The sequence below is a fragment of the Hibiscus syriacus genome, unplaced genomic scaffold, assembly GCF_006381635.1.
Source record: "Hibiscus syriacus cultivar Baekdansim isolate YM2019G1 unplaced genomic scaffold, ASM638163v2 tig00112159_pilon, whole genome shotgun sequence".
Lineage (NCBI taxonomy): Eukaryota > Viridiplantae > Streptophyta > Magnoliopsida > Malvales > Malvaceae > Hibiscus > Hibiscus syriacus.
Genome location: NW_024063263.1, coordinates 1,328,593 through 1,400,681, shown reverse-complemented (window position 1 = coordinate 1,400,681; position 72,089 = coordinate 1,328,593). Strand labels below are relative to the sequence as shown.

At 34.8% G+C, this 72,089-nt stretch overlaps 3 protein-coding genes and 1 pseudogene across 10 annotated transcripts; 2 read left to right on the top strand and 2 right to left on the bottom strand.

Moving 5' to 3' along the window:
- Positions 1-2,365: 2,365 nt before the first annotated feature.
- On the bottom strand, positions 2,366-6,668 carry LOC120175080 (nuclear intron maturase 4, mitochondrial-like). Its single transcript, XM_039181783.1, is given in 3 exon segments — positions 2,366-3,912; positions 3,914-5,913; positions 6,422-6,668. Coding segments are annotated over 3 exon segments (2,556 nt in total). The 5' UTR covers positions 6,522-6,668; the 3' UTR covers positions 2,366-3,456.
- Positions 6,669-41,829: 35,161 nt separating this feature from the next.
- On the top strand, positions 41,830-44,387 carry LOC120175190 (trafficking protein particle complex subunit 2-like). The gene is made up of 5 exons (XM_039181873.1): positions 41,830-41,849; positions 43,567-43,716; positions 43,819-43,893; positions 43,990-44,083; positions 44,295-44,387. Exons 1-5 carry the CDS (start codon positions 41,830-41,832, stop codon positions 44,385-44,387), a joined length of 432 nt encoding a protein of 143 aa, XP_039037804.1.
- Positions 44,388-46,262: 1,875 nt separating this feature from the next.
- On the top strand, positions 46,263-51,381 carry LOC120175039 (uncharacterized GPI-anchored protein At1g61900-like). Of its 8 annotated transcripts, none has more exons than XM_039181744.1 (8): positions 46,263-46,415; positions 47,583-47,733; positions 48,242-49,096; positions 49,872-50,117; positions 50,245-50,254; positions 50,648-50,790; positions 50,917-50,964; positions 51,224-51,381. In XM_039181744.1, exons 1-8 carry the CDS (start codon positions 46,392-46,394, stop codon positions 51,295-51,297), a joined length of 1,551 nt encoding a protein of 516 aa, XP_039037675.1. In that variant the 5' UTR covers positions 46,263-46,391; the 3' UTR covers positions 51,298-51,381. The 8 variants fall into 8 exon arrangements, with proteins under 8 accessions (XP_039037675.1, XP_039037672.1, XP_039037673.1 ...); XM_039181741.1 differs by having other exon boundaries at positions 50,245-50,259; positions 50,650-50,790; XM_039181742.1 differs by having other exon boundaries at positions 50,242-50,254.
- An 8,115-nt stretch (positions 51,382-59,496) lies between these two features.
- LOC120175189 lies at positions 59,497-71,346 on the bottom strand (annotated as a pseudogene).
- Between the last annotated feature and the right edge of the window lie 743 nt (positions 71,347-72,089).

The window sequence follows — 72,089 nt, the reverse complement described above, 5'->3', positions numbered from 1 at the left end:
TTTGATGATTAAACGAAAAGATTACAAAGTATGGGGGACCAAACATGATATTTTCCCCAAAATTTCAAAAAACACGTGGAAGGGGATAACCAAAACTACGTCGTTTTGTTGGCCGAATATAAGGCCCAACAATAGGCCAAAACTCGACCACTTCCTCATTTTCTCCCATTTTCCAGAAAAGAAGAGAGAGAGAGAGTTGAGAACTATCTCAACTTCCCCTCGTCGGGGAAGAAAGAGATGGCCGCCGTCGACGGAGCTCACGAGAGACAAAACCCCCAAATAAATTCCTCTCAACCCCCTCTACCCCGATCCCTACTTAGTTTCACCTAATCCTAACCCTAGGAACCTAGATCGAACCCTTTACCTTTCGAAAAATGCAACTCCGATGACTCGTGGGCTTCCCGATGCTCCTCCGACCAAGGTAAGGATTTTCTTCTTTGCTTTTGGTGGCTCAATGGTTTTGTTTAGGTGATTTGTTGTTTTTTTCTTTCGGGCTTGGATCTCTTTGTTTCTTTTGTTGTTGTTTTTTTCCCAATATCTTCTATGTTCTCTCTCTATTTTCTTGTCTCTTTATTTTCCCCCTCCTCCAACCCCGAATGATCTTCTTTTATTGATGTTATGGGTCTTATGGGTGATAGCATTGGACTTTTTTTTAGTAGGGATATCATTTCCCTAAGTTTAGGCTTTGAAAATTTTGACAAGTTCTTGGATTTGGTAATATTTTCTGACTTTGATTAGATTTCTTGTCACTGTTGGTGCAGATTTGTCGATGGCGGCGAGGGGAAACTCGGCTCGAGCGGCGACTGATGTTAGTAGCGATGACAGCTAAAGTTAGGGTTAGGGTTTCAGACCCTGAATGATCATTGATCTGGACCGTTGGATGGGTCCAGATCAGATGGTCCTGATGAGGCGGTGCTGGGGCAGAGAAGAGGAAACCCTAGCGGGTCTGGGTCGGTTGGGTCGAGTAGGCTATAGTTGGGTCATTGGATCTCTTAAGCTTCACTTGGATCTGGGCTTGGGGTCATTTTGTTGGGCTTTACTTGTATATGAGCTTCGGGTTGGCTGGGTTGGTTGAAATTGGTTCTGGATTGGGCCTGTAAATGTGTAAACAAAATAACAATTAGAATAATAATAATAATAATATAATAATATTTTTGGTAGATCCGGACAAAAACGGGTGTCTACAAGTATCATCGGATGTTTTTCAAGTGACAATAGTTGTTAACATATTTTCTATAAAGTATACCTAAGTTCATTCTGTTATGTATGATTTTGGAAAAATCGAGCTTGAATGAATAGAGTTATGTTTGTGTAGTTTGTTTATTTTTAAAGTGTTTATATTTATTTAAATTTTTAATATTGTGTTCGTTTGTTGAGCGTTCAAGAATTCATTCATGATTACGTTCGTTTAACATTCACCAACAATTTTATTTAACATTCACCGACATGTTCGTTTAACATTCACTAACATCTAATAAAAAGAATATTTGTGAACATGTTCATTCAATATTCGTGAACATGTTCGTTTGACTTTAGACATGTACAAGATTTTGAATAACTGAAAGAATGGGTTGTGAGGAAAAAGACGAGTAGGGGTCCTTTTATTCAAGTCCTCGCACCCCAACAGATGCAGTATTTAACGGACCTTGAATTATACGAAACACGAGGTTCACGGGGATTCTTGACTTGGATTTCTGACGTGGCAGGACCTCACTTTCTACCAAACGCGAACTCTTGCATTTCCTATAAAAAAAATTCAAAACCAGAAGTTAGGTGAAGTATTGTATCTTTTGTATTTTATTTGTTTGATTAACTAAATATATTTTTACAAGTTTGTAAATATGGAACTGGATATCGATTTACTAAAAAAACTTTACAATCAAGTTTTTAAAACATTACATAATTTTTCATTTCAAGTAAAAAAAAACAACTAATGATGCCTATGTCCACCCGTATGGCACCATGGTGGACGACGAGCCCGATACGGATTCCTACGAATCAATCTATCTTCATCAGCATCAACAATAGCATCATCAGCATCAGCATCATCACCATATTCAGACAAGGGAAAAAAAGGAGAATAAAAATGTAACAATTATCTCATTAAATCTATAAAAGAAGAAATTAAAGATACTTTACCCACAGGTTTTGTCCTGCAGCTCATTTCTATGGCAATGTCATGGGATTTTCCTAGTTAACCCAAAGAAATAAAGAAAGCAGTATTCGACATCCTCGAATCTCCTTTGATTCAAATTATTTAACCCAAAAAAATAGTAAAAATCTATTTTTACTGGAATAAATTAGACACTTCTGGTTCTCATGGTTACCAATTATACTGCATTCTTCAAATTTCCAACCGCTGAGTTTTGCCCTTTGCTTTTCATAATCTGATGTCCTGGATAACTCAAGTAGAGGTGAAGAATCCCTTGCAGTTTTCACCTGCATTTTTCACTCCATCTTCTGATATTAGGCTCATGTCAATAATAAGTTCTGGTTTAGAAAGCCTTTCAATAAGTTTACTGGGAATCTCCGTTCTGATTGCAGTTGCCAGAATTACCAGTCGTATCATTTTCTGCCGTGTCAAGATTTTTGTTGGCAACTTGTTTGAATGATGCTCTCCAACATTTAAGCTTTCCCAACTTTCAAGACTCTGGTTACCCCCAATCTTATGAGGAAGCCGAAGCTGTACTAACTGACTGCAGTCGTCTAGACAGAGGCATCTGAAGTTTTTTAGTTCGGATATGGATGAAGTACACCGATTCTTAATTCCCATGCTGTTTTCATGAAGTAAGAATGTTAACCATAGGACTTTCTATCCTTCTACCATTTTCAACAGAAAGAAACTAGATCTTCATGATTAGCGATCCTTAATGCCGTCATTTCAAAACACAGACATCTCAAGTGCTCAACTTTTATCTCGTTTCCAGTAGAGATTTGTCTATGAGACCATCTAGTATGGCATGTGCTCTGTCAGGTGTGCTTGTCATTTGCCAAAACTGTTAGCGTTCCAGAAACTGCTCTGCAGCAATCAATTATATAATCTCCAGTGGTTTCTTTAGGGAAAGGATAAAACAACCCAACAAGAAAACAAATATGCTCTCAAATGATCTGTCATATTCTTTCCACTCTTTGCCATTGTTGCTTACTTGGTGAGGACTTCATTGCCTGCCGTAGAGCAAACTCTTTCTTGCCAGGCGTTTTCCTATCAATACGAGTATAGGTGGCATGTCACCCACACAAGCAATTCGTTTGATTTCTCAATTATACCTATCTCTGCATCCAAATACCACCTTCCCATGCTTCTGACTATGCTCAATTCCAACGTCTTCAAGATTAATTACCGAGGAAAGTTCATTTAGAAACAAATACCTTTTTTCCAAATCAGAATGCGCATGACAGCGTTCACACAGTGTATTTCAAGGCAAATAAATGGTCTAGAGTCCGTGTTTCTGTTGTTTAAATGATATTCGACTTTGCTGGAAGACATCGATTCCATGCACCAAAATCAATAGACTGAAGTGATATATGACCAAGATATAAATCCTTTAAATGTTTCTTACACAACCCGATTCGCCGTTTATTCAAGCTTGGATGGATACAACTTGCGAACCCTGTTTTCCAACCCGGAAATTTCTGCCTTTCCATAGCATGAAGAGTATAGACACTCGGAGATGCGACTGAGCAACCCAAAACAAAACAATTGCAGGGCCTTGACTGGCTCACCATTCTCGCCAGAGATATCAAACACAAACCACTATATGAAATCCCATACATCAATGCTTCATCATTATCGGAAGGGTGAGAATACGATGTTTCATATGTCGGCTCTTGCTCCACCTCTCCTATAGAGGGGATTCTACATAGTTCTGAATCAAATCGCTTCTCTATTTCACTTTCATGAATCCTGTATTTTTGCTGCTAGAGTACGAACACAGGATTTCCGCAGTAAAGTAGAAATTAAAAGCTTGACCTCTTTGAAGTTGTCATAGTCTTGATACCACCGAAGCCATCGATAAACAATCCCTGCAAACCAGTCAATTATTTGGAGGCTGTCTTGTAAAACGAGTAGTGAAGCAACACGAGGATATCCTTCAGAGGTGGTCAATCCATATCGGAACAGACGCTTCTTTATGACATTGGTAGGAGCAAGAATAACAGATCCAGTGTTTGAGCTTGAATTTGGTAAAAGGGCAAGTGTGGCAGCTGTTTCGGAAGAAACATATTCATCCACACGCTTCAGAAATTCATGATAAGATTCAGTTAGTTCGTGAGGAAGGGCCAGTTCAGCAACATACTTAGACAAGATAGATTCCTCATTCTCCGCTGCTTTGGCTTTAATGTCTTGCATCCATACTTTCATTAAGACTTTGTACCAATGATCAGTTTCCATCCCAGCTTTACGGAAAGAAGAAATTTTACTCAAGCTAGAGCCACCATCCATTAAATGCTTGATTTCGGACTCCTTAACCTTCTTTAAACCATGAGCCAACCATTTCTTCCCAATTCTAACACTCCCGGCATTCCAAGCATCTTGTTTTTGAGAAGCAAAGAGTCGTACCTTTTCTTTCAACTTATGCACAGCACTAGTAGCAGGACCTTCTCGCACACTTCTTTTAACTATAGCTCCTAAAAATCGAAAGCCGTTAGGCCCATCACAAGGTAGAATTTCTGTTTGCTTGTCATCAACATCCAAGAACAAAGAATTCTTAAAGAAATCTATAATCTCAGACTTGAAACTAAGAGCAATATCTTTGGAACCAGAAATTGCAAAAAATATCTCATCCATAAAGCGGCAACAATGAACTCTATGGCCAGAATTATCATCATTAGTCATGCATTTACAATCATTTTCCTTCAACTGTCTCCTAAACCAATTCCGTAGCTTGGAATGCGAATCACCTTTGTCAGCTCCTTCATGAAGAGCTTCATATCTCATCGACAATCTGTAAAATTCTTGATCAAATAAGTCAAGATACACATTCATTAGAACCGGCGATAATACTCCCTCCTGTGGAAGGCCGTGGCCTTTCGGGAAACCTCCAAACTCAAAATTGAGGACTTGCGCATCAAACATGCTTCGGATAATACCAAATAATTTGTTGTCTTCTATCTTGTCCTCCAATTTCAAAATGAGCTTAGCAACGATACTAGATTCAACCTTCTTGTTTAAAATTAATGTGAACCACCAACTTGGACTGCAGATCTCTTTCTTGATGTATCTCAATGCAGTCGAGTGATCCCTCCCACTTCGACAACCATGTGAAATCTTAGAAAAATGGGGCTTGTAAACAGTTTCCAAAACCATTCTGATAGCTTCCTGAATAATTCTCGTCATCGGATTAGGAAGAACGAGGACTTCTTTTTTGATTCCTCTTGTTGAGAACCTGAAGGTATTTCCTCTAACATCAAAATTCCCGTCAAGGAGTTCCTTTCCTAGGGAATTAAAACATACAGAATCATCCTTCAATGATATGTCGACATTTGAGTTCAGCTTAATGCAATTATAAGCATCTTGAAGTGTATTTGGATCAGCAATCACATTGACCATCAAGTTTCTGAACTTCCCATCAATGAATTGCTCCTTTACTCTCTTCTTTACACGAAGTTCAAGAGACCTCTTAAGCTCCATTCTGCTCTTAGGCTTCCTCTCATCTTTATGAGACGACTCCTCAACAAGAAACGCCAAGTCTTTTGCCAACATTATCTTCTCATGGCCTTTCTTTAAGTCATCATTGGTTGAAAAACTAGAATCCATTCTGCTCTTAGGTTTCCTCTCATCTTTATGAGACGACTCCTCAACAAGAATCGCCAAGTCTTTTGCCAACATTGTCTTCCCATGGCCTTTCTTTAAGTCATCATTGGTTGAAAAACTAGAATAACGATTCAAAGCTTGAAGTTTATCAACTGGTTTTCCTATTAAAATGTATAACTATTAGAACTCAAGCAAACAAATAAAAAAAACTTCCTTTTAGGATATATACCAAAACCACATCATCGGCAACATGTATTAATCTCAATTCTAGACATAAAACAATTACATAAACAAATCATTAATCTCAAATTCTGGACATAAACCAATTACATAAACAAGTCAATAAGCTCAAATGCTAGACATGAACCAATTACAGTGGAGAGATAAACTAATTTTTAGCTGGTTTTCCTATTAAAATGTATAACTATTTGAAATCAATCAAACAAACTAAAACCCAGATTTTCTTTTAAAATGTATGAGCAGCTTATAGTACGAAAAACTTCAAATTCATAAAATCCCAGCAATATTTTTACCTAGTTATTACTAGTAAGAAATTCAAAGCTATAACCAAAACATTAACCTCAAATGCTAGACATGAACCAATTAAAGTAGTGCCGTCAAAATCTAAATAAAATCAAATACAAATCAGTAAAAAAAAAAAAAGCATACCCTGGTGTATGAAAAAGGACGGTGTTGAAATCATTGGTTGAGAAAGGGAAAGCCCCTTTAACTTCCCCATGAGAACAGTAAACAAACCCTTAAAACGCATTATTATCCTAGTCTCTGTTACACGGAATTGTTGATATGACCGTCGTTCCGGCACCGTCACGACACCGAGTGCGTCGCGCAACACGAACTACGCGTCTAAAACATGATCGGAAGCGTGGAATAGGCTGGACACTGTGCCTGGGTGGAAGAAGAACATTAAATAAAGAGAAAATATGATCAAAAATCTCATATAATATACGATTTTAACTAACTTTTTTCGGATTTGTCAAAATGACCAACAAAATCGTAATGCGATCGCTAATTCACAACGCGATCTCCATTATCGCAAATCAGTTTCCAGATTCGCAACACGATTATGACTATCGCAATGCGATTTTCCAATTTCGCGTTGCGATTTTCTCAATTCGTAATGCGAATAAGTAAATCGCAACGCGAATTGAGAAAATCGCAATGCGATACTTACTATCGCAACGCGATACTGACTTTCGCAACACGATACTTACTTTCGCAACGTGATACTGACTTTCGCAACGAGATAATACATAATCGCAATGCGATTTTCAAAGCGCCATTAGTATCGCAACGCGTATTTTATTTTCAAATTCTAAACACGAATATTAATATATTGAAACACTGAACCGTCCACAGTATATCCCGTAATCGCAACTCATAACCTAAAACCTAAAATCACAACTCAGTCTCATCTCCATCTCTCACTCTCTCACCATCTCCGACGAAATCCGTCCACATCTCCGGCGAAATCCATCTATCTCCATCTCTCAGAGCCACTCTCACAATCAGAAATGGAAAATCAACCAAATCAACCACCGAATGTTAGTTTTTTTAATTATTTTCTTTTTAAAATTTTTGCATTATTATTAGGGTTTTCATATTGAAATTGATGATAAGTTTACTGGTAATTTCAATAATAGATTAACCATTTCACTTATATTGCTTATTAAATCAACCGAGAATCGCAACGACAAATTCGCGTTGCGATAGTCATTTTCGTGTTGCGATTTTCATTTTCAGAAACTATTCTTCTTCTGCAAATTAAAACTTGAATGAATTGCATTACTTCAACCAAAAAACAAAGACAAATACGAAATTCACAGTGTTGCAAATTTAAGTTTGAAGAATAAACTACTACTCTTTATGTTTATTATTGTTTTTGGTATATCTTCACAGTGTAGTTTTTTGTATATCTAACTTAGTATGTTTATTGTTTTTGTAGAACTTTTATTCGGCTCAATTGACCTTAAGAAATAAAGTCAGCCTGGCCAAAACAATTGCGTCGAAGCTTTCACCTGCACAAAGAAAAATGTTTGAGGATACTTGCTTCGGGCCATGGCTGAAAGTACAACATCCCGATGGAGATGCGATGTTGACACACCTGTTTCTTCAAACCATGACTAGCGATCTACCAGATACTATACAACGTCGTGATGAAGAGATATGGTTTGATTTTCCACCGGTACGTGTTTTGGGCGGGAGGAGTTTTGCTTAATCACTGGTCTACGCTTCGGACACGATGATGTAGGTCGGTACACTAGACACATTACCCGCCCATCATGGTTATCCCGGGTTTTTCCTGAGCTGGAGTGGTCGAATCTACAAGTGGAAGACCTGACGAGATTATTGAATAAGAAATATGGTTTTACTCGGATGGATGACGTCGATGTTGTCCGAGTATGCCTTCTAATACTTTTGCATGCCGGCTTTTTAGGCAGAGAGGCCAGACAACCTATTCCGAATGATCTAATCAAATTGGTAGAAGACCTAAATGCGTGGAACCTGTTTCCGTGGGGCTCGTATTTATGGAAAGCTACATGGAATAAGTTATTGTCTGCCTTGGATGATCGAAAAAGTTTGCATGGCGATGGTTCCAAATACACTTTGACAGGCTTTATTTGGGCCTTTAAGGTAAGAATATTTATATAATGTTTCCAAAATTATAAGTAATTATTTAACAATTACTGATGTTTATTATTATATTGTTTGTAGATTTGGATATTTGAGGCCTTTCCCGCCATGAAGACATATGCAATAAAAACTTCAAATGATATTCCCAGGGCTATTTCCTGGAAGAGGAAACGAACCTTGCAATGGGAAGATTTACTACGGTATACGACAATAAATAATGTAAGTTAACATAAATACTACCATATGTTTATAAACAAGTTATTACTAGTACACGTTTATATTGTTAGGAGGCCAACACTCCAATACAGAAGTTAACACCCACGGAAGCTGAGCTTGCCACTGATTGGTGGCAAGCTAGTAAGCGTTTTTTTGATGGCACGAATGATGAGCAGCCTCCTCTTCGGGAGCCATCACCTCACCCAGAACTATCACCTCACCCAGAGCCATCACCTGATCGACCCGACTATACACCTCCACAACGACAACCATCACCTATTCTATCACATCATCGAGCCTCTTCTCCACCATCACCGCAAGATAGGCGACCGGAAAAGATGCCACGACGTTTATCTCCCTGTTCTCCACCTCCACCTCTACGGGATGAGTTACGTGATGAGGTCAATGCCTTGCGTGAGGAGGTCGGTACTTTACGCAAATACGATGGTGCATGGCGTGTTGAGGTGTCTACTTTACGCGGTGAGGTAGCCGCTCTACGTGAGATGGTAGCATCGTTGCAGAATGAGGTTCATACTCTATGCAACGAGGTAAGTTTAAGATTTTTCATATTTAACTTGATGATAAATTTACTCGTAATTTTACTTAGATTAACCATTTCACTTAGATTGATTAATAAATTCATTCGGTTGCTGCCAATACTGCTAAACTGTTTTTGTTAGTATTTGTTTTTGGTTTTGTTTTTGTCTTTTGGTTGAAGTAATGCAATCCATTCAAGTTTCAATTTGCAGAAGAAGAATAGTTTACTTTCGCAACACGAAACTTACTTTCGCAACGCGAAAATGACTATCGCAACGCGGAAATGGCTATCGCAACGACAAAATCGCAATGCGAAATGAAAATTGCAATGACAAAATCTCAACGCGAAACACAAATCGCAATCCGCATTGCGATAGTCATTTTCGTGTTGCGAAAGTAAACTATTCTTCTTCTGGAATGTTTATATATGTTGTCCTTTTAAATGTTTATATAAGTGCTTACTTCTGGAATGTTATCTGATGCATTTTGTGAACTATGATAGAATAATGACTTGGGTGAATACAATGCAAGTTTGAAAAATATGTCTTTGTTTAATATCATGTCTGTTTATTTACTGATTTATGTATTAATTTTTTTTAGCGGCCCGATAAGATGGATGCTTTACGTCGGGTTTTCCTTGCACGACGGAGTTCACGCATCAGACGGCGTGCACGGGCTATTACGTCTCCGTTCACCCCAATGGTGCGAAGACTCCGCAAGAAGAAGCCCGACTCACCTGTCATCCCTCAAGAGTCCCCTCCAATCGTTCAAGAGGCCCCTATCATCTCTCAAGAGTCCCCCCCCCCACCGTTCAAGAGGCCACTGTCATCGTTGAAGAGGTCCCTCCCACCATTCCAGAGCCCGATTCACATGGGGTAATATATCGAATTATTGAGAAACCCCCACCGTTGCCGGACATGATGGATGAGAGTTGGCTCTCGTATGAGTTACCGGCTAGTACCCTTCCGGTATCTGAAGTGGAGAGGAGACAACTACCGGAAACAATTCTGGATAATACCCTTTGGTCTAAGACCGCAGTTGATTTTTATCTACATGAGCGGAGCCAAGGGTGTTACACTGACATAAGCAAACTCAACGATGAGATGTATTTGTTGCTTAATCGGTCTTGGTGGGGTGTGTTATTAGGGGTTGAAGACAGTGGCTATTTCGATGGGGGTAAGTCTTATATTTGTCTTATATATGATTTTGATTATTTTTTTAAAAATTAATGTAATTCACTAATATGTCTTTTTTTTGTAAAACAGCATAATGACGTGGGTGTCACGCTTCTAATAATAAGGAAGCTTAGGAAAAGACAGTGGCTATTTCGATGGGGAGGTAAGTCTTATATTTGTCTTATATTTTGATTAATTTTTTTTAAAAATTAATGTAATTCACTAATATATGTCTTTTTTTTGTAAAACAGCATAATGATACGTGGGTGTCACGTCTTCTAATAATAAGGAAGCTTAGGAAAAATAAAAAAAATTCGCGATATACAATAATGTCGGCGGCTTTTCTCGCAGTTCACTTGAAGAATCAACGAGATGAATCATTTTCGTTGGGCAATGGACAAGCTAAACTTTATCCTGCATGGTGGGAGGTCGATAAGGTTAGTGTTTATTTTTTTATTTTTCTAAAGGTGTTCATAAATAAGTGCGCAAATAAATGAATTATTACTTATGATTACAGGTGTTTATCCCTGTTTTGGAACGTCGTCATTGGCTTCTCGTCCAACTTCAGCTCCCATCCCTGAAGATAATAGTATATGACAGCATGATAAATTACATATCACTGTCTGATTGAGAGATATATCAAGGGATGGAGCTCTCATTTGGCTAAATTCTTGGATGGGATTATTGGACTCATTCTGGACACAAGAAGCCAAAGAAGTTCAATGTCACAGTTGTCAGAGACGAGACCGCGCCACAACAATCGCCGAGAGCCAGAGGGGATTGTGGTCCTCTCGTATGCATGTGCTTGGCGCGTTTGACGACGGGAAGCACAGAGTTTCTACCTCCCACCGATAGAGATAGAGCTGTAGTAGGCTTGTGGTTTCGGCATTATATGGCTAGAGCGATATATTCGAGACGCTGCCTACCTGCATCCGCGTTATGAAAGTATCCATTGTTAATTGGTAAGTCAAATGCAAGTTTTGTTAACATATATACTCCTTTTGGTTTGAAAATGTTTGGTTAAGTACCTAGAATTCAATAATTTGCTGTTTGTAGGTTTCAGATATGTAGGAAGTCTTGTTTGAGCAAATGTTTGGTTTCTGCAGGTTAATCCTTAAGTGAGCTGCGTGAAATGGATGTACGGGTGCAAAAGTTGATTCATTGATTCAATAATTGATGAGGAAATAAGAATTATTTTATTTTTTTGATTGTTTAATTGATTTGTAAAAAATGATTTGTAAATGTTGATTTGTTTAATTGATGTGTACATAATTCTTATTTGTGCTTGTTTAATTGATTGAAATGTAATAGTTGATTTGTTGATTTTCAATCTGCATTATGTTGAAGGCAAAACAGACTATCGTAACACGAAACTGACTATCGCAATGAGAGAATCGCAATGCGAAATGAAAATTGCAACGAGAAAATCGCAATGCGATTTTCATTTCGCATTGCGATTTTCTCGTTGCGATAGCCATTTTCGCGTTGCGATAGCCATTTTCGCGTTACGATTTTCACGTTGCGATAGTCAAATGAATGTCTAATAAGTGATAACAACTGAACAGATCATAGCAATGTTCAAACTCAAGTTACTAATACATGCCTAACTGAAAATGTTAAAAGTGCACACATAAAATACACATAATACAATGTTTGCATTTAAAAATCACCTAAGTTAACAGTCCCAAAAGGTGAAGCCGGTTGTGATTGGGATTTTGAAGATGATTGCGATTTTGATTGCCTTTTGCTTGACACCATATGAGCTTTGGATTTTGATGAGGATCTATATTTTGGTAGAGGAAAAGATGATTGTGATGGCACTGGTGAACCACATGTTCTTCTTCTTCCGGTATCTTAAGTAATTCTGGCATATTCCAGTTATACTCCCGTGGCATTTTCTTTTCTTCGGGGACTTTTTCTTCTTCTTTTTCTTCTTCAGGATTATATGAATTACAGAATGGATGTTCAACATGTTCATTCACAGTCGTAACTTCCTCCTCATTATCATCAACAACATCTTCCTCGGCAACGGCTGTTTCATCATCAAAATTCGGGTATTGACCAATATCAAAATCATTACACGCAGGGTCTGTTTCTTCTTCTGAAACATCATCAAAATCCGAGTATTGACCAAAGTCCGCATTGCGATTTTGTATTATCTCGTTGCGATAGTCAGAATCTCGTTGCGAAAGTCAGAATCACGTTGCGAAAGTCAGAATCGCGTTGCGAAAGTCAGTATCGCGTTGCGATTTTGTATTATCGCGTTGCGATAGTCAGTATCACATTGCGATTTTCCAAATTCGCATTCCGATTTACTTATTCGCATTGCGAATTGGGAAAATAGCAATGCGAAATTAGAAAATCGCATTGCGATAGTCATAATCGCGTTGCGAATCTGGAAACTGATTTGCGATAATGAAGATCGCGTTGCGAATTAGCGATCGCATTGCGATTTTGTTGGTCATTTTGGCAAATCCGAAAAAAGTTGATTAAAATCGTATATTATATGGGATTTTTGGTCACTGAAGTTATTTTCTCTTAAATAAAGTCTGTTAATACTTGGGCCGAAATACTTGAGCTCTAGTCCAATTAATGGATCAAAATAATTGAAAATGATTTAAATGCAGGATAAACTATATCATTATAATATACTAATTACTAATTAGTTAATAAAATATAACAGATATCATAATTTGATCTAATTTCTTTTTTGATATTGTTGAATCTTAATAATTTAAGTTTAATATATTTGAAATATATTCGGTTAACATTTTTAAAACTTAAATTCATAATTAAATAAACATTCATAATTAATATAATTATATGATAATATTTTAAATAAAACTAAAAATTACATGAATAAATAAAATTATTTAACTTATGTAAATATATTTATAAATATTATATAATTATAACAATGTTTTTATTAATAATGTTCTAGAGACGTTTAATCATTTAACAACAAATACTCAAATACTCTATAATTATTTCGAACTTTATATATTATATATATTATCTATATATTAGTGTGTTTAAACTTCGGTTTTAACCGAATTAACCAATTGAATTAGCCAAAAAAATATAAAATATTTAATATATTGTGTGTGTGTGTGTGTGTCTATATATATATATATAAATTTCGGTTAATTTGATTAATCGAGCGATTAACCGACCTTTGTTTGGTTTGATTAACTATTTGAATTTTTTTTGTTCAGTTAACAATTAAAGGGAAAAAGTTTAATTGATAAAATTTTATAAATTTGGTTTGGTCGACGAACCGAACCGACCAATTAAACACCTTTAATAAAAAGTTATGATTAAAACACTAAACTTTTTGAATTAATTTTTTAGTCACTCGATTATTAAATCCTTAACTGTCACTTGTCGTTGATAACGATTACCTGTTTCCCATAATTTTCTTATTCTCGGATTGATTTTTTTTAAATCTATTTAAAAATGCTAAGTAAAAGCTTTTACCTTTTCTTGATCTGTTTTTTTATTAATTATTGTTCGTTTAGATTATTTTTGAAGTATATTGTTATTCTTCTTATCATTAGATTTTTTTTAGGATAGATACCACAAACCCTTCAAATATGAAGAAGATTCAAAACCCCTCAAAAACTATTAGATATTTTTAGTACTTAAATTTTTAATTTTGACATGTTTTAGTACTTAAACTTTTATTTTTTTTAAATTATGTCTTATGTTTAGTTTTTGTTTCATTTTAGTATCCTCGCTAAAAACTTAACATGAAGTTTGAAAATATTGAACGTTTAGGTACTAAAATGGATCAAAACTGATATTTTACGTGTTAGGTTTTCAATGGTGGGTGTACTAAAATAAAACAAAAACTAAATGTTAGGTATGATTTTAAAAAAATTGAAAATTTAGGTAAATGGATACAACTGATAGTTTAAACACTAAACGCGTAGTTTGCCCTAAAAATAAGGGGACTATCGATGAAATTAAAATTTGTATGTCATTAATTAATTAATTGAATTAATCAAAATTATTAAATATTTAATATTTTATATATATATATATATATATATATATATATATATACATATTTTACGTTAAATTCGTTAAGAATTAGGATTCAATTATTTTTAACTACATTAGACCTATAAAATTTTTAAGACTCAACAAAATTTTAATCAAAATGAAAACAATACACTATTAAATTCAAATTAATTTATAAAAAAATAATAAATGATTTTGATCCGGTTAATTATTTTCAGAAAAAATAATTCGACTAACATCTAAAGAAAATTTTTAATGAATTTAAGTTTAGTTATTTCAATTCAGTCAATGACCAAATTAACTGTTTGAAAACCTATATTTCTAAGCTTTTTTTTCTTTCAATTTGTTGGATTATCTTTTTATTTTATTTAGTTTTTTTCTTGAGCTCTTTTGAAATGATTGTTTGATTGGCGAGAAAATAAAATATAGCTTTTTTTTTAAAATTTTCTTTGAAATCTTTTTAAACTATTATTTGATTGTTAAAAGAAAAATAAATAAGTGTTTGATTGTCAATAAAATGATGAAAAATTTAAGTTAAATATATTTAACATAAAAAAATACCTAAAACCAAAAAAAACAATATAATTTAGAATATAATTTTCCATTTAACGATTAATCCTTACTAGTTTATCTCCAGATAAGAAGATAATCTACTTTTTTTATTTATTATAATTATAAATTTAAGTGCAACAAAAAACAACAAGTTTCCGTGGTGTAGTGGTTATCATGTTAGTCATTTTCCATGACTTTTTATTTTGGTTAGGTTCCGGTTCCGTTGGACGATATCTCCGGTGTTATCGAGACCAGAAGATCGGTGTCACCGAGCACTTCAGTACGGTGGAGCTTATCGACTATGGCTACATTTACGGTGAAGAGTGCAAACATACCTGAAGTTAGTTGATAATGAGCTTTGGATGCATGCAAGCTGGAAGGTTATATTGAGTTTTTCACTGCCTCAACGATTATTATATTATCCTCACCCCATTTACAAATTAAAATGAAAGGTTAATTAGGGCAATATCTGATATTCAAGAAATTTTATTATCCTCTGCACAAAAATATATACATACGATTAACAAAACAAATATAGAGTAAAGATGTACAAAGGTCATTATGAAAAGTTTTATTAATGAAATTTTCTTCCAATTCTTCTATTTCTTCTTCCTTTTCTTCTTATTCAACCTTGAGCCTAGTCAAACTAATACCGTTACTAATGTGTTATGTTATCAAACTAACACCATTTAACGTTTTAGTGACCAAAACGTTTAAACCGATAATCTAAATAACCAAAACATTACTTTTTAAAATTTAATGACTCAGAGTGTTAGCTGTGTTAAAGCTAAGTTGCTTGAATTGACTAATTGTATCTACCTAATTTTGAGCTTAGACATGGCATTGTGCTGTTAAAAAAGTGGCAGAGGTCTCCATAAGTTGAACTAGATACCATGCGGTTAGGATTAATTTCTTGAAAAAAAAAGGAAAAAAAATCATTTAGGGTAGATATCATGTCTGGGTAGGAATGTTATTTAATTAAAGCATGTTCGGGTAGATATCATGACAGGGTAGATGTTATATTCATCTTTGAATAACAATTTATTTGTATCAATTATTTTACGTGTTTGAACTTATGATGGATTCAGGGGCATGGACAATCGAAGAAGGATGGGGGCATTGCATCTACTATTTGCGTCCATAAAGATTATTTTGTTTGAACTAGTTTTGTTCTACCTTTAATATTTTCTTAAATATTTTTAATCTTAATGTTTGAACTTATGATGCCTTCTAAGGTGGAAAATTGAACAAGTTTTAATCTTTAGTTCTTTGAATATCGAATGAATTAAATATTCTCTTAATTCTTCAAGAATTTTATATTTTTGATATATGACAAGATTAGACCCTTTATTATTCTGTCTAAACCAAAAAATAAATCTCTTGATTTTTTTTACCCGAAATAATTCCTGGTCACTACCAAAGAACCAATTTTTGACATTCCCTCTTTTTATGACCTTAAAACAATCTTTGTGACATTGAAACATTGCATTTATCCTTTCGATACACAAAAAGTCATACCCATACTGTAACACCCCCAACCCGTACCCGACCTGGATACGAGTCCGAGGTGTCACATTGACTTTTCAAACTTTGACTCTTGACAAAATTCAAAGAAAATTTAAAACTTTCATTAAAGTAAAAGCAATTTAGTTACATAATTTGACCACAATAACCAAAATCGATCAGAGCATATTTAACTCAATCAATTAGTACATGCCAACTACATTCAAAATAACAAAAATCATTTAACTCATCTATTTTCTGATCTGAAATCTTGTAAGGGAGATGCTGACCTGTATTACTCCTCACAGCTTCTATATTCACTTTCGGTAACCTGCGGGTGAAACACTCACACGCTAAGTCGATGACTTAGTGAGGCATAAAGAAAACACATCTAATGGAATTCATACCCACTAATCATGCATGACTGTTTTATGCTATCAAATTATACAACTCATTTACATATACATCACATATTCATGTATATATGTAACATATACCAAAACCCCTATCACACATATCATATCATGCAATTCATATCACACATCATATACATATCACATACATTGTTCTCATATCACCAACCTGTTTATCCTTACTAATTCCCTTGTCATTACTTCAATTCCGTCATATGAGCATATAATGAATATAAACATATTATATATATTTTAATATGCCACAATACATTACTAATTTCTATAATCATATAATACATAAACGCATGGCATCTCATATCACCATGACATATATGCACTTCTACCATGTCACGAGAAATACACATATCATTATATCAAATTATGTTCTCTTTTCAAAGCTCATGTACACATGTGAGAACTATAGATATGTGAGTCTATAGAGGTTGTGCACTATGCTGTCACCACAGCTCGTATAATTGCACCGAAGTGCCACGTAGAATTGCACCAAAGTGCCGCGTAGAATTGCACTGTAGTGCCATATAATAATGTCCATAAGGACCACATATCATTCCTTAAGAATCATATACATATACTAGGGATCAAGTATGTGTCTCACCAGACTTCACACATGTTCCAAAGAATACATATATGTCCCGAAGGACCACATATCATTCCTTAAGAATCATATACATATGCCAAGGATCAAGTATGTGTCTTACCAGACTTCACACATGTTCCAAAGAATACATATATGTCCCGAAGGACCACATATACCCTCGACTCTTGGCATGCCAACTATACCCCTAGCTCTCATGACACATAACATGGGCATTAATATTTATGTTAACATACATTCACATATACACATAGTCATGTAGTTTTTTCACATAGCTCATCGTCATATAAATCACATATCCCATATACATATAAACACATGGTTCACTTACGCGTAGAACATTTTCATATAATCGCATAGTCATATAATATTTCATATAACATATATTTTCTCTTTCATATATCTCTTATCATGTATCATATCTTGTGATCATATAATCATGTTACTTATAATCACATAACTTTTACTCATAGGGTTCAACATCATTAAACTTAGTTCACTTTTTCATATTATCATACATTTATATACTCTTATATGTCCTATCAATAACCTATAAACTTACTCATATTCTCATATATACTATTTTAATATAATTTGTATAGTAATATTCTATAATTGTATCATATAATGATTTTACCCAAGTACTCCTTTATAAAGTTTATATTACAGGTTCAATTAGTATCATTCTATCCTATAAATAATTTCCACTTATTTTATATCATTTTCGCTTTTCACTCACATAAACCATATATTTATTTAGTTCAATTTCTCATGACTTCCGCAATACTCTTTAATAAAACTTTGTAGTTCTTCACTTTAATACATAAACCATAGTTTCCTTTAATTCATCAATCTTCTCTATATAACTTATGTATCCTTATTTATGCCCTCGAATTCATACTATTCTATTAGAGTCTCCTAACATTTCTCGTATAATCACTTATACCATATCATATGACTTATACTTGATTATCTTATTCTCTCATGTTCATTTCATTTCTTATGACTCTATCATATAACTTATTCCATGTTCTTCCATTATTACATAATAAAGTTTTACATAAATCATATAGCATATACAAAGTATATCATTATCTTTAGTCATGCATACATACAATCAATGTAATACATATAATCACATATAGTTATAACCAACACATAATCATGTCTATGACTTCATGTATATTACTCTAGGAAATAGACTCATCACAAGTCTTATTTCCATTAAACACTACATGTCACTAGTATGCACTCACCTTGGCGTCACTAGTCAATTCCAATCTCTTATATTTCCCTTGATCGATCTTACTTGCCAAATTGTTGAGTTAATCGATCGACGAAATTAGCCAAGAGGGGGGTGAATTGGCAATTAAAAAAATTCGGTGGAAGCTTTTACAGAAAATTGAAAAGATTTGCACAGCGATTTAGAGTGGTTCGACTTTCTCAATCAAAGTCTACGTCCACTACCTTAGTTATCCACACTAAGGATTTTCCAACAAATTCACTAATTTGTTCTTTCTTTTAAGGCCAAAGAGATAACCTTACAATACCCTCAAGAATATACCCCAATTCTTGAGAACACTCTTTTCCCAAAGAGAAGATTACAAATTTGCAAACTTACAAGAAAAACCTCACAAGGTAAGATGTTTGCACAATTCTAGAACAAGAAAAGAACACTCAAAGATAATTACAAATGAGCACAAATGGTGTTCTTGAAACCAAAAGGAATATTGAAAGGAAAATTGGCTTGATTTGCACAAACTTGGTGTTTGATGCTTTCTCTCTTGTTTCTCTATGATTTCTTGTTGATCAAGGGCTTCAGAACTTGTTTAAATACACCTTGAATCACTTCTGAACGTTGGGGATGATTAGTGAAGATCATATAGCCGTTTTAGTGTGAAAACAATTAATAAAATAGTTTGGAGCGTGGGGGGAATCGGTACCCCCTATGGGGAATCGGTTCCCTAAGTGTAAAATTCAAATATTTCAACCGTTGAACAGGGGGGAATCGGTACCCCCTATGGGGGAATTGGTTCACTCCGAGCATTCTGGAAAACTCCGAGCCAAACCATTCAGGGGGGAATCGGTACCCCCTTGGGGGGGAATCGGTTCCCTCTGAGCAATCTGGAATTTTTGACTTTGAAATGGTTCGAAATACTTTGAAAGATTATTTTGAAATTGTTTTAAGATTAAAACTTAATTTTACACTTAAGTAAGGATTAAAAATGATTTTTGAAATATTTGGAGTAATGTTTTGATATTCGAATAATTATATCGAATATACTTAGAAAATCATTTTGGAAAATCTTAAAATTCATTTAACTTAATTTGTTATATCGAAATATCAAAAAGTTTTCAACAATCTCCCCCTTTTTGATATAACAAAACATTTTAGTAATTTTAAGATTTGGAAATCAAGTTTTGAAATTACTCCCCCTTACTTTAACACTTCTCCCATTTATCATTTTAAAAACACACTTAAAACACGCTTCTCCCCCTTTTTGTTAAATCAAAAAGATTCAAATAAACGTGAAAAATATTAAGCCAATTGATTAGGTATATGTATGCATAAGCTGCTAATATCACAATCAAGAGAACCGTTATCAATTAGTTCCATAATCAATATTCATAAACAATGTGATATGGTAAAATTGGTCATATTTGCTAATAATGATGTAAATGATGCAATAATGAATAAATCACACCAAACATATAAGTTCACACCATCCATAAATTCAAACATTCCAAAATATTCAAAATGTTAAAACAATAGGTTTGGAAAACAAAGTAAAACATTTAATCATATATCCGGATCAGGAGGAGGAAAACGAGCTCGCATAGCGGCCATTTCGTTAGTGAGGTCATTAATACGTGCGTTGGTTGCTTCATTATTTGCACGCATTTCCTGAAGAATTTCTAATTGTTGAGCTCCCATTATGGATAAATGGGACTCTATAGAATTAAAGCGCGAATCCATGGTCGCATATCGGTAATCAAATGTCTCCATAAAAGATTGAAAATATGGAGGCATTTGAGTCGATGTCTCACATTAGTTGCTCAAGCTCGAGATCTTCGTTAGCTTCGGGTGGAGCTTGTGAAGAACTAGCTCCCGGAGTAGTTGCAGAAGATCGAACCCATTCCCCGGTTTCCTTATCCTTAATCCATCCCGCTCTCGTTAAGGAAAGAAGGTTAATTTGTTTCTTAAGAGGAAAAACGGCATCTAGACCGACTCTAAACCCAGCTTTGGAAAACAGATTACTCAAAATACAACCGTAAACAAGAGATGAACAAAGTTTTTTTATTAGGAACAAGATTTACGGTTTCAACAATTTCAGCAAAAATAATCTGAGGTAGGTTGATTTTAATATTGTTTTCGAAACAATGTAACCACCAAAGATCTAAGGCTCTAAGAGTAGAATAACGACCTCCAGATGGTTGAAACCACCAAGAAATCATTAGATGAAGAAAACGTTCATGAAGGTCTAGGACACTTGCACTATCCCTTCTTTTATAACGAGATCCTAAAACCTGTTTTTCATTTGAAATCCCTTCATTATCTAATCCGAATGTATTGGCTATGTAAGCCGAGTCAATATATAAGAATTGTCCTAGAAGGTAGGAACGAATTCCTATGGTTTCGGTTTTAGTTTGGTCTTTAACACAAACGGCATTAGAATAGAAAATACGAACAAGTTGATGGTAAATGATGGGTTCAAGGTCAAAGAGTTTATCAAATTTCCACTCTTGTAAAAGAGGAAGATATTTAAAATTGATAGCTAACATAGCTTGACGAGAAGGAATACGTTCTTCCCGGATTTTGTAAGAGTCGAAATATTGATAATACCAAAAACGATGATTTCTAGGACCAGGATGATTGAAACACGAATTTTGGATAGTCAAATTAGGATCAATAGGATTAGGATTAGAAATTGGAATAGGTGGAGGATTTGGAGGTGGATTTGGTTGTCGGTGTGAACGACTAGATGAAGACCTAGCACGTTTAGGATTAGACATGGTGAAGGAAATCGGAATAGATTGGATAACCTGCAATTTTAAAAACAAATGTATGCAATTCAATTAATCCTAAAACTCAATTGAGTCCTCAATATTTCAAGGTTCTCTAAATCAATCCTAATGGGCAAAGTTTTTGAAAAACTTTTGAAAAAATATGGTTTTGAGAAACAATATATGTATAGTTTTCATAACAACAACATAATTTAATCAAAACACAATGATTTGAAAAACAACAATTTTTTTTTTTAATTTCGAAAATTTAAAATTTTTGGAAAATTTTTGTGTTTTTGATGAAATTAGTTGTAACATCTAGTTTCTAATCACTAAACAATCAATGCCCGATCACTATTTCAACCTAGAACTAATTAAAACTAATCATATGTTCAAAATCAATGAAATAGAGAGTTTAGAAAAATTTACCTTGAAAGATGAAGATTGAGGGGATTTAGATGTTGTTTGCACGATTTTAATGATGATTGCAAGTTTAGGAGATGGTATTTGAAGTGATTTCCGATTAAAATCAATGATTTAAGGCAAGAATGGAGATTTGAGTGTTTGAGGGAGAGAAATGGCGGAATAGGTTTTGGGGTTTTGGGTGTTCTTGCCCGATTTTAACAGAACCCCAGGGGGTATCGATTCCCCTGTGGGGGGAATCGGTTCCCCTTCAAAGGGGGAATCGGTTCCCTCATGGGGGGATCGATTCCCTCTGCACCAAAATATTAAAATCCGACTTTTAAGCACATAAAATGTTAAATTAATCTTCTCTAGTGGTATAGGCAACTTATATATTGAAAAATAATTATGTTCAAACAATTAAATTAATCTTTAATCGATATTTGAACATAAAATTAATTTTTCATCAAGAATCATAAACTCCCCCTAACTAATAGCAATGAATGCAATCAAAAATTACTATTATGAGCATTTTTCAGTATTTATTAAAAGTGCTGAATTATTTTAAACACTAAGTGAAGATAGGTGAGTTAAACCTAATTCTCTCCTAAGTGTCCAAAACCTTTCCTTATCTAAGGGTTTTGTAAAAATATCCGCTAATTGATGCAAAGTATCAACATATTCTAGAACTACATCTTCCTTAGTGACATGGTCTCTAATGAAGTGATGTCTTATTTCAATGTGCTTAGTTCTAGAGTGTTGGATGGGATTTTTAGTGAGACAAATAGCACTAGTATTGTCACACTTGATAGGAATGGTACCTACTTCAATTCCATAATCAAAAAGTTATTGCTTCATCCATAAAACTTGTGCACAACATCTACCGGCTGAAATGTATTCCGCTTCAGTGGTAGATAATGCAACACAATTTTGCTTCTTTGAAAACCAAGAAATCAGCATATTTCCAAGGAATTGACAAGTACCGGATGTGCTTTTCCTATCTAATTTGCATCCTCCATAATCCGCATCAGAAAAGGTATGCAAGCTAAAGCTAGAGTCTCTAGGATACCAAAGTCCTAAACTAGGAGTGTCCTTAAGGTATCTAAAGATTCTCTTAACAGCTAGTAAATGTGATTCCTTAGGACATGATTGAAATCTAGCACATAAGCAGACACTAAACATAATGTCCGGTCTACTTGCAGTTAGATAAAGCAAAGAGCCAATCATTGACCTATATAATTTAACATCTACACATTTACCTCCTTCATCTAAGTCAAGCTTTGTTGAAGAGCTCATTGGAGTGTCATGAGGTTTCCCATTTTCCAGTCCAAACTTCTTGAGCATATCTTTGACGTACTTAGCTTGATTAATGAAGATGCCATCTTTTCTTTGTTTGATTTGGAGTCCCAAGAAAAATGAGAGCTCCCCCATCATGCTCATCTCAAACTCACTTTGCATTAGCTTAGAAAATTCTTGGCAAAGAACATCATTAGTAGAACCAAATATTATATCATCAACATAAATTTGAACTACTAATAAATCTTTACCTTTATGCTTTAAAAACAATGTAGTGTCAACCTTTCCTTTTGAAAAACCTTTTTCAATTAAAAAATTTGACAATTTTTCATATCAAGCTCTAGGAGCTTGTTTTAAACCATAAAGAGCTTTTGTCAATTTAAGAACATGATCTGGAAATTTTGAATCTTCAAAACCTGGAGGTTGTTCCACATACACTTCTTCTTTTATAAAACCATTTAAAAATGCACTTTTAACATCCATTTGATATAATTTAAATTCATTGAAACATGCAAATGCTAATAACATTCTAATTGCTTCCATCCTAGCTACGGGAGCGTATGTTTCATCATAGTCTATGCCTTCTTCTTGAGTATAGCCTTGAGCAACAAGTCTAGCCTTGTTCCTCACTATATTACCACTTTCATCAAGTTTATTTCTAAAAACCCATCTAGTACCTACAGTAGATTTATTACTAGGCCTTTCAACTAATGTCCAAACTTTACTTCTCTCAAATTGATTTAATTCTTCTTGCATAGCCATAATCCAATGTTCATCTTTTAATGCTTCTTTGATGTTCTTAGGCTCTATGCATGAAATAAATGCAACATAATTACAGATATTTCTAAGAGAAGATCGAGTAGTTACCCCTTTTGATGGATCACCTATACTTTCACCATCCTTGATATAGTTGTACTCTCTTGGAAAAGATACTTCCCTTTCTTCAATGATTGGATTCTCGAGGGGATCATGAGTTTCCTCATCTTTTGTTTCTTCCTTTGATGATGATTCTCCAACGTCATGTCTAACGTCATTTGCTTGTACAATACCTACATCATCATTCACACAAGAATCCTTCCTCGGAAGGGGATTATCATCGAAAACAACATGTATAGACTCTTCTACAACTAAAGTTCTTTTATTAAATACACGATAGGCTTTAGAATTTAAGGAATAGCCCAGAAAAATTCCTTCATCACTTTTAGCATCAAATTTGCCAAGTTTTTCTTTACCGTTGTTTAAAACAAAACATTTACATCCAAAAGGATGAAAATAACTAATGTTAGGCTTTTTATTTTTGAAAATTTCATATGGAGTTTTCTTTAAAATTGGCCTAATCATTACTCGATTTACAACATAACAAGCGGTATTTGTGGCTTCCGCCCAAAAATATTTTGACAAATTATTTTCACAAAGCATGGTTCTAGCCATTTCTTCTAAAGTTCGATTTTTCCTCTCAACAACTCCATTTTGTTGAGGGGTTCTAGGTGCTAAAAAATTATGGCTAATACCATTAGAATTACAAAACTCAATAAATCCAAGATTTTCAAATTCAGTTCCATGATCACTCCTAACACTAGTTATAGAGTAACCTTTTTCATTTTGGATTATTTTTGAAAATGTGATGAAATGTTCTAATGCTTCATCTTTAGTACTTAAGAATAGAACCCAAGTATATCTAGAGTAGTCATCTACCAAGACAAATGCATATTGGTTTCCACCCAAGCTAGTAGTTCTAGTTGACCCAAAAAGATATAAATGGATCAATTGTAATACTCTACTAGTTGATACATCATTAATAGATTTAAAAGAAACTCGTTTTTGTTTTCCTTTAGTACAAGCATCACAGATTTTATCATTATCAAATTTAAGCTTAGGCAACCCTCTTACTAAGTCTCCTTGAATTAACCGTTGAAAAACACTCATACTAGCATGTCCTAGTCTCCTATGCCATAACCAACTATCATGCTCATCCTTAGCAACTAGGCATAAATTAGTCATATCAATAGAATCTAAATGCACCATGTAAATGTTCCCTATTCTATGACCAACAAGCATAATCCGATTAGATGCAATGTCAATGACTTTACAACCATTAATTTCAAATAATACATTGAATCCTTTATCGCATAATTGACTAATACTCAATAGATTATGCTTTAATCCATTCACATATAAAACATTCTTAATTTGTATGGAAGAGGTATTACCTATTGTACCAATACCTTCAATGTGACCTTTTGAATTGTCTCCAAAAGTCACTTCTCCTCCATTTTTGGCGTTAAGATCAATGAACCGGTTTTTGTCTCCGGTCATATGTCTTGAGCATCCACTATCAAGGTACCATGAATTTGAATTTGTTTCCCGTGCCTTGTAGCAATGCTCATTTCCCTACAAACATAGATTAACTTTTGATTTTTGGTACCCAAATTCTTTTGGGTCCATATTCATTAGTTTCCAAAATCCTAGTCCCCTTAGGTATCCATTTGTGTAGGATATTTTTATCTTTAGTAGTAATGAGTTCTTTAGGAACCCACATACTTCTAACGATTTTTCCATTAGAGGTTCTTTGGGGACCTCTATGATTGTAGTTTCTAAAACTTTTTCTAACAAAGTTGGATTTTGAATTTTTACCTTTTTCAAAATGTTTTGTTCCAACTTTATCAAAAGAAGTTTTAAGATCATCAATTTTCTTTTGATGATCATCATTGATCTTTGAAAGTAAATTTTGCAAATCTAAATTTTTCTTTTCAAACTCTTCTAGTTTGATTTGCAAATCTTTGATTTTACTTTCAAGATCGTTGTTGGTTTTGGATATGAGTTTGTTTTCATTTTTCAATTTTGAAACATCGTTTTTATATTTTAAAAATAATTTCTCATAATCCGAAGCCAACCCATTATATTCCTCTAATAACTCATCATAGGATAAATCATCAAAATCGGATGAGTTAGAGGTTACCTTAGAATCTTCCCCAAATGCCATCAAGCACAAGTTAGCTACTTCTTGTTCCTCTTCATCGGAACTTTCTTCATCGCTCCATGTAGCCACATGAGCCTTGTGCTTATTCTTTGATTGACCCTTTTTCTTCAATTGTGGGCAATCATATTTAACATGCCCTGGCTTTTTGCATTCGTAGCAAACGATTGGGTCCTTCTCTTTCGGTTCATTTTTGAGGCCTTCATTTCGTTTGAATTTTCTTCCTCGATAAGGTCTCATCATCTTTCTGAACCATTTGGCAAACAATGTCATTTCCTCGTCATCGTCATCGTTATTCGAATCACTCCCATCTTTTGTGGATTTGAGAGCAACTCCAATGTTTTTCTTCTTCTCCTTCTCCTTTGGTGTCTCGTCAATTTTGTCGAGGTCCACCTCATCTTCGAGCATCATTTCATGAGTGAGGAGTGACCCAATTAGCTCTTCAAGAGTTAAGGACGTTAAGTCCTTAGACTCGATGATTACCGTCTTCTTTGATTGCCACGATTTTGGGAGGGAGTAGACTAACTTCCTCACAAGCTTTTCATTTGAAATGATCTCTCCATATGATTTGAGACCATTGACAATCATTGAAAATCTATCCGTCATAGCTTTGATATCTTCATTTGGTTTCATCCTGAAATTTTCATAGTTATGCGTTAGAATACTAATTTTAGATTTCTTTACCTCATCGGTACCTTCATGAGTGACTTGAAGTTTGTCCCATATTTCTTTGGCGGTTGTACACGATGAAACTCTTCCATATTCATCTGGTCCAAGAGCACAAAAAATGATATGGATGGCTTTGGAGTTGAGCTGGAATATTCTTGTCTCTCCTTCACTCCACAACCTTGGATGAGTGAGAGGTTTGATGTATCCTTCTTCTACAGCATTCCATGCTCCCATGTCACTTGCTTGAATGAAGTACATCATTCTATTCTTCCAATAGGCATAGTTAGCTCCATTGAAGAAATGAGGCTTGTTGACGGGCATCGAATCGAGACCGGAGTCGAAGTTTGAAGCGGAGGCCATTGATGACTTTGATAATCGATATAACTCTTCCCAAATCGACTCAAGAGACGATTAAACCTTCAAATGAGTTAGGCTCTGATACCAATTGTTGAGTTAATCGATCGACGGAATTAGCCAAGAGGGGGGTGAATTGGCAATTAAAAAAAATTCGGTGGAAGCTTTTGCAGAAAATTGAAAAGATTTGCACAGCGATTTAGAGTGGTTCGACTTTCTCAATCAAAGTCTACGTCCACTACCTTAGCTATCCACACTAAGGATTTTCCAACAAATTCACTAATTTGTTCTTTCTTTTGAGGCCAAAGAGATAACCTTACAATACCCTCAAGAATATACCCCAATTCTTGAGAACACTCTTTTCCCAAAGAGAAGATTACAAATTTTCAAACTTACAAGAAAAACCTCACAAGGTAAGATGTTTGCACAATTCTAGAACAAGAAAAGAACACTCAAAGATAATTACAAATGAGCACAAATGGTGTTCTTGAAAGCAAAATGAATATTGAAAGGAAAATTGGCTTGATTTGCACAAACTTGGTGTTTGATGCTTTCTCTCTTGTTTCTCTATGATTTCTTATTGATCAAGGGCTTCAGAACTTGTTTAAATATACCTTGAATCACTTCTGAACGTTGGGGATGATTAGTGAAGATCATATAGCCGTTTTAGTGTGAAAACAAATTAATAAAACAGTTTGGAGCGTGGGGGGAATCGATACCCCCTATGGGGAATCGGTTCTCTAAGTGTAAAATTCAAATATTTCGACCGTTGAACAGGGGGAATCGGTACCCCCTATGGGGGAATCGGTTCCCTCCGAGCATTCTGGAAATCTCGGAGCCAAACCATTCAGGGGGGAATCGGTACCCCCTTGGGGGGGAATCGGTTCCCTCTGAGCAATCTGGAATTTTTGACTTTGAAATGGTTCGAAATACTTTGAAAGATTATTTTGAAATTGTTTTAAGATTAAAACTTAATTTTACACATAAGTAAGGATTAAAAATGATTTTTGAAATATTTGGAGTAATGTTTTGATATTCGAATAATTATATCGAATATACTTAGAAAATCATTTTGGAAAATCTTAAAATTCATTTAACTTAATTTGTTATATCGAAATATAAAAAAGTTTTCAACACAAATGTTCCGGAATTGCTTTACGCGCAGAATCTACATAAATGTACATTTTGAGGCAATCATTAGATACCTACACCTTGTAATTGGATACTAGCAACTTAAACGAACTTATTAAACCCATATTCACAATTTTCCTTTAGGGGGAATCGGTTCCCTCCTGTGGGGGAATCGGTTCCCCTATGAGATTCTGAAATTTCTGGTTCGTTTGAGGGGGTATCGATTCCCCTTGAATGGGTACCGATTCCCCTAGCCCAGAAATCATATTTTTTCAACACGAAATTTACTTCATTTCATCTTAAACACTTCATATTTCAACCTCTTTCATATTCTAAACTCAAACACACATACTTAAGCCCATTTGTACTCATTTAACCCATCTTAATTCTCAAAATCCTCTCCTCTTAATGAAATTCAATAATTATACTCAAATTTCAACATGTTCTAAATTCCTTTCTATCACTCCAAATCTCTTAATTCAACTATTGACAAGTCAAATTCAACTTAAAATTCAACTTATCAACTTTATTTCAAGATTTCATTCAAAAACTCAAAAATCTTTAATCTCTCCTAATTCCACCATCCTTTGTTTTTAAGATGTTTAAGCTTTCCTTAAGCTTAATTATCATCCAATAATCATAACCAAATCCTAAATTCAGCTAAATATCAACTAACAAGAGATCTTACCTTTGCTTATGGCTTCACGATGGAAAAGAAGAGAATGAAGAAGAGAAGTCTGGAACTCTCTCATATTTCCCACGTTTATATAATACTCAAAAAGGGAAGATAAAAATCTTTCCTATGAAAAGACCATTTTGCCCCTTTAGTTCATCTATCTTTGCTATTTAATCAAATATTAAAATTCTTTACTTAAATCCCGAGACTTTTAATTTCATTTCTAAATTGAACACAAAACATTCAAAGTTTGCAATTTAGTCACTGACCCTGATTTGGGATGTTACACATACCTTTCTTTGAGCCAATAAAGTCACCTTCGTCTTCTTAAATGCCAAACCAACATTTTTCTACCAATAAGACCTACAGACATTGAATACAAGATGTTCGCTTGAACATGATCCTTCATGCAATAAGACAACGTGGGGCATCTCGCATCAATTTTCTGAAGATGATCTTAAACAATTTAGGCATGCTGAGAGCAAGAAGAAGAAAAATAGAATTCATTCAAAATAATTCTATCATTCATTAATTACATTTTTTTCATGTGAATAAACAATTAATCCTGAAAATATATCCCCTGGGATACCTCTTCTGCAAGGACTTCTGTGTATGAGATGATGAACGACTTTCTTTCTTTATCCCTTCACAAAAGGAGAAAATATATCTCTTGTGTCCCCATTTGAACCTGAATGATATTTTCTTCTGATTCAACCCTAACCAAGGATCACCCTCCACACTGGGGGGCAAGTTGGAGGAAATCTGCTCGCATGAGTGAAGACCATTGATCTAGATAAGATACGAAAGGTGAACCAAATGCCAAGTGCGAAGATCAAATCAAAACAAAGAGAAAAAGAGCAAAGAAAAAAAGACAAATAGCAAAAAGAAACAAAGAAAAATCAAAGGAAAAATAGCAAACGAAAAAGCAAAGAAAAAGAAGACAAAAGCAAAAAGACAAAGAGTCCCTTGACTCAAAGGACACATCAAGCTTCAACCCGTGAGATTGATCAAGAACAATCACTCCAGAATCATTTCACTCGAAGATCATAGAACATTAAGAGAAATACATATACAAGCATATCCAAATTGAGCAAAACAAGATCGAAGGCATCAGAGTTAATTGATCATTGGTTCAAATACCCTTAAAACACATGTTTGGGCCTTTTATCCATTTCTTTAATAACCGTGAGCCATAGACTACATTACATTCCTAAAAAGTCCCTTCTAATCATACATGGATTTCTAAACAGAAGAAACTATCTTCATATTGCATCCCGCCTATCAGGATTAATCTTTTATTTACAAAAAAAAGTTTTCTAAAATCTTTAATGCATGATAAAAAAAATAACAAAGGGGGGTTCAAGACGTAAATTATGAATAAAGTCTTGAAACCAAAGGAGGATTCGAGTTGAAAACCTAAAAAGGCGGCTCGAATACGAAGATGGTGTAGCTATTGCATAGAAGGCGATCACATAAATCTCTTGATAAGGCATCGCATAACCCGAATGAGATCATAAGAGCTGGGAGTCGGAGAAAACTTCCAAGAGATGAGTATATGTTACCCCATCAGATCATTGAACATTCAAATAAATGAGAACACCATACCTTTAACCAAACATAACAACCTGAGACTTTTTTATCCTTTCCATACTTAACCATTTCTCAAAGATAGCATTGATCTTGACACTTGTCAAATAGCTATAATTTATTGAAGGATTGACAGTGTAATTAATTCTTTGATATTCAATGAACTCTTGTTCTATGATTTGTCAATTGTGAAACCTTGAAAGGGGCAATATTTTCAAATCTTTGATTAAACATTTTTCAAAACTCTTCTAATTGATGTTTTCAGGCTCCTGAAAATAAAAAACTTCAAACAAGATAATCTCTGGTGGCATATCTTAGAATTCAATGAATATCTATCTGAAGCTCAAGATCTAAACTGGGGCAAGAGAAAGCAAATTTTTGGGGGCAAAATTTTGATGGGAAAAACAAATGGTCTCAGATCAAGGTTTGCAAGAGTACACCCTAGTGGAAATAAAGACAAACTGAATCAATGATAGAGTGAAGATTGCTCTTGCAACTATTCTCCTTCCAGATCGAGAAAAACATACATCAACACATGCATACATACATACATACACATACATGCATGATACATAAATTTTGCATTAAACATTTATCATGATGTATATTACCTCACTTGAGGACAAATTCAATAAAAAAAATCAAATAAATTTCATTTTTAACATCGAAGATAGTCAGTCAAAATGCATCATTTTGATCTCTCAGGAAATCAAAGCTCGGAAATGACCAGATGTCTCTAACTTGAAGAAACAATGACATCCACAGATGTGACTTCCTAAATTTAACAATTAAGACATTTCCTCCACCAGCAGGAACAAACAGATTATCAGTATCTTTTGATGTTGTTTCTCTCGAAACAAAATGTTGTCTCGCTAGAGACAGCTTCTTTTAAAACAAATTTTATCTCTTTTGAGACAGTTACTTTTGAAACACATCACCTTTGAGTATGTTTTTCATGAAACAAATCTTTGAGTCTGTTTCTTTTGAAACAAATCTTTGAGTTGGTTTCCCTTGAAACCATAATCACTAAAGATGACCAGCCGTCCTAATCACGTAGGACCAGTGTCATCCCCTGACCAGATCTCTTCATCGCGTAGGAGTCGTGTTACCCCTAGATAACCAGACACCCTCATCACGTAGGAACCGTGTTATCGCCCTTTCTAAAAATGACCAGAACTCTTCATCTAGTATGAGCCGTGTCATCCCCTGACCATATCTCTTCATCATGTAGGAGCCATGTCAACCATAGATAATCAGCCGTCCTCATCGCGTAGGAACCGAGTTATCACCATTCCTAAAGATGGCCAGAACTCTTCATCACGTATGAGTCGTGTCATCCCCTGACCATATTTCCTCATCACGTAGGAACCGTGTCACCCTTAGACGACCCAAACTCTCTATTGCGTATGAGCAGTGTCGTCCCCAACAATAAACCTTATCCAATTTCTAAGTTTGAAAGGGAGAGAACCAGACAAAAACGTGATGTCTTTTCATCTTTGCCCTATTCTTGTTAACACAAGAATGTGCACAGAGGGGCAGCTGTAGACACCCATTTTTGTCCGGGTTTTTTTTATTAGTAATAATAATTATTATATTATTATTATTTCATTAATATTATTATATTATTATTAATATTACATTTTATATATTTTTGTAGGCCACCAAAGCCTAGATTACAAGAGGCTCAATCCCAGAGCCCAACTAGCTAAACCCAATACCCAACAATACAAGCCCAACAGCAACAAACAACCCGATCCAGTTGCTAACCCAACCTGACTCAAAATTTAGGGTTTTGAAACCCTATATTATCAAGCCACCTCTGACTTTCCAGCTATCAGCCACCGTGTGACTCCTCAGCTTCCCAGACATTGAGCCACTCAAGTCGAGCCTCCCCTTCAATAGCCTTTATTGCCGTCGTTGTCCTCTTCTGCAATAACAGTGACCCACACCCATCATCAATAGTGGATAGAAATCACACCAAGTCAGAAAATCAAAACAAATCTAATCCTATCTATGCTAACAAATAGGATAATGATATCCTATTTTTCGGGCAGTGTGATTCAATCAAGAGCCATCACCAATCACAAAGAGGAAGGGATTAAAAAACAAAGGCAACAAGACAGAGAGGGGAGGGGGTTTTGAAGGAGAAAATAGAGAGAAAATAAAGATTTGGGGGTTTTAAGAAAAAAGAGAGTGATAAAAAAATAGACAGACCTAAAAAGGGTTTTAAGCCCTAAACCAAAAGGAAGAAGAAAGCTACGAAAAAAGAAGAAAATGAGAGAAGGGAGTCATACCTCGGTTGAATGTGTGGGAATCCCGACGGTCGCCGTTCGTTAAAACTTTAAAGGTAAAGCCTTATATCTAAGATTATGGGGTTGTTTCTAGGCTAAGGGAGGGGTAGATTAGAGGAGATGAGACTGAGAGGATCATTTTGGGTTCGGTTCCACTTCTCTGGTCGCCGTACGCTGCCGCCTGCGCCACCATGGGAACCTCCGGTCACCATAGCTTTTCTCTCCTCGGTTGGGATAGTTGAGAGAGTTCTCTAGTTCCAGAGAACTCTCTCTCCCCTTATTTGGGTTGAGAGTAACCAAATGATAAGCATAGGTCATTTTGGCCTTTATAAATTATATATATATATAAGTAGCCGAGCGACGTCGTTCTGGATGGGAAGGGGCCGCGTGTTTTCGCGTCAGGGGCAAATAGCAAGTTTAGTCCCCCAGTCTTTGTAATCATTTTGTTTAGTCATTGAATGAAAGTTTTAATATTCTGATTTGGGCACTTGTTTCTTTCCATTTTTATTTAAGTCACCATGTTATGTATTATGCCTTTATTTCAATTATTTGACTTTGGTCCCCATGATTATGAATGTTTTAATTTAGTCCTTATTGGCCTTCAAGCACGTATAAGTATATATTTTGTTATTATTTGAATTTGGTCACCATACTTTATATTGTTTCATTTAAGTCACTAATCTCATGTTTTGTGTATTTTCTTTGATGTTCAAGTTTGGCCATAGGATTCGTGAAAGTTTTATTTTGGCCACTGATTGTAATTTATTTGTTTTAGACTTTATTCCTTTCATTTATAAATATTTTATTTTAGTCATTGTTTGATGTTTGGTTTAATTACTTTGTGGTCTTTGTTATTTCTATTTATTTTATTTTAGTCTTTACTGTTATTTTTGGGCTATTTTTATTTTTGCACTTGCATTATTTGACATTTGCAATTTGGGCTTAGGTTTATTTGTAATTAATTTATAGTCCTTTAAGTTTTCGATTTTTCTATTTTAGACCCTTTAGTTTATGTTTTTATTATTTTAATCCCTCATATTATTCATGGTTTATTTATGATTTTAGTACCTTCATTGTTTAATGTGTTGATTATTACCTTGATCACTGTCAATATTATTGTTTAATCACTCAAGTTAGTATTAATATTATTTTGATCCTTTTAATAAGCAAATATGTTTAGTTTCTTTTGTTGATACTATAGTCTCCATTGATTCCATGATTTTATTTTGGTCCTTTATAGCATACTATATTGTATAGACATATTCCATTGTACCACGTTTAACAAGTATTTTATATTAATTACGTATCAAATATGTGTATATATATATATATATAAGTCAAATAAATATGTCAATTACATTTGCGCCTTATTATTTGTGTATATATATTATTATATAGATGTATTATTATTATATATTTATATTTCTTCTCATTTCATATTTATTTTTATTGTTTATTTTATTCTTTACTATATTACTATCTGAATATTCCAAGAACTCGTATTTGTAGAACGGGCGTAGAAAGTATCATTTGATCGAAGTGGTACAATCTAATACGACGTTCGAACTAAATGGAACTTGAAATAAATCAACTTTAAGTTTGTTAATTGTTAATTCATTTTTATTTTACACTGAACAGTGCAAGTTATGTATTTTATTTTATTTTATTTTTCGCAACTGTCAAATTGCAATTTATATTTGATATGCATCTTTTACATATTTGACGATAGAATATTCTTTAACAATGAAAAATAGTTAAAATAGCTTTCCCGACGGAGGATTGCTAATTTCAAGGTTTTTTTATTGAATTAAAGGATTCTCTTTAAATAGTAAATTCGAAGCAAATTAATGTTCGATAAATGGATCGTAATTTAACTTTATATTCGATTTATAATTTTCACTATGTACAACAACGTGTAAGCGACACAGTACTAGTTTTGGGCGTTGTGGGGTATTAATCATTCCCCACGCGTAATCGACTCCCGAACCCGTTTTAAAGTAATCTTTGTAAACGCAAACCATTTTTGTCTTAAAAAATGATTTTTCTTAAGATTGTTTTTAAAAAACATTTTTGGGCATTTCACCTACCTAACCTAAAGGTCGATGGCGACTCCCTTTCAATTTAAATCAAATTAATTCCAAATCACCAAATTTTCCAAATTAAAGTCATAATCGTTTTTTAAAATAATATTTTATTGTTTTATAAAAAAATGGTTATGACAGCTTGGCGACTCCACTAGGAACTTTTTTTTAGAGAGTCAAGCTGTAGGTCGCTTACACGGTGTCGTTGTGGTCGAATTTATGAGTTCGAGTCTTTAGTTAATCTATGATCCTTTTATTGAAATTTTTAATTGCTTCATTTTTAGTTGTCATACTAACATTTGATTTTTTGCTTTCAGGTTGATCCAAGTTTTGTCGAGTTTTTTTCTTTTCGTTTTTTGAGTCAAAGGTAGGTACGTTCCTCCTCACACAAATCACGTGCATTTGCATAACATGAGCTCTAGACACGAGCTTCGATCCAAATTAGTCAGGGTGATTGCTTTACTCTCGTAAGAATATATTCTTCGTATGAGTTTTAGCAATTAACCCATGGGATACATATCTTATACCTTCGTAGGGGTTTATTCCTCGTATGGGTATAAGGTAGTGAATCCCCTTGAGTTGAAATCATTCCGTTCGAAACCTGTAATGGGTGAGGATCGAGGGTTTGGCAGCCCAAGGGGGCACCGACATCAAGGACAATTCGAGTCACTTTTTCTGTTAGAGCCGAAACCATGCATACAGTGAACCATAGAACGGTCACCCTAGGTATAGATATACTAAACCTCTGTCCGTTAGTAGGTACCCAAATTAAGTGTACACAAAGGATGAGTGTTTCTGAACCTTTCCTTTTTGCTTTAAATTTTGTTAAATAATTGCATGCGAACTAGATACCATGCGGTTAGGATTAATTTCTTGAAAAAAAAAGAAAAAAAATCATTTAGGGTAGATATCATGTCTGGGTAGGAATGTTATTTAATTAAAGCATGTTCGGGTAGATATCATGACAGGGTAGGTGTTATATTCATCTTTGAATAACAATTTATCTGTATCAATTATTTTACATGTACTAACTTGTTTTTCTCTTTTGTTTGTATACACTAACTTATTTATTTTGTTTGTGTCATCTTTTTCATCATTCTTTGCATTGCATTGCAACATCATAATATAATGCAAAAGTGTTGATCTGCAAGGGAATATTCCAGAGAAAATTTTCTTAAGAAGAGATAAAAGTTTTCAATCAAGCAGGCACATATAAAGACATGCATCGAGGGCTTAAAAAAGTTCAGAGTACCAAAATGAGACTTGCTTGATGATCGTGCAACATTGCAGACTGAAATGACGATCTATTGATTCGATGAGTCATCCAACAGTAGATTCTTATTTACGATCCTACCAACGCAAACCACCAAAGAGTGACGCACTAACTTCAACACCGCAGGGGCATCAACCGAGTTAGATTACAGAGCATTGAGAGGCATCATTTTTGAGGACGAAGATCCGAGATGAAGTAGTGATCCACTTCAGACTCAGTCATCTAGGCGAAGGCATGTCTGTAAAGTAGACTGTTTTGTAATGTGAAACCTTTTATTTCTGGTGAAAATTATTCTATGATATTCATCGTTGGGATCAACATTTTTGCATCTGCATTTGCATCTTTGCATTTGGTATATGCATTTCATTTTTAAGGATTGTTTTTAAAAAATGATTTTTCTTAAGATTGTTTTTAAAAAACGTTTTTGGGTATTTGACCTACCTAACTCAAAGGTCGATGGCGACTCCCTTTCAATTTAAATCAAATTAATTCCAAATCATTAATTTTTTCAAATTAAAATCATAATCGTTTTTTAAAATAATATTTTATTATTTTATAAAAAAATAGTTATGACAACTACATAATCAATACCCTATCCCAAATTCCATAGCTTTAGAAGAGAACCCAAACCTACAGAACGGTAATAGAACACCTTATTCCTCTGTTTTACTATCAGTTTTCTTCTTGTTGCCGTATATCAATCCATTCTCCTGCCATCCATACACATAAAAGGAAGTCGAGTATCAGCTTTAATTTTAATGTTATCTTTGAAATTAAAAAAAAGAAAGAAATCAAAGGGCATTAAATCAAGCACCTGGGGATCAGGAATCGGTTTTCGTTTCTCTATGTAACGATAAGGATCTGAGGCTGCAAGAGCTGCTCTTTCCTGCAAAATCAACGGTAAATATTTTTTTTAAAGTGAGAAATTAAGTTCGATTTTGATGAATTGATTAGGGGAGAAACCTCTTGTTGTCTTTTGAGATCTTGAGAGGGTTTCACCCAAAGGAAATAAGCGAGAGTGCCGGCGACGATCCAAGAAGCTATATTGGGACCGCCTCGAAGACCGCCCATCTAATTTCCGATTAACGATCTCACATTTCCGATTCCTCTGCTCCAACTGCTCCTCCCCATGGTGGCCAAATCTGAAGGGTATTTTTCTTTGGTTCCTCCTTTCTGTTTTCGATAGGTTGATTTGAAAGTTGTGAAATAAAAATTCTAGTCATCAAACTTATAAAACTTATATTACAATCATTAAGCTTTTATATTATTATTAGTGTAAACTACACCAGATATCATTAAACTTTAGGTCGTGTATCAATTATATCACTAAAATTTTAATTTCATCGATCATATCATTGAACTTTGCTTTTAATTTCAATTATACCGCTAAGTTGTTAAATTTTAACAACACGATGGCGTGAACAAATCTTTTTGTCATTGTGATGACATAGACAAAATGACGTCGTTTTGACAACGATTATCGATGCTCAAAAAGAAATTATTTTAAACGTTGAATTTTAAGAGTGTCGATTTCGCCACTAAAATTTTAAATATATTACTTTTTGACACTGCATTTTTTCAGTCATCGTTGACATTCAATCATCTCCCATCACCGTTTGTCTTTTTTGGTAAGATCATAACCAAAACGTTCGTATTTCACTCCTCGTACTTCTCTTAAGATTGATTTTCCATGAAATTCAATCAAAATCGACGGAATTCTATTTAAAAGTTTGACGTGCTAATACTCTGATCTCTTCCAATGATCGTATAATGAGACTAATTTTAAAGTATGTTGTTCATCTTCTTGAAATAATGTTTCTCACCATTTGAATTTTTTAACAAATACCAAAATATATTAGGTCAAAAGTACAATTTATGTAAAGAGACATAGCATGAAGCTAAAGGTCAAAGTATATGGTACCAGGTAGGAGGTCATGCTGCGAGGCAATTAAAAAAGGGCTAAAAAATGGCGTGAACGGTTAAATAGGTGACCGGTTAAAAGCGCTACCAAAAATGTTATATGGTTTCACCGGAAATGTTATTTGTGTTGGTAATAATACTAGTAATAACCGAGAATGTTATCGTAGTATGTAAAATGCGCCAAAAAATTATTGACTTTAACATAATCGGTTAATTATTGGAAACATTATCAACCATAATAACAAATAGGTAGCATTTATGTAACGTAATAGGTAACGACTTGTTAAAGCTGATGGACCCTTAGAAATCTAACGATAACCAAATATGTTAATTATTTAATTTGTTATCAGTATTATCAACATATTAGATAATGCCTAAAATGTTACCAAATTTTAAGCTGATGGAGCCTTAAAAATCCAATGATAACATAATCAGTTAATTACTTGATTTGTTATCAACCATAATAATATATTAGGTAGCGCTTATGTAACGTCATAGGTAGCGCCTTTTTGAGTTGATGAGGCCTTAGAAATCCGACAATAACAAAATAGGTTAATTACTTAATTTGTTATCAGTATTATCAATATATTAAGTAACGCTTAAAATGTTATCAAATTTTAAGTTGATGGAGCTTTAGAAATTCGACGATAACATAACCGGTTAATTACTTAATTTGTTATAAAACATAATAACATATTAGGTAGCGCTTATGTAACGTAATAGGTAGCACCTTTTTAAAGCTGATGGGGCCTTAGAAATCTGACGATAACAAAATAGGTTAATTACTTAATTTATTATCAGTATTATCAACATATTAGGTAACGCCTAAAATGTTACCAAAATTTAAGCTGATGGAGCCTTATAAATCTGACGATAACATAACCGGTTAATTACTTAATTTGTTATCAAACATAATAACATATTAGGTAGCGCTTATGTAACGTAATAGGTAGCACCTTTTTAAAGCTGATGGGGTCTTAGAAATCTGACGATAACAAAATAGGTTAATTACTTAATTTATTATCAGTATTATCAACATATTAGGTAACACCTAAAATGTTATCAAAATTTAAGTTGATGGAGCCTTATAAATCTGACGATAACATAACCGGTTAATTACTTGATTTGTTATCAATCATAATAACATATTAGGTAGCACTTATGTAACGTAATAGGTAGTGCATTTTTAAAACTGATGGGGCTTTAGAAATCTGACGATAACAAAATATGTTAATTACTTAATTTGTTATCAGTATTATCAACATATTAGGTAACGTTGAAAATGTTACCAAAATTAAAGTTGATGGAGCCTTAGAGATCCGACGATAACATAATCGGTTAATTACTTGATTTGTTATCAACTATAATAACATATTAGGTAGCACTTCTATAACGTAATAGGTAGCGCATTTTTAAGTTGATGGGACCTTAGAAATCCGACGATAACAAAATAGGTTAATTACTTAATTTGTTATCAATATTATTAACATATTAGGTAACACCTAAAATGTTACCAAATTTTAAGCTGATAGAACCTTAGAAATCCGACGATAACATAACCGGTTAATTACTTGATTTGTTATCAACCATAATATCATATTAGGTAGCACTTATGTAACGTAATAAGTAGCGCCTTTTTAAGCTGACGGAACCTTTAGAAATTCGACGATAATAAAATAGGTAAATTACTTAATTTGTTACCAGTATTATCAACATATTAGGTAACACCTAAAATGTTACCAAAGTTTAAGCCGATGGAGCCTTAGAAATCCGACGATAACATAACCGATTAATTACTTGATTTGTTATCAACCATAATAACATATTAGGTAGCGCTTATGTAACGTAATAGGTAGTGCCTTTTTAAAGCTGATGAGGCCTTAGAAACCCGAAGATAAAAAATATGATAATTACTTAATTTGTTATCAGTATTATCAACATATTAGGTAACGCCGAAAATGTTACCAAAGTTTAAGTTGATGGAGCCTTAGAAATCCGACGATAACATAATCGGTTAATCACTTGATTTGTTATCAACCTTTATCAATGTATTACAGTGTACATTGTTTACGCATATTATCATGATACCGATTGACTTTTACCGTTTTCATTAGAAATTAACCTATTACTTTAAAGTAATAGGTTTCGAAATTATAAGTATGTATATATATATATATATATATATATATATATATATATATATATATATATATATATATATGTGTGTGTGTGTGTGTGTGTGTGTGTGTTTCGATATATTTTTGTGTGCAAATTGTTTGAGTCTTTATGTGGAATTAAAGTATCTAGACAGATATAACAAAGTATTGATACGATATGTTTACACTATTATCATTATACCGATATACTTTTACCGTATACATTGTAAATTTACATATTACTTCTACAATGCTCTTTATATATGAGTTATTAGAATGTTGAATTTACGCATAAAGACATTTACAATGCACTTCAAAGAGGTAAAACAAAAGAAATCGTCAATGAAGATGTCAATGCACTAATTGCTTACTTCAAACAGGTACTTGGAGTATTGATACTTGGAATTTCAAAACCTATTACTTTAAAGTAATAGATAAATTAACAATGTAAACGGATAAGTCAATTCTTTCTCAGAATCCCTCCATGTTGTATGCAACTACGAGCCATTTCCATATGTTCCCTTGTATCGTGTACTTGAACCTTGCCAAACAGTCTGTAGAATAGAGTCTCCCACAAGTCATGGCCGAAATATGTTATGTAGCTGAGATTATCCAAGTTAATCATGTTGACTGCATAGCCAATAAAATCCCCTTGCAAGGTCCAAATGGTAAGCTAAGAATTGGTAAAACATGTTTCCTTTATACAACCTACAATATCATTTTCTACCTATAATATTATATAAAAGTATCAATATTTATTATCTAAAATATCACTTTCTACCTGTAATCGGTCTCAAATGCTTCTTTACTTCGAAAACCCCAAACCTATAAACCTAACCCTATTTATGATTACTATAATACTAAAAAACTAGGGTTTCGACAACGTACTTTTCGATTCGATTGCAGCAACAAACAAACAACTACGCTTTCAAAAATGTATTGCTTCTATTTTGCAGCAACTAATACACTTCGATTTTGAAAACTACGGCCGTCTTCTATCTATTTTTAGAGGAAATGTTGCTATGCCTTTGATATTTTAACAAGATATGTTATTTATATTTAATCGATACAATTACCCAAGTCTCGATACTTTTGTGTAAGGCATCGATACTTTCGATACATTTTCATTTTTTTCATTTCTTTTCAATTCCTAAAGTATCGATACTATGATGCAAATACTTTTAAAAGTATCGATACCTTTAACATATCCGGTAGCGCTTTACCGGTTTTATCATGTTGAAACTGGTTTTGTCAAATTTCAACATGTTATATTGTCATGTATCGATACATGTTTCTAAGGTATCGATACTTTATAGGCGCTATTATTGCAATTCTTTTAAATTCCTAAAGTACTGATACTTTGATGCATATACTTAGAAAAATATCGATACAAATTTCAACAATTTTAGTATCTCTACCGGTTTTGTCAAATTTCAACTTGTTATATTGTTATGTATCGATACATGTGTGTAAGGTATCGATACTTTCGAGACATTTTTCATTTTTTCATTTTTTCATTTCTTTTAAATTTCTTTTAAATTCCTACAGTACCGATTCTTTTAAATTTCAACAATGCCGATAGCTCTTTACAGGTTTTCTCAAAATTCAACCGGTTTTGTCAATTTCCATTTGGTTTTTGTCCAATTCGTTACTTGTTTTGTCAAATTGAAACCGGATTTCTCAAATTTCAACCTGTTATAAGCTAAGTTTGTCGGTTGCCAAATTTTTAAATATTTCTTCATATTTTCCACCTACAACATTCTTATTACTCAACATTTATGGTAGCGCTAAACTGACTTTATTAAATATCTTATTAAATTTTCGGTCACGTCATTTCTTAGCTGTATATTAGTCCGTCTTTCGCGATACATCCCTACCGGGTATGATGCAGCTGAGATAACATAATTTTTGCTGAATAGAACGGTGAGCGAAGCAAGTTGTCTCTTACATTTGGCTAGAAGGTCAACTATGATGTCGGTGAAAATTACGTGAAGAGTGCTTGAAAGTCAGAGATAACCGACAACATAAAAGATGAACAACAAGAAGCAGATTGATGGCAGTGTGCGACGCAAGTGGTGGGAAAGCTTGTGTTTCTAGAGCTGAAAACCATATTTATTATATGATGTTCATGCTAGAGTTATGATTTGGGTTGTCTAAAATTCGGATTCATATTTGGATCTCCCAACGTTCTGAATCTTGGGTTTCCCATACAACTACGAAATCTTGCATAGGAGAATGAAATGCTAAAAATTATACTTGATTGATCGGAAATATGGAGAGATATATAGTCAAGAATCACAATTTGGTGTCGGCCTAAATTCTTGGTATAACAATTGTAGTGTAGTTTAGGCCAGAGATTTAAATTGTGGTTGCGTTTTCAGTTGCCTCGAGTTTATTGCTATTGTAGATATAACATATGTTATTGCTCCCATTGCGTGTATTGTGGTCGTGCAATAACAGTTTCAGACGGCACTGTTAGGGCTATATAACGACCGTTATTCTAATAGCAGACCACTATTTAAATCCATGGTTTAGTTCATGTAATGGGAAAGCTAAAACAGGAGCAATTGTCTGTTTGGTTTTAACATGGTTGGGATTGCGTTGAATTTTTGTCTTAACGTCCGAAAGCTTAGAGATTTTTGTGGATCAAAGGGTTTTTTATGTTCAGTTAGTCGAAGCTTTCAACTATGATGCACTGTTTGAACTTTGAACTCTATGTTACTCGGACTCGGTTGTTAGTGTTGAATATTGATATATGTCTATGACATAGGCATGTTTAACCTTTTCTAAGTTTTTCCCATGAATTTGAAGGTTTGTCTGATCATACTCATGTCTCGATATGTGTCGAACAGGGATACCTTTAAGGATAAATGAATAGCCGGCGAAACGTAGAAACTAGCCCTCTGCCTTTTGAGCTTATACATTCATGCATTGTTACTATTTTCTCTCTTCCTTCCTACATATATGGTTAGTTTTTATGTATATAAGGTTGTACTATTTCTCAGCGGATAGGCCTTTATGTTTGACTGAACTTCTATTTGTGTGCTTTACGCGTTCTACGTACCATATGGTATATGTTTTTCTCCCCTCTGATGTCAGAATTCCATCAACTAGAGTTGATCTTGTTGTGGGACAAGGTTATACTTGGATATGAATATATGACCCTCGAAGAACCCTCTAAATAAATACATGAAAAAAAACTTAAAAATAATATAACATACTTGTCAGACACCTACAGATATCTGATACTCACACCCGAATTCAAGTAACATTGGTTGTTTCTGTCTTTCTAACTAAATTGCTTGTCAGACACATACCGATATCTCATACTCACACCCGAGTTCGAGTAATATTGGTTGTTTCTTTCTTTCTAACTGAATTGCTCAATAATCTGCAACAATTCGTATTACATGCAGCTCTGGATATTGTTCAAGATCTTGCATGGACCACTAGTGCAATGTGAGTTTTATTTTTTATGATATATCCCTTTTAGCATATTCCAGAGAACTCTCGAAAGTTTCGCTGTATTTCTTTCGTCTTACTGGCTCATTTCTGTTGCAGGTTCTTGAAAGCGATCGACAAATTCAACGATTTGGTGGTATCGGTTTATGTTACAGCTGATCATATCCTTTATAAGTAGTGCATTGACTTACATATCCATAACTTGACAGCTTTCGTTTCATTTCCCTCACGTTTATATTTCGGTATCGATGTTCCTAGTCTCGATTTTAGCATGTTTCCTTCACTTCACGACTTATGCTACAATGCTCGTAGCGAAGATGGAATCAAGAGCTTTTTCCAAGAGGTTCATGAGCTTTATATAAAGGTAACCACTTTACTTTGCTTCTCGTATCTGGAAGATAAATATTTCGATTTCTCCCTGCTTCCTTGTGTTGGTCTTTTGGATCAAATTCATGAACATTCTCATGCATGAGCTTTATTAAACGTATCAGTTCTGAGTCGACTGTTCGACGTATATAGCGCACACTATCTGACGTTGGATGATGTTTTGATTATCTAAAATTTGGCAATTGCAGAGCCTTCTTAATCCACTCTACTTGCCTGGTTCCCGCATTACTTCATCGCATTTCGATACGAAAGTCCATGCTCTTGCAAGAAAACATCTTTAGGCTTGCATTTGTTCTGTTGAAGAACTTGAAACCGAGTTTTTGCTGAATGCGTTTGTGTTTTTTTACGTTACCCGAGTCGGAGTTCGACTCGGGTTTTTAACACTATACCAAAAGACCACATGCCTATAGGCAGAATACAGAGTATTAAGATATGTATATTTATTTGTTAATAATTTTTATTATATAGACATCAAGACATTCGTATATGTATACCATACTCGTATGATATTCGTATTATGTTCTTTGTATTTTGTTATATTTTAGTTATTTTCCACGTAGATTTTGGTGTAGTGTGAAATCTACTCATGCATGATACTGTGGATACCAGACTGAAGGAACATGGAAAAGGTAAAAATGGTAAGCTTTTCAACGTCAAAAAGGGTATCCAATGAAGAATTACTATTATAAATCAATGCATGGGTTGAAAATATTATATTTTATGGCTTATTGTACAAATTAGTACCTTAACTTAGTAGTTTTTCTCAAATCAGTACTTAAACTTTTTAAATCAAATTGATACCTAAACTTGAAAAAAGAAGAAATGGTTTAAATAGACTAAAGGTTTTTGTACTTTTTAAAATTTAAAATTTAGTTTTTATATCATTTTTTTAATTTTTTTCTAATTGTTTTCAAATTAATGATTGGTCCGATCGCTGTAAAAAAACAAAAATATATTATTTTTAATTTCAATTTTTTTTCAATTTGACTCTTAAAAAATTATAAATTTAGATGATTAAAAGAACGAATTGTTCTATTAATGATAGGTTTTATTTATTTATTTTAACTTTAAGACATCAATATAATAATAATTCTTTAACCATTATTCAATTCAATTTAAATCTTGATTATAAATGAGTAGAGATTAATCAAAATTAACTTTTGAAATAAAATTTCATAAAGGGTAAATTACATCATTCCTTGCTGAATTTTGTTTTCTCCCCTATTTTATTCACTATACTTTCAATTTTTTCAATTTACTTATTGAATTTTGAATTACTTTTGTTTTGATCACTCTAAATTATTTTATTATTATTTTCATATGACATGACATTTTTTATTATTATTTAATATAAAAAAATTTAAAATATAAAATAAAAACATAAGGTGACATGACACCATCATGGGACATTGTAGACCATCGTAGATGGTGGTCGTTCGATCTCAAATTTCATGCGTCGGTTCGTCTCAACACCTTAAGTTCAAATCCGATCTCCATTTTTTGGAACTTGCTCGAAAGTCCATGAATTGGAGATCAAAAGTGAGAAAGTCGAAATTTTTCAATTGAGTTAACGAGTCTTGGGAAATTTTCCGATGAAACAACCACCATATTTGAACTCAGGGGCGAGGTGAACCAACCCATAAAATTTGGAATCGAACGACCACCATCTACGACGGTCGACAGTGGCATCCGATCACCTTCTATTTTATTTTATATTTTAAATTATTTTATATTAAATAATAATAAAAAATCCCATTTCATATGAAAATAATAATAAAATAATTTAGAAGAATCAAAACAAGAGTAATTCAAAAATTCAAGGAGTAAATTAGAACAATTAAAAATGCAGTGAATAAAATAGTAGAAACAATAAAATGCAGTGAGGAATGATGTATTTTACCCTTCATAATATTTAGTTTGTTCAAGTCGGGTAAAAGAAAACCGGAATCCGAAACGGAAAAGAGAAAACGAAGAGGTAAAGTTAGACAGTCCCCACTCAGCAGCTGCGACACTATTTCTGACTCGCTCGCTGACTCACTCACTCACTCACTCACTCAGTAAAAGAAATCCTTCCCAAATTTCTAAATAGAAATAATATTAAAGAAAAAGAAAGCTACCCAACAGAAAACTCTCTCGTTTTGAGTATTTTTTTAATTGTTTATTCTCCAGAATTATAAAAGAAAATAAATAAATAATAATACTAATGAAATTTGGTCTTTTTTCACCCACCGATTCGACACTCCTTTTGGTTTGATAACTTTTTTCCTCTCAAATTTCACCAGGATATGTTTCGTGTTCCACATCATCAGGTAACTTTTTATTTTCTTTTGATTTGAGTGTTTGGTTGCCAAGAAAATGCTGGAAAAGGAAGGAAAATTTGGTGAGTGTGAGTTTTTTTTGTTATCTTTCCAGGTTTTGAGCTTACTCAGAAGTAAGGAAATTTGGGTGAGTTTGGTTTCCTCTGTTTTTTTTTTTAAGTGTTTCTTCTTTGTTTTTTTTTTTTGGGTTTTTTTTTGAAGTGTTTTGAGCCAACTCTTCTTTTTGGGGAGTTTGATTCTTGATTTAGTTTGTTTTCTGGGAAATTTGTTGCTTTTCTAAGATTTATATGAGTATATGGTTTGATTTTGTTGTTAATGCTTAATATATCACTTACTCTTTTGTTTGCTAATCTAAAGAAATTGTACGAGAAAAGAAGGGAAAAGGGTATTTCCTCAGATTTAGGCCTCATTAACAAAGCCCTGTTAAAAAAATGGAAAAAAAGAAGTTGAGGTTTAAATGATCACTACCTAGGTTAAACTATTGCTATCCATTTTCCTTAGATTTGCATATCTTTGTGTTAGCTGATGTGATGGAAGGAATGAAATATGGCTTCTAGTGTTCAAAATTAAGCTTAATTGAGTTGAGCTAGAGCTTGTGTTAAGATATGTCTAATCCGAGGTCTGTCGTCTGAGAAAAAAGAACTTGATGGTGATTTACTACATTTGTGGGGCTATTTTGAGTGGGATTCTTTTGTTAAGAGTGTTGTAGCTAAAACTTTGCTGCATGGCTTGATTGTCGATCCTGGACTGTTGCGAGTCCTTGTTCTAGTTACAGGCTTTAGGGGGAATGCTTATTACGTGGGTTAGTTAAATCGTAGTACTAGGTTAGTCTAGCTCCACCTTATGTTTTTATGGTGCATAAAGAGTTGGAGGTAAAATGATGCTCACTAAGTCCATATCTTTATAACCTGGGTAATGCACGGAATGATGAGAGGAACTAGCTATTTTACTCACTAAGTGACAATACCATGTGATGCAGCTGTTTTTTTTAATAAAAAAAGCAATGAATATGAATTTTTCAACGATGCTTAAGTATGCTTTGTTTAATTGCTATTCTTCTGCACAATTTGATGCATGTGGTGCTGATCTTGTTTCAAGGATAAAGAGTTACATTTTGTTTACATTATTTCTTATTGGGCATTAATTTTCTTTCCCAAACTTGCTCTAACTCTTGAATCCGATATAGGCTTTACTGCATCACTGCAATCATTGTTAAGGAGCTACAAGAGGGATTTCAGTTGCATGATTCAATGGTGGCAAAAGGCTAGACGAGTTATGGACTGCTTTCAGAGTGTTAGCTGTGTTAAAGGTAAGTTGTTTGAATTGACTAATTATATCTACTTAATTTTTAGCTTAGACATGGCATTGTGCTGTTAAAAAAGTGGCAGAGGTCTCCATAAGTTTGAAGTTATAAAGGTTTCAAGTTGGCTTTTTCTTAATTTTAAGACATACTGGCTTTGATTTGCGGGTGTTATTGTATTATGATTGAGAGTCAATATTTCTAGGCATATTAGGCAAGTTCTTTGTTGTTATTTTGGACCCTTTATTTCTAAATTTGCTTGGGATGATAAGTTTTTACTTGAACTTCACACTTATAGGGAATCTTCGGGGAGTCACTATGCAGAAATAATTTATTAGAGTTTATATGATAGCATTTTCCTCAGTTAATGGTTAGCCATCATTATAATTGATAAGAGTTTTGGCCTAGATATCTTAGTTTTGTTCTTTGCTTTTAAACTTTAACCTTCGTTCTAGATATTACTATCTTTTAAATATTTATCCACTTATGACAGAATATGGCTTGTGTCTGGTTGCAGGTTCCCTATGCCAACAGTTATTATTATTCATTTTCTGGTTATCGAGTTTACAAGATGTTGCCACATTGCAGACGTTACATGACCCTAGCCATGTTTCTTCCACACCTGAGCTAGCTAATCCTCCGAGTACTGCATTATTTGAACCTATAGAAATAGCCCCTGCTGTCATTCCTAGATACCCTTATCCCGACGAATCTTTACCACCCATGTATCCAAATTTCCCCTCGACATATGAACCAAATTTAACTGGAAGGTGCCCTGTAAATTTTTCTGCTATGTCGAATATCATGGGGAAAACAGCATCTGATTGTTCTCTACCTTTGGCAGCACTTGTAGGAAATGTAATATGTTGTCCACAGCTTGGTAGTTTACTCCACATCTTCCAGGGTTACTACAGTGTTGACTCTGAACAGTTGGTCTTGCGAAATGCTGTTGCTAATGATTGTTTTTCAGATATCATTAGTATCTTAGCTAGCAGAGGCGCCAACAGTACAATACCCACAGTGTGTTCTGTAAAATCATCAAACCTCACAGGTGGTTCTTGTCCGGTGAAGGATGTTAACACCTTTGAGAAAATGGTGAATACGAGCAAGCTATTGGAGGCTTGCAGCACTGTTGATCCTTTAAAAGAGTGCTGCAGGCCAGTTTGCCAACCTGCAATTATGGAAGCTGCTTTACAGATTTCTGGAACACAAATGATGCTCAATGATAATAAAAATGTTGTTGGGGAGACTAGTCATATCGATGCCATTAATGACTGTAAAGGGGTGGTATTTTCGTATCTTTCAAGGAAACTCTCGCCAGATGTGGCCAACACTGCGTTCAGAATACTATCTGCTTGCAAAGTCAACAAGGGTACAGATTCTATATCTCTTTCATGATTGTTTTCAGTATTTTACTTTACATAGTTTCTGGCTGTTTACATGTTACCCAAGTCTCTGCTGCAAACTTGCTTGGGTGTGTATCATACCTTGGGAAGGTCAAGTTGAGATGATCTTGTATATGCATGGTGCCATCATTTGGTGAAAGAATGAAAATGGAGGCGATGGGTTGCCTGAATGGATGGTAGATTATGATATGCTTTCTCAGACTATTACATGTAGCTGACATCTGGACATGAGCATATAGGATTATGGCCGCCAAAAACAAAGAGAAAATTGAATATATGTGTCAGACACGTAACTGTTTATGTCATGCACACCCAAGTACGAGTATTGTGAGATTTATGTTTAAATTATTTGTTTCTTACATGTTTTTTTCATTTTCTTCTTTGATGCTGGTTCATTTTGTTTCTACTACATTACTTTAATATTGGGTAGAAATATTAAATATGAAAGATAATTACAACTTCATTTCCAATAGTAGACCGAGGCTGTCTTGACCTAGACATAAGTAGATATTAAATATGTTAATTTGAGCTTCTCGGACTTCCATAACAGGGTAAAGTCAAGTAAATGCATAGTTCTCGAATGAGCTTGAGCTTCCTTAGTTGTTATCTCTATCTTTTAATTCCCACTGTCAGTTCACATGGTTGGTTTCTTTTTGCATTGCAAGATATAGAATTTGTTTCAAATACTTTTTGAGTTTTATGTTTTGTCTACGATGGGATATTTTTTTTTTGAATATGCAGTTTGCCCTTTGGAATTGAACCAGCCGTCAGAAGTAATTAAGGCATGTCGTAATGTAGCTGCTCCAAGTTCTTCCTGTTGTAGCTCATTGAATACATACATGGCAAGGATACAGAAGCAAATGTTGATTACAAACAAGCAAGCAATTGTTTGTGCAACAATGTTCGGGTCAATATTAAGAAAAGGTGGAGTTCTCACAAATGTTTATGACCTTTGTGATGTCGACTTAAAAGATTTTAGTATCCAAGGTATTGTGTTCTGTTTGATGCTGTTCTTCTAAAACATTGCCCATTTTGCTCTTCAGTTTTATCTGATATTGAGGTTTTCTTCTTTTCTTTCTGCCCATTGAATTCTTATGGGCGGTCCCTACAACAGCATATGGACAACAAGGTTCGTCATGTTTCCTATTCACTTTCTACCTCCCATATTTGCACAATCATTGGTTAGAAATGTGAATGGTGTACGCATGACTGTGTGTGTTTTATGTATGTTGGTGTATGTGTGCTATGGTCAAGGTTCAATGTGTTATATGCATATTGGTTAAGTCGTTTGATGTCTTATATGCATATCGCTTAAGTCATCAATAGACCCCCTTTTATGTTTTAAAATATGTACTTGATGATCTTGTTTGTAGCCATGTCAGATGCATGCTCATATCCAACACGCACTCGAGTCAGAGTGACATAGGTCTTAATTGGTTAGATGATTAAACACTAAAACTTGAAAGAAATTAAAATGTGCTTTGGAGACTGAAAATTTTGGTAATTTCTACATATCTAGGATGCCTACTACGAAGCTTGCCAGCAGATGTGGTATTTGACAATGCAACTGGCTACAGCTTTACCTGTGACTTGACTGACAACATTGGTGCCCCATGGCCTTCATCATCGTCGATGTCATCCTTGTCGCTTTGTGCTCCAGGTAATTGTTTACAGAAAAAAAGGCTTTCATATGTTTGGTTCTCTCTTAGAAGGGAATTGAAGTGTGGATTCAAAAGAGGATGCGTGCTTCATCTTATATTCTAATGGCTGTTGCCTGCCTTTGCAGAAATGTCGTTGCCTGCCTTACCAACATCTGAGACGCTGAAAAATCCCGGTGCGTAACATGTCTTATTTGTATTTCCTCTATTTGGTTAACTACGAAGTATACATACCTAACACCTGTATCCAATACGTATTCGGGTATGGGCATGGATAGATGACTCTCTAGAGGCTCTCCAAATAAATGGAATAAATCCGACACTTGTAAGTCTGAGTAACATAGATAGGCTCGGTTTAAGTAACACTAATATATATAATGAAATTATAGGTTCTTTTCCCTGAATATCTTGAGGAATTTGATTTTGTTGATGCAGGCTGCCATGGATGCACATTGGAAATGTTGGTACCCATTTTTTCATTTTTTGTTTTCTGTACATTTTTGTACTAAAGAAAGTCTGTAGTTTACAGGCTGAGCTGTGATTTACAAAAAAAGTGTAGGACCTGTGTGGTGGACAATTTTACTTGCATTGTATGTTTTCATTAGGCTTTTTTTCAGCAGCCTTGTATAGTAAGTAATCTATTCTCCTCATTTTCACTGCTTTCCGGACCGGATTGATTCGGTTTTTGGATAAAATTGCTATTGGTGTATAGTATTTTTTTTTTATTCTAGAACTAAACTTAAACTGAATAGAATTCTCTAACTGGATTGCTTGTAATTGAGTTTCTCTAGTTTATAAAATTTTATTTTATTGATAACGGTACGTTCGGTTCGTTTTTATTATATTTCTCTCTTTTTTTCTAACCAAGCTTTCCCTTAAGAGAGGGGGGGGGGGAAAGAAAAAAAAAGGGGAAAAGATGCTTTTCAAAAGTAAAGCGTAGAAAGAAAGGTACTTTCCCAAAGCAAAGCATATATAGAAGGCCTATCATTTTCATGTGAATCTGTACGTGCAAATCGCTTGTGGGTTAAGTCATAGGATTAAACCGGCTTAGCTTAGGTTACTATAATAAAATCATGTATGACTAGAATATGTGTATATATACATTGAAATAGGAAATTCATTAGATTCTAATAGTATCCAGGATAATTACAGACTTGATATATTCAGGTTTGTCATAATAAAATCAGTATGGATTGGATCTCGACAAAGCCCATTGTGCAAGAGTGTGTGCCACTCTGTTCGCCTTGCGGTTAGCATAAAAGATTTTAATGTCACAATGAGCAGCAATCCAATGATTGAAACGTCCTCCCTTAATCTATTGATAATGGATATCGCATCTTTTTTGATAATGGCGTTAGTTCATCCATTCTCAATGGCGAATTTTATCCCTTGAGTGAAAGCAACCACTTCTGAAGATTCTGTTGTAAAGGGTGGATCAATTTGTCTACACATTCCCCTAGAACCATCACATTGTGATCTCTAACAATCACGCAAATAGCCGCAGTATTCTCCGATGGCTTAAAGGCCCCATCAACGTTGATCTTTACATTGTTTGTATCTAGGCGGTTCCATTTGTGAGATTTGAAAGACCTTTATTGGGGGAGTGAAATAGTCTTGTTTGTTTAGCTTTGGAAAATTCGGCACATAGTCCCCAAGCAACCATCACCATATCTCTATCCTCCTACATCTCCTCATCGTAAACCCATTTGTTTTTGCATGTCCACACATTCAACATGAGCATCATTAGTCTGGTTAAGCCTTTCATGTCAAGCCGGGTAGCAGCCCACTCCAACCACTATTTACAGGAATTTCCTTGCCAATTAATGATGGAGATGTCCAACCCTGAAATAGATAGAATTGACTGGGTCTTGGGGCATTCTTTGAATGCTTGTATCTGAGTTTCAAGTTCATTCCCACATGGGGCAGGTCCCCTCTGTTAGCCTGGCGTTCTTCAGTTTTTCACCGGTTGAGATCGTCTCATGGCACAGTCTTCATCCGAAAATCCTTATTTTTGGTAAGGTAGGCATCTTGTTGACATCCTTTTAGATTTTCCCTAATTTACTCGGGGTGCCCTTCTTTATCATAAGCCAGCTATATCCTAACTTAGCTGAGTAACATCCTGTCTGTGATGGCTCCAGATCAATTTATCCTCTAAGTTGGAGAGATAAGAGTAGAGAGGACCTTTTTAGCGTCTTTAAGTGTGAGTACCTGATGGGTCTTGCTCTCGTTCCATTTTGATGAATTCGAGATCATAAAGTTCACACATTTGAAAGGTGAGTCCATGTTATCCTTGTAAGTGCATTACCAATCAATTAGGGAAATGTCTCCCCATTTATCCAAAAAACATTCTTGTTTTCCCCTTGAATGTGATTCTCCAAAAGGAGCTCTCTTTAAGAGCCTCATTTGTTTTGTAGATCCTTGTCCAGGCATAAAAGACACTATCTTCTGTTTTGCCATAAAAAAAGGAGGACGAGAAATACTTTGCTTTAAAGACCTTAAATGCCAAAGAGTTGTAGACCTGAAAATTCTCTATATTTGATTCTTGATCAGTGCATGATTGAAAAGCTTGAGGTCCTGGAACCCTAGGCCTCCTAGCCTTTCTGATCTACAGACTTTCTCTCATGCAACCATTGCCCAACCCCTCACTTTATGCTTTCCGAACCACCATAAAGACTTAATTTGGGAGGTAATATCTTCAATGATGCCCTCGGGAAGAAGATAACATGACACTGCATAAGTGGGATGGGCTTGACCCATTGATTTAAGGAAGATCTCTCTACCTCTGAAGGAAAGTAAGTTCTTAGTCCAACCTTAGATTCATTTAGTCGTTTTGTCCTTAGCAAAGCTAAATGTGGGAACTTTCATTTTTCTTACAATGAAAGGCAGTATAAGTTTTTTTTCCTCCACTCCAAAAACTTGTCTAATGGTTCTTCGGTGCTTCGGGTGGGTGTTGTTGCTTAAGGAAATGCTGGATTTTTCGTAGTTTACTTTATAGCCCGAAGATTGCTTATAATCCTGGAGGGTTTTCTTTACATTTTGGGCTTCCAAAAGGGAGTTCTTGATCAATAGAATGCTATCATCGGCATAGAGGAGGTGGGAGATTCTAGGGCCTCGTATACTTGCTTTCACACCCTTTAAGGATCCTTTCAGCTGAGTATCCAGTTGAAGCGCTAAAAGACCCTGCACACAGAAGATGAACAAATACGGGGAAAAGGGGTTTCCTTGTCGGAGTCCTCTTTTAGGAGTAAAACAGTCCGATAGATGTCCATTGATTCTAATCTAATAAGTGACAGTGCTTATGCATCTATTGATTAGAGAGACAAAATTCTCATTAAAGCCCATTTGAGTCATGAACTTAATAACAAAGTTACATTCCACCCTATCATAGGCCTTTTCTATGTCCAGTTTTAGAGCAGCCCTTTGTTGGGGTTGTTCTTAGAACCCTTTAGATAGTGGAATTAATAGTTCATGAGCTACCAAGAAGTTGTCAGAGATTCTCTTACTAGGGATGAAAGCACATTGATTCACAACAATACATTGATACATAACAAGCTTAAGGCGATTGACAATAAATTTATAGACAACTTTATAAACCACATAACAAAGACTAATCGGTCTAAAGCTTTTCATTGACTCAGGATTACTAATTTTAGGGATGAGAACAATGACAATTTTTATTAACATTATGCATGTTAGCTTTCCCATTTAGCAGGTCAAGGCATAGCTTAAATATGTCATTTTTAGAGATGGGCATGGGACTTAAACCCGATAGGTTCTGACTCGATCGGGTCGGGTTTTTTAAAATAAATTTCGAGATTGGGTCGGGTCGGATCAGATTCGAGATTAGGGTGAAAAATACCCGATGTGACCCGACCCAAAAAAAGTATAGTTTTACCTTATATATTTAGGAATAATTACAATAATACCCCTCTATATATTATTTTTTCAATTAAATTATTGTTTTTATTGAATAAAAATAATATATTATTATTATTTTGGGTCGGATTCAGATTTTATCTCAAAAAGTCGGGTCGGGTGGCGAGTATATATTATGCGGGTCAGATTTCGGGTGAATGAGTCATTGTTCTCAGGTCCGGTCGGGTGAACCAAAAATCCTACCCAATCCGACCATCCCTAGTCATTTCCAAAAACATCCCAAAAAGAGCGATAAAAGCAATCCAATAGACCGTCAATACTGGTGCTTTGTTTGGATTGATTTGGGAGAAGGCTTGGAGGACTTCTTTGGATATGGTCACAACAAAGCTTTGAGTTGTCCTCTTGGGACATACATATGTAAATGGCATCCAATATTGCTTTCAAAGTTTCCATTCTCGAAGATTGGAAGAGAGATGAGAAGAATCAGGTGGCCACCCCAAACCATTGGCCTTAGCACGAAAAAAGGTGGTGTTTGTGTCGCCTTCTTTGAGTCAGGCGAATCTAGACCTTTGTCGCTAATAGTCCTCATCTTTATCAATAAGCTTCTTGACTTCTCCTTTAAGGCTGATAATACGAACGAAAGAATCATCAGTGATTGGATATGATTCAAGCTTTTCAATCTTTGACATGAGTACTTGTTCTTTTTTTCCTTGTTCATTCTCGTTATTTGCTAGTTTCCCAACCTATTCCCAACTTCTTGCATCTTGGCTAACCTAGTCCTCGGGGTCTCATTCTATGTGTGTTTGACCACTACTTTGCACTACTCCTTTTTGGCCCAGCATGAATCAAATTTGAACTAATCCCCTTAAAAGCCTGAGAGGAATCTCGCGAAACACCATTCAAATTGACCAGGATTGTAGTATAATTGAAATAGAGAGTCAATTAGACGGAGACACTAAAATCTTTAAATATCTAAATCTAGTTTGGGGTTACAACAAACCTATCCAATCATTCCCGAATTTGATTACGAGCCTCCCTCCCAAAGGTTCACGTAAACCACCCAGTTTTTTGTCTCAAGTCCTACAAATTAACCATTTGCAATCCCATTCTAAAATCGTTCATATCAACTCAAGGTCTTCTCATGCCTCATATCTTCTCGTTAGGGTGAATTATCTCATTAAAGTCCCCTCACGATCTAAGGCAATCTAGAAAGCCTCGCAAGTCTATTAAGAAGATCCTAGTTTTCTTTCTTTATATTACTAGCACACCATCCATAAAATCAAATAAAGCGGAAATGGTGATTGTGCCAAGAGACATTCGCATCAATATGAGAGTTAGAGTAGCCAAGAATCAATACATCCATATCTTCATTTCACATTAACAAAAGAATAGTACAATCATTGGAATTCTTGACAACAGAACAACTTTTCATTCCTACTCTAGCCCTAAACTTTTTGAATTTGTTCTTTATAATCCTAGATTCAGAGACTAAGATAAATTTTGGGCCTTTTTTATGATAATTCTTTTAATATTTTGAATTACCGTTGGGTTCCCTATCCCGCGATAGTTCCAACAAAGGGCTATCATGGGGATTAGTGGGGTTGTTCAGCAGCCGCTGCTGTTGGGTCAACAAAGTTCATTCCTTCAGTCGGAGGCTCGATTTGGTCTTTCTCCTCAGCAATTTCTACTTGAGAGTTCATAGTGGTCACTGTATTAGAGAAATCACTATGATAACTTCGTAAAAAGGTTATATTTTGTGCCTTTTTACTTAGGTTATTGGTTTTTTAAAAGCCCGTTTCACTGCATATAGTTGTATTTAGGTTTATGTAGTTGTATTTGGTGGCGATGTTTTGCTACAATATTTTAATGATAAAAATGTAACTGCTTAGAGGGAAAGGTCATGTTTTGCTGATGATATGTAGGTAGCTGAAGCCGAATGAGAAGTGGAGAATTACTGAAACTGAATGGGAGTTGGAAAAATGCTACAACATTCTGGACGATATTTTTGGGGCCAAAAAATGACAAAATGATTAAGATATTTTGCTGTCCAGCCCACACGTGAATCCTCTTCCAACTGTCCATGTGAGCCTCACTTGCCAACCTTGCATACCCCTCTCGTGAAGGGAATGATCCCTTAGGGTAAAAAAAGAATTTTGGGTACAAAAAGAATTTTGGGCACAAAACCCTATTTTACCCTTAGTATAAATAGATTAAGATACCCTAAAATTAAGGGGCCTTTTGGAGGTTATGAGCTAAGAAGTATGAGAGGCGGTATCACACATTTCCTCTATTTTTTTCTTTTTTTTTCTTCATTCTTCGTGATGTCATCCATAGCTAAGCTCAAGGGGATAACAAGTTAGGTCTTTGATAGAAGCTAGCTTTGCTAAGGCGGTTCAAGGCAGCGGTTTAAGCTCACGACAACTTAAGTGTTTCGGAGTTATCTTATCCCTTTGTGCTTTTCATTTATATTTTCTGTATGGGTTTGTAATGGAACGAATGATGATGATGAATGGTCTTAACCCTGCCATGAACTAACTTATTTGGCGTGGGTTTGCCTTTGATGATTATGATTTGTTTTGAATGGATGGTTTATGTTTTCCATGTTTAAGTGTTGCTTTGTTCATTGTATAAATGCTTAGAATTGTAAGAGCTTTCGAGAGTTAATAATTTTCTATATTAGATGCTTAATGCCAAGAGAGTTAGGCTAGATCATCCTGAATAATGGGGTCAAACTGGGAAGTAAGGATCTAACATGCCTTAGAGATAAAGAAGGGGTTTCAACGACTGAAAGGAATAGGACTTAGTAGATAAAATTATGTTACAGTTTACGTTGAGAGGTATTACCATAGCATTTTCACTATCAGGTTCCTTACTAGAGATAGCTTAGGAATACTTTAGTAAACCCTGTTGAGCAACATAGTCATGGAAGATGGGAACCATTCTAGAGGCAAGGCATAAGATTCCATAGTAAACCTAGTCTTTTATCCTTCTTGTAGCTTCTTTGTGTAAGGTTGTCAAATATCTTATTTCATACTCCAGTTCTCAACACAATTTTTCCATAACATACCTTACTTATTTTATACAGCATATTTTAATGTTTATCATAACATTTCACCCAATACTTCAACATTTTTCCATAACATTCAATTCCAATTGTACACACCATTCTATACTTTACTAGTTATAATTAAGTGCATAATCTTTACTCTAAGTCCTTCTAATCTTTGTGGAGACGATACTCACTCACTACTATATTACTTGTTCAATTGTGTATACTTGCATAGTTTTAGTGCCATAGTATAGCACATTCACATTCCCAACAAGTTTTTGGCGTTGTCGTTAGAGATTGAAAATTGGTGATTTTAAGTTAGTTTTTTTCACTTTTTGTTTCTTCCTTTTTTGTATAGATTAACTTGTTATTTTTTTTACTTTTTCAGGTTGTGTTGTTGCATGACCCATAGAAGATTTGAGAAACTTCTACTATATTTGGTATATGAGATCAAACAACTTTTTCATCAAAGAATATGTGCTCAATGTGCTCAAAGAGCCAAGTACAAAGTCTAAAATTTAGGAGGTCAGTAAGTTGAGGATCCTGGAAATCCTAATGTTGCATCAAATCCCAATGTAGGAATTATTGCTCGTCTACATACTATTAGAGATCAGTTAGCTCCCATCTTGGACGATCTCAACCCTGATATTATAACTCATTAGATTTAAGCAACCCACTTCGAGCTTAAACCGATGATGTTCAACATGTTGAACTCGATTGTACAATTTGGTGGTGCGCCTCATGAAGATGCAAGGCAACACATTTGTCATTTTTGAAGGTTTTTTATTCATTTAGGCAGCAAGGTGTGTATGAAAATGTGTTGAAGCTCAAGTTATTTCCTTATTCGTCGCGTGGCCGAGCAAGGGCCTGACTTAGTGGAGTCATATTCGAATTGATAGAATCTTGGTCTGACATGTGTAAAAGCTTTTTCACTACTAGAAAAAACCCTTTAATGACGTGCATTACGAGTCATCTATGGGTGCAAATGAAACACAAATTCGCGTCATTGAAGCCACCGACATAAATATCAGATGACGCGCAATTGTGTGTCATAAATCTATGGTGCGCATTTATAACACACATTTATGACGCGCATTGAGCGTCATTGAAACCCCCGTCATAAATGAAGATGACACACATTTGTGTGTCATTGAAGCATACGTCATTAAAAAAGATGACAGACATTTGTGTGTCGTGATTGTATTTCATAAATTATATATATATATATATATATATATATATATATATATTATAGATTGACAAATAATCAAACTAAATCACATTTAATGCCTCATAATACTATATATATATATATATATATCATATTATATATAAGCAATCCATTTGCATACAATATATTCACATTAAGTTATCAAAAATATTGTAATCATATGTCGATACAAAATATCACGGTATAATAAAGTTCTACTAATATGCCCTCACCATCCGGGCGTGTACACTAGAAATCATCATCAAGTTCTACTAAAGGGGAGTCTTGTGAAAAATCAAAAGTAGCATGGTATTCCAACATATCATCAGTTTCACCATTTGCTCCATACTTGTACATCTTATGTGGTGTGAAGCCGACAACAGACAAATTCACACCTTGTCTACCTAGCAAAAAGAACACAACTTGGAAGATTCATTGCACACTATTAAGTCTGTTAACTAGTTAAGATTCTGCAGAACTTTGATAAGTTAGAGAACTACTAAGTGCAATACATTTCTCCCAAGTTTCAATTCATACCTTCTGCATATTTGATCCAATGGAGTGCGGTAATGATCAAACAATAGCCAGATACCATATCCAAGCTTCCAATGTTTCTGTAACTTGTATTTCATAACCATATTGTGTCATTGAAGCACTAGCGCTTTCTGAACCATATTGTGTCATTGAAGCAGTGTTATTCTCACCATCAACTTGATCATTTTCATTATTGGGAGCAGGAACTCGCTCTCTGTAAAGACGATATTCAGGCAAATTGAAATATGACACATGAACTAGACATACTAAGTTTGGGGGAGAAATTATGGAACTAACATGATTCCTAAAATTTTATGAAGCATGCCTAGGCAAAGAAACATGATGTCTTAGAAGTTGAGTACTTCTTTCACCTTTACCATAATGCTCCTCCAAATGTGCAAATTGTCGTTTGAATCGCTTAACACCACTATTTGATTGAAAAAAGAAAAAGAATATCGTTATTTGCAATGCTAGAAGAAAATGTTATCAACTGGAATTTAGAATTTCCAGACCCCCACCCCTTATATTTCGCTTAAGCACTACATAACTTGAAATGAGGATTCGATCTACAAAACCACTCAAAAAGTATTACTTTACTAAGCTGTATCTAAACTGTATAAGGATAATCTTGGACATCATATTAAGAAACAATAGGATTTTTAAAGGATATTAAACAACAAAAGTTAAGAGCTTGAAAGGTACATGAAGTTGGTCTGATCCCCACCGCGGAGGTACTCCTGTAGCATCTGGGGATGATACTCTAATATCTGTTAGGCTACAAATTGGTTAAGCTATATGATAAATAGAAACTAGATAACACCAAAGCAACAAATGTGGAGTACCTCTTTATAAATCAGCTCTCTAACATCATCTTTTTCCAATTTCCTTCTCTCAAATTCTAATTTCAAAATAGGTTGAGTGGATGGTTCACAGTCCATATTTACTAAACCATAAAAGTATGGATCATCTAATGCCTACCAGCGTAGAACAACACCATTAGGAATATCAAAAGCTTGTAAGTCATGATCTAACTGTCAGATTTATCATTTGTAGTTAATTTAATGCCAATGATGAGAAGAATTATCATATCTTGATGAAATAATGCTGACAAAACATCAAATCAAAATTTGTAGCATTCAAGATCACCCATTCATGGATTTCAATGCTATAGGAAGCATATCCTTTATGTTTTCTGAATATAAAACAATGTTAGCAAGAAACCCTATTTTTTGTAAATTTCAGGGTTATCTATTATATGCATACCTTGTTTTCCTTTTTAGTGCTTTTGAAAGAAAAAATTAAATACTAGGAATTCTCAATCTTACTTCTTCAGCTGTGGGATGATATTTTGGATCAAATGCAAGTAAGCGCTCAAGTAGGCGAAGAGCCCCGGGATCCACATTAGGGAACTTCTGTGATATTTTGGATTATATAAAACAATGTTAGCAAGAAACCCTTTTCATTTCTAATCTGCCAGGTAATGATAAATTAAGTAGTGAGTGATCAGTATCTAATCTCTCAATTAGAATCTCAGTAACAAAGCTTGAAATCAGCGTCAGGTTGAAGTGAAAATAAATCAAGTGAAATATAAGAAACAAGATAACTAACCCTTGATATAGATTCAGGAGGGGGAGTGCCAAGCATATCGGTCATGAGATCCAATTGGTGCACCACGTTTTTTCCAGGAAAAAGTGGTTTTCCTGTAAGTATCTCAGCAAATACGCATCATATACTCCACATATCAATTGTATGAGTGTAGTGCAAAAGGATTAAAGACTCAGAAATTGCAATTATAGTCTAATAAAACATACTTAATATAATTATTAAAAATCAAAACGCAAATGAAAGTTCAGATGTTGCACTTTTCGTGCTCAAAAGATATATAAAAATAAGTGATTAACAATAAGGCACATGAAAATAATGATAGGTGCACCAATAACATTAAAAGTGGCTAAATATCCATGATAACAAAGCATGATATAAAACCATAGTTGAATACAGATGGAACTAATGAAAAGCGTATAATATTTTTCTTTAGCACCTAGACTTTGCTAATACGATCAATTCTATGAGCTTAATTAGAAGAGATTTGATTTGAGCACACAAAGAATAAACCTATTGATCAAAATGATTAATGACCTTTAACAATTTCCAAGTATTAACTTCCTTATTCCAAATTACAGTAACAACAATACACATTCTTAAAGCTGCAAGATAAGCTTCAAGAATTTCCTCTAGAAAATGATGTAGAAAAGAAATATTATACGGTGATTACAGAAATGGACGACATCCAAGTTACATAATCATCAAACTTAAATTCTACATAAGGAAAACTATTAACTGATAGGAGAAAACCAATCTAGTATGGACTACTTCAAAGATGAAAAGTTCATTTTAAGCCATTCCAAGAACTTACTTAAACGTGCAACTGAAAACATCAAATTACACAGTGAAGAATTGGTTATGTGCACAAAGGATGTTAAAGGAAATTCACATCTATCAAAAAGTAAACAAAAATGCCTATTGTGGTTTTACTGCTAAGTAAATGAGCATCAGTCCAAACAAGTACTACTCTGGATAAATACCAACAACTAACTATTCCATAGAAAGTATAAGGGGAATACCAGGGGAGTCAAAATATTTTGAGAAATTAAAGCAATATATGTATACACATAATGACTAGGTTACCGAAACAAAAAATATTTCTCCTACTTTTTTAGTGATATCAGCAACTGGAAATAAGAATATCAAGATGAAAAGCCTAATATATAGACGACTAAAAAGAACTTACTTTGGAGAAAAAGAATCCATAGAGTTCAGGAGCACGATACCAACGGGTTGCAATATAGTCCTAGATGGATTAAATAAGTTAGATTAGTTAGCACAACCTTTTGGAGGCTTGCCTAATGTAATGAAGGAAACGTTTAAAAGCAAATTAAGCCATTTGAGAAATACTAAGGAAGCATGAAAGCAAAAGCTTCAAGATTTAATGAAAGAACAATATATAGTCCAAAAAATCGCTGATGGGGCATCATTAAATGACACTAGGGCAAGCCCAAAATTACACATCTTCAACTTACAGTCAGCATTAGCCAGGATGTTCTTTGGTTTTAAATCTTGATAGAATACATTTGCTACAGTAATAGGAAGGAAAAAAACTTAGCAAATACAACTAAGAGGTGAGGTTAGGGAAGCATTCTAAAAAGCACTGACCTTTTCACCCGTGTGGTTGTTAATCGTAGAAGAAACAACCCCATAACTTCCTTTCCCAATGATCTCGTGAATTTGATATCGACTTCCCTCTCCATTTTCAGTGAAAAAATTTGTTTCAAGTCCGCCCTGAATAACACCATTGTTTAGAAACACCAAAAGTCCTATTCAGAAATAAGGAACAAGAGAAAAAGGGGGGAAACATGCGTTGTGGTGAATGGCCAAATCAGTGGACTGCTGCAAAAGAGAAAAAGGGGGAAGCATGCGGCGTGAACTGATTATCGAGGGGGAAGAAGAGGGAAAATATGAAAATAATGGGGGGGAATTAAAATACGATTTTTACAGATGACACGCAATTAAAAGTGTACTCCGTGTTTTTGCAAATTTTTAAAATTATGACTATTAAATATGACACACATTATTGTAAGTCATAAATCGTTCAGATTTTAAAAAACATGACATTTTTTATGACACACATTTTTTGCAAGTCATAAATTAGTGTGTGTCATCGTTCTTGTGTCATTAAAGGTATATTTTCTTGTAGTGTTTACTGATATATATTCCACCCAATATGAACACTCAACTGGGGAATGACATATCATCCTTTCGTCAGGCTGATGACGAGTTAATATATGAGTCTCGGGACCGATATAAGGGATTGCTTTGTAAGTGCGTAAACCATGGATTCCATGATTAGGCGTAAATGGTGATGTGTTGTAATTGTGTGAAAGCTCCCGCGAGGATGATGCTAGATGCTTCAACAAATGACACTCTGTTAGACAACTCACCTGAAGAAACTTTTGGTATCCTTAATAGGATAGCAAACAATGACTATTAATTCCCTTCTTCAAGGCTAGAAATAGGGAGAAAGGCATAATGAACAATTTAGCTGGATGATTAAGATTTTATTTTAGCTCAATTATCGGTAATCACCAACATGTTGAAGAATCTCTAATGTCCTAGTGAGGTGAAGGAAGTAAAGATGACAAGTGTTGCATGTGTATTATGTTGTGGCAATCATCACGTGGGAAACTTCAATAAGAACACCACCAACAACCCCTACTTGAAAACCTACAACCCTAGATGGCGTCGATAACTAAATTTCTCATTGGTTAATCAAGGGGCTAACAATGCAAGCAATTCTACACGAAAAAATAATGTGGTTGAACTCCCAAGTTTTCAGCATAATATGTTATGGAAAATGCTAACAAGGGGTTAACGTCTTCATCAAATAAAAATTCTTTGGAAGCTACACTCTAAGTGATCGCTTGTAAATGTATATGCTAAGGTAAGAAAATCTGTGCAAGTGTACACAATTGATGCAAGTAATATAGTAGTGAGTGAGTATCGTCTCCACATGGATTGGAGGGCTTTTAAAAGATTGCTACAGCTAGGAATAAGTGTCACTAACTAATCCTAAGTATATAAGTCTAATGATATAAACAAGGAAAATATGCAATGGCAAATGGTATGAACATATGGAAAAAGTATGGTTGAAATAAGAAAAATTGTAAAGTGAGCAGAAAAGTTTTGTCGAGGCAAGAATAATATGCAAATGTAAACAAATAAAAGTTTTCAAGGCTAAAGTTATTAAAACTTTGTAAATAGACTAGCAGCCTCACACAATCAGACTTCTAACGGGGCACGTAGGTTGGTTTTGCTATGGCGAGAAGTTATTTTATGCTAAGAATGATTTGGTATGCTATTCTTAGGCTGCCCGACAGGATTACTGAGTATTCTTACACGGTTGCAATGGCAATACTATTCGGCGTGAGCTACAACCCTTGGTTTGTCAGACTGTTGTTGCGGTAATACCCCTCAGCATGAACTATAGTCGTTGTCTATCTTACTCAAGCGTTTATCCCTTTTAGTCGATTGAAACCCTTTCCTTATCTCTAAGGCAGAAAGGTTAGAACATCACCATCCCAGATCTATTCATTTGTTTACGTAGATCTATATTAATTCTCTCGAATCTAAGAATCTATTTCTAGAAAAACGGCAATCTATCAAAAGCTCTTACAAGGTCTAGAAATGTTTCGACTAGGCACCAGGCAATCTCTCAAAGCTCTTAGAGTGTCAAGGCAAAAGGTTAAAACAATGAACAAAATAAAACTTTACAAAAACATACTTAATCATTCATTAACGGTAAAATAAAATATCATCCAAGCATTCCCAACACCAAATAAAACAGTTTATGGTGTGGTTAACATCATCCCAAAAATAGTCATTAAGTACAAGCCCCTGGAAAAATAAAACATGAAGAACAAGATGAAGAAAAACTCCCAGAACAGAGCTCTGCCGTGACATCAGACCACCACCCTGACTGATCCAACGTACCAGCCTCTCTCGAGGGCCTGGATGTCACCCCGACGAAGCCGGCTATGGACAACACCAAGGATAGACGAGTGGGAAACGGTGGAAAAAGGACGCCACGACCTCCTTTTTCCAAACCTAGGGTATTTTCTCTGTATGATTATCCCTTTTCTGGGCGACTATAATGGGGTATTTATAATGGGAATTCCTAGGATTTTGTGTTATTGAATATTCCCTAAATACCAGTGTTAACTTGTCCATGCTATAAATAGAAAGAAGACTGGAGGTGGTCAATTCATTAAAAGGACATGATTGCACGTGAGGTCAATCAGACAGCTAGAAGATGACGTTAGCAGTTTTTCAGATTAGTATCAGCCTCGGCAAGAAAAAATTGTTCCTTAATGTCTTCATCTTCTGTATTCCACGGGCCCTAGCATATTAATTTGTTTCGGCAAAAAAAAATTCCTCAGTCATTTCATGTATCATCACAATCAACAAACAACCTTTCTTATCAGCAGCATCAGTTTAATCAAATAAACTTTAGCTTGGCAAAACTTATCCACCATATGAAAATATGTCCTAAATGCAACTATATGCAGTTAAAATGCTATGTCAGTGGCTTTTAGACAATCAATAACTTAAGTAAAAAGACCTAAAATATAGTTTTTATGGAGTTATCATAAAGATTTCATGGTGACAACGAAGGCATTGTTGCAAGATCATTCAGCATCTATCAAGAACCAAAGAGCTTTATTATAAAGTCAATGAGCATTGCTGCAAAACCATAGCTCATCCTTGAGAGCCTTGGAGACTCAAGTGGATCAAATTGCTATAACATTGCATGTTCGCCCACAAGGTAGTCTACCTAGTGACACTGAAGTCACTGATAATCAAGGAAAGGAGCAATGTAGTGTACTCACTTTAAGAAGTGGCTCCCAACTTAACCAAGGAGATAAGTTTGGGGAAGGAAGTTAGATGATTCCAATCCCAACAGTGTGCAAGAAGAATCAGAGGTAAAATGAGAATGAGGGTTCAACAAGTGAAGCTACTGATGGTAGATAGAATAATGTTACAATAAAAGTTTAAACCCCACCAGCAGAAGAAGAAGTCAGACCCTCACCCCTTCCGCAAAGGTTGAAGAAGCAAAATCATGACTTTTAGTTTAATAAGTTTGTTGATATCCTTGACCAGTTGTACATCAATGTTCAATTATTGGAAGCCATTGATTAGATGCCCACCAATGCTAAGTTTCTCAAGAATATTATCACCAAGAAAATGAGTGTAGAGAAATATGAAATAATTGCTACAACAAACGAGTATTTTTTATGATAAGCAAGTTGCCACTAAAAAAGAAAATCTTGGCAGCTTCATCATCCCTTGTTCTATAGGGGATAATTATGTAGGGAGAACCCTATGTGATCTTGGATCGAGTGTGAATTTAATTCCCAAGTTAGTACTTCTAAAGCTTAGAATGGGAAGTGTAAGACCGACCGTCTTTATCTTGTAATTAGTCGATCGATCCATGTCTCACTCGAAGAAAGAGTTGAAGACGTCGTGGTGAAGGTGGACAAATTTGTGTTCATAGTTGATTTCCTCATCTTTAATTCAAAAGTCAATGATAATGCGCCTATCATTTTAGGGTGACCATTTCTAGCTACCAGTCGAATCTTAATCGATTGTGAAAATGGTGAATTTACTATATGGGTGATTGATCAAAGTGTGACCATTAATTTCTTCACACACTCAAATAGTGGATGATTCCGAGGATTGTTATGTGTTATAGACATGGATTGGATAGTGAAAGAGGAAGTTGTAGAATTTTGTTGTAGCAATTTTGTGTAGATCAAGGAATATGAGAAGGTTAGTGAAGATGACATCGATGAGCCTAAGGAATTCCCAATGGAGGTGTAGTAGTCTAGTTTACTCATATCTAGATCAGGTACGCAATTTGAACCCTTAGATTTTATTAAAATTATTCCTCCAAAACCTTCACTTGAGCATGCACCCACTTTAGAGTTAAAGTCTTTGCTATCGTAACTTAAATATGTGTATTTATGTAGTGATGAGACTTTGCCTATGATAATATCTTCTAGTCTTAAACCTGAGCAAAAACATAGTTTGATAAATATGTTATCTCAACATAAGAAAGCTCTAGTTCAGACTATATCTGACTTGAAGAGTATAAGCCCTACTATTTGCATGCAAAAAATTTTCCTTGATGAATGCCACAATAATTTTGTTAAACCCAAAAGAAGGATCAACTTAGTCACAAAGAAGGTGGTAATGAAAGAGATCATTAAATGGCTCGATGCTAGAGTATTTTACCTAATATGCAACAGTTCATGGGTTAGCCCGGTGCAATATGTGCCCAAAAAATAGGCGTGATAGTGGTAAGTAATGAGAACAATGAGCTCCTACCGACAAGAACCGTCACAGGGTAAATAATTTGCATGGATTACGAAAAGCTTAACAAGGAGACCAAGAAAGACCATTTCCCCTTCCCATTCATTAATCAAATGCTTGATTAATTGGCAAGAAAGTCCTTTCATTGCTTCCTTGATAGGTGTACAACCAAATTGCTATAACGCTAGAGGATCAAGAGAAGAAAACCTTCACTTGCCCATATGGTACATACGCCGTTAGGAGGATGCCTTTTGGACTATGCAATGCTCTAGAAACTTTCCAAATGAGTATGTTGTCCATTTTGTCAGACATGGTCGAAACTTTTTTAGAGATCTTCATGGATGACTTTTCTGTCTCGACGGATGATTTCGAACAATTCTTTGGCAATTTAGCAAAGGTGCTAAAGTGATGTGAAGAATATGACCTAGTGTTGAATTGAGAGAAGTGTCACTTCATGATGATTGAAGGCACAATTTTAGGACACAAGATCTCATACAAAGGGATAGAGGTAGATAAGGCAAAGGTTGAAGTAATCAAGAAGCTACCTCCTCCCACCACCATGACGGGCATTCGTCGCTTTTTAGGGCATGTGGGCTTCTATAGGAGATTCATAAAAAATTATCCAAAATCTCCAAGCCTCTGTGCATTTTGCTACAAAAAAATCAACCTTTCGTGTTTGACAAGGATTGCTATGGCGCATTCAATTCCACCAGATTGGACTACCCTGTTTGAACTGATGTGTGACACAAGCGACTATGCTGTGGGAGTAGTGATAGGGTAGCGACGAGGTAAGATCTTTCATGTGATTTATTATGCTAGTCACACCTTAAATAAAACACAAGTAAATTACACAACCACTAAGAAATAATTGCTTGCTATAGTATTTGCTTTTGATAAGTTTAGAGCATACTTGATAAACATTAAGGTTATAGTTTATACCGATCACTCATCTATCTAGTACTTAGTGACCAAGAAGGATGGAAAACCTAGACTTATTAGGTGGATACTTTTCTTGCAAGAAATTGACTTAGAGGTTAAGGATAAGAAAGGAACTGAAAACCAAGTTGATGATCATCTCTCTAGGATAGAAAACAAAGTGGTATGTGATGAAAACTTAGAAATTAAGGAGGAACTATATGATGAGAAAATCTTATTTGTCGTGGCCATTTTGTGGTATGCTGATATAGTTAACTTTATTTTTAGTGGTGTTTTGCCTCTTGATTTAAATAGCCAGGGAAAATATAAATTCAGGCATGACATGCGATTCCACTATTATGATGAGCCTTATTTGTTCAAGAAATATACTGATCAGATGATTCGAATATGTGCCCCTGAAGAAGAGTAAAAGGAAATATTACTCCATTGTTATATAGCTCCTTGTGGAGGCCATTTTGGAGGGGTTAGGACTACTGCAAAAGTCCTAAAATATGAGTTCTATTGGCCCACACTCTTCAAGGATGCATATGAGTTCTACGAGGCTTGTGATAGATGCCAATGCACTGGAAACATCTCTAGTCAACATGAAATGTTGTTGCAAAACATCCTAGAGGTAGAGCTCTTTGATGTAGATGGAATAGATTTCATGGGACCCTTCCCATATTTCTTTGACGATCTTTATATCCTCTTAGGAGTGGACTATATGTCCAAATAGGTTTAGTCCGTGGCTACTCCAAGGAACGACTCTAAGAATTTCCTGTTATTCTTCACAATATCATCTTCACGAGGTTTGGATCACAAAGAGCCATCATAAGTGATGAAGACACCCATTTTGACAAAAAGTTAATTGTTAAGGTATTACAGAGATATGGGGTGCGATACAAAATTGATACAACATACCATCCCAATACCAACAGACAAGATAAAGTCTCTAAACAAGAGATTAACCAAATTTGTGAGAATATGGTGAACCCTAAGAAGAAAGACCAGACTCACAAGCTCAACAAAACATTATGGGCCTATCGCATGACATTTAAGACACCACTCGAGATGTCATCGTTCAATCTAGTTTATGGCAAGGCTTGCCATATTCCTATTGAGCTAGAGCATAAAGCATACTGGGAAATCAAGGAGCTCAACCTGGATACCCAACTAGCCGATAAAAGAAAATTGCTCGAGTTGAATTAAATAGAGAAATTTTGAGCCCAAACATATGTGAATGCTCGTCTATACAAGGAGAAAACTAAAAAGTGGCACAAAAACATATTTTGCCGTGACATTTTCGTGAAGGCCAACAAGTTCTCCTATACAATTCAAGGCTCAAGCTATTCTCAGACAAGCTCAAGTCACGATGGTTCGGGCCTTTCCAAGTACATCATGTTTACCCTCATGAAGTTGTAGACATCAAGAACCTCGACGATGGTATCATTTTCAAGGTTAACGGGCAACGAATGAAGGCCAACACCGGAGCACTAATTTTACGTGACAATTCTCCACTCCTCCTCCATGATGCATGATAGTTTGTACCCACTATCCTTTTCTTATTTGTTATAGCATTTTTATTTTTTTTCTCTATTCATAAATAAAATCTTTATTTTATCTTACTCGTTTCCTTTTTATTTTTCAATATTTTTAGTTTCTTGGAAAGGCAGCATGAGGGTAAAAGAAGAAGTAAAGTTGGAGGAAACCCTAATTTTATTCTCAGTTTGGGTGACAAAAGGGGATAACTTTATCTCTTTTTAACTTTTTAATTTTTAAACATCATAAATCAATCACATTTTATTTTCTATTTCCTTCTTTTTATTTTATCGTTAACTCCCCATTAACTCTTCCCTTTTTCCCAAAACCTCCAACTCCAAGCCATTCATTTTTTAACCACCCTTAATTTCTTTGTTTTCACTTTCTTCACATCTCTTTTATTTTCCTCTCTCTCTCTTTCATCTTCTTTGTCGTGCAAACACCATAGCCAAAGTCCCAAGCTTTATTTTTTTCATCTTACAGTAGCCATGGCCTATTTTAAGCAAGTCACCAATACCTCTTCATTGTTGTAAACGTCAATAAATACAAATTGATAGGTTCAAGGATGAGGCTTCCAAGGAATGTTTCCAAGGAATGTTTCCAAGGAATCAAAACCCACAACATCTATTTCGAACAAGGGTTCATCTTTTCGATTGTTGAAGATGAGGGTTTTGGATTAGAGGTCATGGAAGTGATGGCTACACACAAGGGGAAGAAGTTCGCCCAACACCTCGATGAGGTGTCTACGATATTAGTGAAAGAATTCTATACTAATCTTACCAACCCTTCTCAACACGTCATCTTTGTAAGAGGGGAGAAGGTCCAATTCACTCCATTGGTCGTCAATCGATCTTTCAAGTTGAAAAACATTCTATATAACTACTCCAACTCTGACAAGCACACCAATTCCAAAACCTACCAGTGATCTTTGAAGACTTATCTAGAACACTAAGTGGAAGGGAGACACCCCTAGCAAACTAAGCGTTGAGAGGTGGTGCCTTAAACCTAAAACAAAACTATGGAACTATTTCTTGAAGACCAGGTTGAAGCCCACATTGTATCGCACAATTATTTTGCTGTAGAGAATGATTTTCCTCCATTCGATTATAGTCAGACGCTTGATTGACATTGACAAGATCATAGTAGAAGAAGTATATAATTTCCTTAAGAGGAAGAAGAGCCCCTTAATCTTTTCAAGCCTAATCACTGTGTTGTGCAAAAATAAAAAGGTCGTTAAAAACTGGCTTATGAGGTTGAATCATCCCGAAAAACCAAAGAGCAAGTTGAAATCTTGTCGAACAATTTACAAACCTTCTTCACTTATTAGAAAAAGAGAGATAAGGTCTTGTCCTCTTCCTTCAAGAAGATGTTCCCCTTGACTTTCGATGACTTCCCTCCCTTCCCCGGAGGAATATTAAGAACACTGAAGGATATTGCAACATCCTTTGAAGGGGCCTGACGTGATGAAGATGCTCCAGTTGATGAGACATCACTCATGTTTCCTACCATAGTCAAGGCGACCGCTACTTGCCCCCACAACAGTTATGAAAGATGAAGAAAATCATTTGGGAGACCAACAGATCCCAGAGCACTGAGACGAGCCAAACCAATCTGAAGATGTAGAGAATGAACCCGTTGAGCAAGCTAACGAGATCCTTCATTCGCCTGAAATGACGTACCACACTAATTAGCCAATGACCAAAATTCGACTAAAGAGATCAACAAGTTGTGCGTGGACTCCTCTTACATAGGTGTTTGAGACTACTACGCCTCTATGCACCACCCAAGGACACGACCAGGCTAGACCTACTCCAAAGAGAAAACACACCAGACATGTGGGGAGCAAGACAACCCCACCGCTACTACAATGAGGTACACTTATTTTCATTAGCATTTTCATCTCATATAGTTTAGCTTAATTTAATTCTCATGTATTGAGGACATTGGATCTTTCAAGTTCGGGATTGATAGTCATTAATAGAATTCTGATATGGTATTTGTTAGGTTTCAAGGTAGTTTTTGGAATAATTTAATTGCTCACAATGATATAGAATATTTTATGGTTGTTATTGCTTGAATGTACATGACTGTTGGGATTGATAAAGCCAACTCTAGGAATTAATTGTTTGTGCTCAAATTGATACATGATTGTATGTTTTCTATGCTTAAGGAGATTAGAATTTTTTTAGAGAATAACTCATTCATGCCTTAGCATAAATTGTTGTTAATGAGCTTAAATGATAAATGATAGC

Excerpts from the sequence above, each read along its gene's own strand:
- LOC120175190 (XM_039181873.1), top strand. The coding sequence starts at position 41,830 with ATGCCGATAGCTCTTTACAG. Across the intron at positions 43,717-43,818 it reads GCATGGACCACTAGTGCAAT|GTTCTTGAAAGCGATCGACA; the intron begins GTGAGTTTTATT and ends TTTCTGTTGCAG. Across the intron at positions 44,084-44,294 it reads TTCATGAGCTTTATATAAAG|AGCCTTCTTAATCCACTCTA; the intron begins GTAACCACTTTA and ends TGGCAATTGCAG.
- LOC120175039 (XM_039181741.1), top strand. The coding sequence starts at position 46,392 with ATGTTTCGTGTTCCACATCATCAG. Across the intron at positions 46,416-47,582 it reads TTCGTGTTCCACATCATCAG|CTTGCTCTAACTCTTGAATC; the intron begins GTAACTTTTTAT and ends TTCTTTCCCAAA. Across the intron at positions 49,097-49,871 it reads TGCTTGCAAAGTCAACAAGG|TTTGCCCTTTGGAATTGAAC; the intron begins GTACAGATTCTA and ends TTGAATATGCAG.